Raw genomic sequence first — 72,089 nt, 5'->3', positions numbered from 1 at the left:
TGAATGTTCCTCGTTTTTTTGGTGTTTCAGGGCCATAAAATAGAAATTCAACTAGATTTTCGAATTTTCTTGCACTATATAGTTCACGCCATCTGCATGAATTGCGCGATCAGCTCTTAATCATTTAAAATTTTACTGGCCCATAAGAATTGGTCTAATGAACAATAATCATCACTTCGCTATGACCGATACTCGTTTCTTAGTATTTTAGGGCTATAAAATAGGAATTTAGAATGATTTCTAAATTTTCGAATGCAATTGTCCACACCATCTATATGAACTCGGCAACTGGCTCTGAATCACCTAAAATTTTGCAGACTCATCAGAAATCACCTAAAGAATAATACTTATCGCTATGCCATGACCGTTCCTTATTTGTTTTGATGTTTAGGGCCATAAAATGGGAGTTCAGCATGATTTTCAAATTTTCATGCGCTATAGTCCATACCATCTGCATGAATTCGGGCAAACGACACCGAATTGCCTAAAATTTTGTGGGCCCATCAGAAATGACCTAACGAACAATATTCATTACTTTGCTGTGATTGTTCCTCATTTTCTGATATTTTAGGATTATAAAACAGAAATTCACTATGATTTCTAATTTTTTGTGTGCTTTAGTCCACGCCATCTTCATGAATTCGAGAGACGGGTTCCGAATTGCCTTAAATTGTGGGCCCATCAAAAATGAACCAATAAACAGTAGTAATTGCTTCTCCATCAATGTTCCTCATTTTGTTGGTGCTTTAGGGCCATAAAACAAGAATTCTGTTATAAAATAATAAAAGAAGAAGAACAATATTGCAGAGAAAGAGAGAGTAATTCTTATTGAATTTTGGGATGATTTACAATGGGATAAGACCCCTCTATTTATAGAGGAAAAATGACTTAGCCACAAAGTAAAACTCTCTACAAGATAGACATTTACTCTAAATAGAATTCTATTCATAACACTCTCCCTTGAATGTCTACTCGATAAGTAATGTGCCTCATTAAAACCTTAACTAAAATAAAACCCAATGGGAAAAAATTCTAGAAAAGGAAAAAGAGTACACATGTTTAATAATACGCCTTTTAGTTGCCTCGTTAAAAACCTTGCAAGAAAAACTCAGTGGGACAAAACCTTGTAAGAAAAAAAGAGTGCAATGCGCATTAAACCCCCCCTGATGAGAGCATCATTTCACATCCTTGAGCCTTCGCATCCCAATCTTGTATATTAGCTTCTTGAAGGTTGACGTCGGTAGAGATTTTGGAACAAATCAGCCATATTATTACTTGAATGAATCTATTGCACATTTATATCACCATTCTTTTGAAGATCATGTGTGAAAAATAACTTTGGTGAAATGTGTTTTATTCTATCTCCTTTTATGAATCCTCCCTTCAATTGAGCTATGCATGCTGCATTATCTTCATACAAAATTGTGGGTAACTTGTCACATTTCAAACCACATTTGTCTCAAATAAGATGTATTATAGACCTCAACCACACACACTCTCGACTTGCTTCATAATAGCAATTATCTCGGCATGATTAGATGAATTAGCCACAATTGATTGCGTACTTGATCGCCAAGATATGGCAGTGCCTCCACAGGTAAATACATAACCTGTTTGAGACCGAGCCTTGTGTGGGTCAGATAAATACCCAGCATCAGCATAACCAATAAGATCGGGACTGCAATTGTTGCCATAAAATAAACCCATATCGGTAGTCCCTTTTACATACCGCAATATGTGTTTGATTCCATTCCAATGTCTCCTTGTAGGAGTAGAGCTATATCTTGCTAAGACATTAACTGAAAAAGTTATGTCAGGCCTTGTAGTATTAGCAAGATACATTAGTGCACCAATTGCACTAAGATATGGTACTTCAGGATAGTGTAGCTCTTCATTCTCTTCTTGAGGCCCGAATAGATCCTTATTCACATCAAGTGATCGAACAACCATCGAAGTACTTAATGGATGTGCTCCATCCATGTAAAACCGTTTCAATACCTTTTCTATGTAGGCAGATTGATGAATAAAAATTCCGTTTGCCAAATGTTCAATTTGCAAACCAAGACATAATTTTGTCTTTCCGAGATCTTTCATCTCGAATTCCTTCTTTAAATAATCAATTGCCTTTTGGAGTTCTATAGGAGTTCCAATAAGGTTTATGTCATCAACATATACGGCAAGTACAACAAATTCCGATGTTGTTTTCTTTATAAAAACACATGGGCAAATGGCATCATTTGTATAACCTTCCTTTAATAAATACTCACTAAGACGATTATACCACATTCGTCCTGATTGCTTTAGACCATACAAAGATCTTTGCAATTTGATTGAAAATATTTCCCGGGACTTTGAATTATGTGCGTTTGGCATTTTAAATCCATCAGGAATTTTCATGTATATCTCATTATCAAGTGAGCCATAAAGGTAGGCGGTAACCACATCCATTAAATGCATGTCAAGCTTTTCATGGACAACAAAACTAATGAGATAACAGAATGTTATACCTCGTTTTTCTCATTTCTCTTGCGTACAAAAATCCATTTATAGCCAACAGGCTTAACACCATTAGGTGTTTGGACTACATGCCCAAAAACTTCACGTTTTGCAAGTGAATTCAACTCTGATTGGATTGCTTCTTGCCATTTTGGCCAATCAAGTCTTTGTCGGCATTCTCCAACAGATTGAGGTTCAAGATCCTCACTTTCTTGCATAATGCTAGATGCAACATTATATGCAAAGACATAATCCACCGCTATATCCACTCGATTCAACTTTGTCTCAATATCGATTGGATTTATTGATAGTTCCTTATTTTCTTGAGCCTCTGGCTTAGTGGATTCCTCATGAATCTCAGAATTTATTAAATCGTGCATTTCTTCATGAGGTTATTTTGTGGTGTCATTTTGATAATTTGTTTTCCTTTTTCTAGGATTTCGATCTTTAGAACCTAATGGTCTGCCACGTTTTAGGCGTGCTTTTGACTCATTAGCTATGACACTAGAAGATTGTCCAATAGGGACATCAAATACGGATTGGAACATTCTCTGCAGGGATATGTGATTTTGTTATCCTTTTCAAATCCATAAATGCGTTTGGCATTTGATTTACGATTCTTTGCAAATGGATAATCTTTTGCACCTCTTTTTCACAAATAGAGGTACATGGATCAAGATGAGATAATGATGAATTTTTCCACAAAATTTCCCGTTTGGTTTCACCAACTTCTCCCCCTAATTTTGGGAAAAGTGTCTCATCGAATCGACAGTCTGCAAATCGTGTAGTAAACAAATCCCCCGTCAATGTTTCTAGGTAGCGGATGATGGAAGGCGATTCAAACCCAACATATATTCCTAACCTTCTTTGTGGACCCATTTTGGTGCGATATGGCGGTGCTACAGGCACATATACTGTGCATCCAAAAATTCTTAAATGGGATATATTAGGTTCATGACCCAAAACTAGTTCAACGAGGAATATTTATGATAATTTGTCGGTCTGAGACGAACTAGCATTGCTGCATGCAAAATGGCATGACCCCAAACAGAAGTGGGCAGCCTCATTTTCATGAGTAACGGTCTTGCTATCAATTGCAGACGTTTAATTAAAGACTCTGCAAGACCAGTTTGAGTGTGAACATGAGCTACAGGATGTTCCACTTTTATCCCAATTGATAAGAAATAATCATTAAATGCTTAGGATGAAAACTCAACAACATTATCAAGTCTAATAGACTTAATTGGATTATCGGGAAATTGTGCCCGTAATCGAATTATTTGTGCCATTAATTTTGCAAACACGAGGTTGCAAGATGACAATAGGCACACATGGGACCATCTAGAAGATGCGTCTATTAAGACCATAAAATATCTAAACGACCCACTAGGTGGGTGAATAGGTCCACAAATGTCCCCTTGTATACATTCCAAAAACGCAGAGGACTCAATTCCAACATTTGTTGGTGATGATCTAATAATTAACTTGCCTTGATAACAAGAAGTGCAAGAAAATTCATTATTTAAAAGAATCTTTAAATTCTTTAATGAATGCCCATTTGAGTTTTCTATAATTCGTCTCATCATAATTGATCCAGGGTGTCCCAATCGATCATGCCAAAGTAAAAGTATTGGAATCGGTAACCTTTTGGTTTACAATAGAATGTGCCTCAATTGCACTAATTCTTGTCCAATACAGGCCACAAGACAAAGATGGGAACTTCTCAATAGCCCTTTTCTGGCCAGAGACATTTTTGGTAATGATGAGATATTCAAGATGATTCTCATCTATTGTCTCAATATGATATCCATTTCGGTGGATATCTTTAAAACTCAACAAGTTCCTCTTGGACTTGGAGGAGAACATTGCATTCTCTATGATAAGTATTGTTCCCTTAGGCAGAGTTATAGTACCTCTTCCAGAGCCTTAAATTAATTTACTACTACGAGAAATTGTAGTAACATCTGCCTTACACATATTTTTGAGTGAGAGAAATATTTTTTCTCTTTGAATATTGTATGTGTCGTACATGAATCAACTAAACAAATATTTTTACAATTGAATTTGATTCAAGTTTGTTTTGAGAGATATCTATATTTGCTTCACATGGTTTCACATACAAAAGAAATATACAAATAAACATTAGTATTTTCAAAGAAAAGGAAAAGAAAACAAAGTTAAGTCAATGATTCAATAATGACTTTTAAAGTAATTTTAAGCAAATTTTGATTTTGATACAAACAATTACGTAGAAAAATAATGCAGTCATATACTACTAAAATCTTGTTAAGTAAAGCTTCATTCGATCTAGATGGCTCGTAAACAGTAATACATTTTAAAAAGGTCTAATTACTGAATGTGTTTTTGTATTATCCACAGTTTAATTTTCAAAGATCATGTTAATAGATAGTAACTAAAAATTACAAATTTAATGATTGTAAAAAAGAAATAAAAACGGGTACTTCCCTGGGTTATGTCACACTTCACTGCCACTCTTTCAAAAAAAATTCATTCAATTCCTTTCTAGTTACAATTCTCCCCCTATCCCAAAATTAGTAAAAGACAGTAAATGCTCGCCCTCTCAGAAACGGAATTTTATCGGAAGCAATTATTTATAAAATCGCATGAAATGTATGTGTATTTTTGCGGCGAGATTTATAAAATAAATAATATTGTTTTATACTAATGACTACTACTCATGTAAAGAATTGTAATTACATGATGTTTATTCACTAACTATTAAAAATAGGCAAACATAAAAGTTGAACTACTCAATCATCTTTAACCACGGATCCATCACCGATCAAGTGGTCTATTTTTCCATCAGGGTGCTCAAAGAAGTCTGCCATATCTAAGTGGGTGATGTCAAATTCATTGTCATAGACAAAGTTAGCTTTGGGGCCTTTGTTCTTTAGAGATGCTTGATAAAGCTCACCAAATGTCTTGGTACACGACAAATATTTATCCAATGGCATTTTCCACCGCAACGATAACATTCGGTTTCTGAACCATCTGCCTTTGGTTTCTCATCTTTCCCTTTCCACTTTTGGTGGTTATTTTTCTTTGGGAGGTGATTAACACCAAGAAAATTTCTTCCTTGTCCATGGCCACGGCCACGACCATGACCACGACCACGAATAGGGCCACGGCCTTGTCCACGCTTAGCATAATGGGAATACACCTCATCCACTTCAGGCAATGGTGTAGACCCAGTGGGTCGATTTTCGTGATTTCTCATGAGCAAATCATTGTTTCGCTCAGCCACAAGGAGAAGAGAAATCAACTCAGAGTACTTTTTGAAACCTTTCTCTCTATATTGCTGTTGCAAGACCATATTGGAGTCATGAAACGTTGTGAACGTTTTTTCAAGCATATCATAATCAGTGATAGTATCTCCACAGAGTTTCAATTTAGAAGTAATTCTGAACATTGCAGAATTATATTCAGAAACAGACTTAAAGTCTTGGAGCCTCATATGAGCCCAATCATATCGTGCTTGTGGAAGAGTGACCAACTTTAAGTTGTCATTTCTTTCCTTTAAGCCATTCCACAAAACAAGTGGATCTTTGACGGTAAGATATTCTATTTTCAACCCTTCATCAAGGTGATGGCGCAAGAAAATCAAGGCCTTAGCACAGTCTTGGGTGGATGCTTTAGTTTTGTCTTTAATAGCGTCTCCAAGACCCATTGCATCTAAATGGATTTTAGCATCCAACACCCATGTCATATAGTTCTTACCCGAAATTTCATGGGCAACGAACTTTCTTTTCATAATATCAGTCATAATTAAAAGAGGAGAATAGTTGTACCTTAATCTTCTTGAGACGGTAGAGTCTCATGCTAATAACGTATTATAAAACAATAAAAGAAGAACAATATTGCAGAGAAAGAGAGTAATTCTTATTGAATTTTGGGATGATTTACAATGGGGTAAGACCTCTCTATTTATAGAGAAAAAATGACTTAGACACAAAGTAAAACTCTCTACAAGATAGACATTCACTCTAAATAGAATTCTATTCATAACAAATTCAAGATTATTTTTAATTTTTGGTGTGCTATTGTCCACGCCTTCTTGAATTCGAGTGACAGGTTCCGAATCGCCTAAAATTTTGTGGGCCAGTCAAAAATAACCTAATGAACAATAGTAACTACTTCACCATGACCATTACTCATTTTTTAGCATTTAGGTCCATAAAATAGGAACTCATAATGATTTTTATTTTTTCGTATGATAATGTCCACGCCATCAATACGAATTTGGGCGACGGGCTCCGAATTGTCTAAAATTTTCTAGGCCCATAAAAATGACCTAATGAATAATGGTCATCACTTAGCCATGAGAGTTTCTTATTTTTTGGCATTTAATGCCATAAAGCAGGATTTCATGACGATTTTTAATTTTTCGTGTGCTAATGTCCATGCCATCTGCATGAATTCTGTCAAGGGCTCCAAATCGCCTAAAATTTTATGGGCCCATCATAAACGAGCCATTGAATAATATTTATTGCTTCGCCATGAATGTTCCTAGTTTTTTGGTATTTTACGGCCATAAAGCAGAATTCAGAATGATTTCTAATTTTCTATGTGCTAGTGTCCACGCCATCTTCATGAATTCGAGCGACGGGCTCCGAATCACCTAAAATTTTGTGGTCCCATCAGAAATGACCTAATGAACTATAGTCATTTCTTATCCATGACTGTTCCTTGTTTTCGGTATTTTAGGACCATAAAATAGTAATTAAGGACGATTTCCAATTTTCGTATGATAATGTCCCCCCCATCTTCATGAACTACGACGACGGGCTCCGAATCACCTAAACTTTTATAGACCGATCAGAAATGACATAATAAATAATAGTTATTGCTTTTCTATGATTGTTTCTCATTTTTTGGTGTTTTAGGGACATAAAAGAGGAATTTAGGATGAATTTTTAATTTTTCGTATGCTCATGTCCATGCCATCTTCGTGAATTCAGGGGACAATCTCTAAATCGCCTAATGTTTTCTGGATCCATCAGAAACTACATAATGAAAAATAGTCATTGCTTCTCATGAATGTTCCTCATTTTTTATGGGCATAAAATAAGAATTCATGACGATTTCTAATTTTTTTTGCTAATGTCCACAACTTCTTCATGAATGTGGGCGACGAGCTCAAAATCATCTCAAATTTTATGGGCCCATCATAAACGACCTAACGAACAGTATTAATTTCTTTGCTATGAGTCTACCTTATTTTTGGCATTTTATGGCTATAAAACAAGAATTCAGGACTATTTTCAATTTTTCGTATGCTAGTAGATGCCATCTTCATAAATTTGGGCAACGAGCTCCAAATCGCCTAAATTCTTTTGGGCCCATAAAAAATGAACGAACGAACAATAGTCGTCACTTCGCCATGATCGTTCCTCATTTTTGGCGTTTTAGGGCCATAAAACAAGAATTCACGATGATTTTCGATTATTCATGTGCTAATATCCACGCCATCTTCATGAATTTAGGTGACGGGCTCTGAATCACCTAAAATTTTCTAGGCTCATCAAACACGACCTAATGAACAATAGTCATAACTTCGCAATGACCATTATGTATTATTTGTCACTTTAGGGTCATAAAACAAGAATTCAAAATGATTTCCGATTTTTTGTGTGCTAATGTCCACGCCATCTTCATGAATTCGGCTGACGGGCTCCGAATCACCTAAAATTTCTAGGCTCATAAAAAATTGCCTAATGAACAATAGTCATATCTTCGCAATGACCCTTCCTCGTTATGTATCGTTTTGAGGCTATAAAACAGGACTTCAGAAGGATTTCCTATTTTTTGTGTGTTAGTGTCCACGCCATCTTCATAAATTCGGGCGACGGTCTTCAAATCACCTAAAATTTGGTGGACCCATCAAAAACGGCCTAGTAAACAGCAGTCATAACTTATCCATGGGTCTTCCTAATTTTTTGGTGTGGCAGGGCCATCAAACAGGAATACAAGATGATTTCTAATTTTTTATGTGCTAATGTCTATGCCATTTTTATGAATTTAGGCAATGGACTCTAGATCGGCAAAGATTTTGTGAGACATCAGAAACTACCAAATGAACAATATTAATTGCTTCTTCATGAATGTTTCTCATTTTTTATATTTTAGGGCCATAAAATAGGAATTCGGGATGATTTTTTATTTTTCATTTTTCATGTAATAATTTTTCAGGAATTTAGGATGTTCGTTCCTCATTTTTTAGCGTTTTAGGGCATTAAAACAAGAATTCAGAATGATTCTCAATTTTTTGTGTGCTAATGTCCATGCAATCTTTATGAATTTCGGCGACGGGCTTCGGATCTCCTAAATTTTATTGGCCCATTTGAAATGACATAATGAATAATGGTTATTGCTTCACCATAACCGCTCCTCATTTTTGGCATTTTAGGGCATTAAAATAGGAATGCAGGATGATTTCCAATTTTCGTCTGCTAATGTCCATGCCATCTTCATGAATTCGGGCGATGGTCTTCGAATTGCCTATAATTTTGCGGGCCCATTGAAAAAAGCCTAGTGAATAATAGTCATTGCTTCGGCATGACAGCTCCTCATTTTTTGGTATTTTACGGCCATTAAATGGGAATTTAGCACATTTTTAAATTTTTCGTATGCTAATATCCACGCCATTTTTATGAATTCGGGTGATGGCTCTGAAGAGCAAAAATTTTGTCAGCCCATCAGAAATAACCTAATAAACAATAGTCATTGATTTACCATGGTCGTTCCTCATTTTTCGGCATTTTAGGTATAAAATAAAAATTTAGGATGATTTTCGTGTTTTGGTATGATAATATCCACGCCATCTTAATGAATACGGGAGATGGGCTTTGAATCGCCTAAAGTTTTTAGGCCCATAAGAAACAACCTAATTAACAATAGTCATCGCTTCGCCATGATCGTTCCTCAATTTTTGGTAATTTAGGGCCATAAAATAGGAAATCAGAACGATTTTAAATTTTCCATGTGCTAATATCCACACTATCTTCATGAATTCTGGCGTTGGTCTCCGATTTGCCAAATTTTTGTTCATCGATCAGAAACGATCTAATAAAATATAGTCATCACTTTTCCATGATTGTTCCTCGTTTGTTGGCATTTTAGGACCATAAAACATGAATTTAGGAGGATTTCTTATTTTTCGTGTGCTAATGTCCATGTCATCTTATGAATTCGGGCAACGAGCTCCAAATCACATAAAAAAATTTGGACCCACTAGAAACGGCCTAATGAATAATGGTCATCACTTCACCATGCGTGTTTCTCATTTCTTGGCATTTTATGGCCAAAAACTAGGAATTCAAGATGATTTCTAATTTTTCATGTGCATCCTCATGAATTCGAAAAACGGATTGTGAATCGCCTAAAATTTTGTGGGCCCATCATAAATGGCCTAATGAACAATTTTCATTGCTTTGCCATGACTGTTCCTCGTTTGTTGGAATTTTAGGGATATAAAATTAGAATTCAGGATTATTTTCAACTTTTCGTGTGCTAATGTCCACGTCATCTTCAACCAGGCGATGGGATCCGAAATACCTAAAAGATTATGGGTCCATCAGAAATGACCCGATGAACAATAGTCATTGTTTCTAGATGAATGTTTCTTATTTTTTGTCGTTTTAGGGCCATAAAATAAGAATTCTTGATGATTTCTAATTTTCGTATGCTAATGTCCACACCATCTTCATGAATTCGGGCAGCAGACTGTGAATCGTCTAAAATTTTATGAGCCCATAAGAAACAACCTAATGAATAATAGCCACTGTTCGTCATGACCATTCCTTGTTTATTTGCATTTTAGAGCCATAAAATTGGAATTCATGATGATTTCCAACTTTTTATGTGCTTATGTTTATGTCATCTTTATGAATTCGGGTGAGGGGCTCAGAATTGCCTAAACTTTTGTGGGCCAATCAAAAACGATCTAATAAATAATAGTCATCGCTTGGCCATGTACTAATACACACGAAAAACGTAAATATAATCATAAATTTGTGTTGCATGACCCTAAAATACTAAAAAATGAACCCGAAAGTCGTGGAGAAATATTGGTCACTAGTTCTTTTCCTATTGACCTACGAAATTTCAGGCCAATTGGAGTTCGTTAAAAAATAATTACAGAATCATGCACTAATACACATGAAAAAATAGTTATAGTTTGTGTTGCACGAGCCTAAAATGCCATAAAATGAACCCGAAAGTCATGGTAAAGCAATCACTATTGCTCACTAGGTCATTTATTATGGACTTACAAAGTTCCAAGCTAACCGGAGTCCGTCAAAAATAATTTTACTAAATTATTACGTAATAATATACACGAAAAAGTGATTATAATCACATATTTGTGTTGCATGACCTTAAAACACCAATAAAATGAACCCAAAAGTCATGGATAAGCGATAAGTATTGGTCACTAGGCCATTTCTTATGGACCTACGGAATTTCAGGCTAATTAGAGTTTGTCAAAAAAATTCTACAGAATCAACATGTATTAAAATACATACAAAAAAGTTGATATAATCATAAATTTGTGTTGTAAGACCCTGAAACGCCATAAAATGAACCTGAAAGTCATTGCATAGCAATTAATATTGGTCACTAGGACGTTTCTTATAGACTTACGAAATATCAGGACAATCGGAGTCCGTCAAAACAATTCTGCAGAATTAACATCTATTGATAAACATGAAAAAAATCGATATAATAAATTTGTATTGCATGATCCTAAAACATCATAAAATAAACCTGAAAGTCATGGGAAACAATTAGTATCGGTCATGAAACCATTTCCTATGGACCTACAAAATTTCAAACCAATCGGAATCCGTTAAATATTTTATATAGAATCATCATGTATTAATATACATGAAAAAGTAGATATAATCATAAATATGTATTACATGACCCCAAAATACCAAAAACTAAACCGGAAAGTCATGGCGAAGTGATAGGTATTAGTCACTAGGACTTTTCATATGGACCTATGAAATTTTAGGCTAGTCGGATTGCGTCAATTTTTTTTTTACAAAATTAGCATTTACTAATACACACGAAATAGTGGTTTTAGTCACAAATTTGCCTGAAACGCCATAAAATAAATCTGAAAGTTATAGCGAAACAATATTGGTCACTAGATTGTTCCACATGGACCTACAAAATTTTAAGCTAATCGAAATTCGTAAAAAAATCGACAGAATCAGCATGTACTATAATATATATATATATATATTTAAAATCAAAAATTTGTGTTGCATAACTCTAAAATTTCAAAAAAAAATAAACCCAAAAGTCATGGTGAGGCGATAATTATTGTTCACTAGGGTGTTTCCTATGGACCTATAAAATTTAAGACCAATTAGAGTTCGCCAAAAAAAATCTACAGAATCAGCATGTATTAATACATAAAAAAAGTGGTTATAATCACAAACTTATGTTGCATGACCCTAAAACGCCAAAAAATAAACCCGAAAGTTATGGTGAAGCAATTGCTATTAGTCACTAGCTCATTTTCTATGAACATACAAAATTCAGGCCAATCAGATTTCGTCAATTTTTTTTACAAAATCAGCATGTCCTATTATACATGAAAAAGTGATTATAATCACAAATTTGTGTGCATGACCTTGAAACACCACAAAGTAAACCCGAAAATTATGGGGAAGCAATTAGTATTGGTCACTAGGCCATTTTTTATGGACCTACAAAATTTTAGGCTAATTGGAGTCTGTTAATAAGTTTTACACAATCGGCATGTACTAATACACAAGAAAAAATGAATTAATCACAAATTTATGTTACAAGACCTTGAAACGCCATAAAATGAATCCAAAAGTCAAGGTGTAGCAATTAATATTGATCACTAGGTCATTTTCTATGGACATACGAAATTTCAGGTCAATCGGAGTCCGTCAAAAAAAAATTCGTAATATACTAATATACACGAAAATAAATAGTCACAAATTTATATTGTATGACCCTGAAATACCATAAAATGAACCCGAAAGCCATGAAGAAGCGATAAGTATTGGTCACTATGCCGTTTCTTATGGACCTACAAAATTTCAGGCTAATCGGAGCCCGTCAAAAGAATTCTACAGAATCAGCATATACTAATACACACCAAAAGGTGAATATAATCACAAATTTGTGTTGCATGATCCTGAAACACCATAAAATGAACCTTAAAGTCATGAAGAATCAATTTGTATTGGTTACTAGGTCGTTTCCTTTGGACCTACAAAATTTCAGACTAATCGGAGTCCATCAATTTTTTTTTTATAGAATCAACACATACTAATATATAGAAAAAAGTGGATATAGTCATAGATTTGTGTTTCATGACCCTGAAACATCATAAAATGAACCCAAAATTCATGGCGAAACAATTATTATTATTCACTAGGCCTTTTCCTATGATCCTATAAAATTTCAGGCTAATTCAGAATCCGTTAAAATATTCTACAGAATCAGAATATACTAATACACATGAAAAGTGGATATCACAAATTTATATTGCATAATCCCGAGGCAACATAAAATGAATCTGGAAGTCATGGAAAAGCAATTAGTATTGGACACTATGTCGTTTCCTATGGACCTATAGAATTTCAAGCCAATCGAAGTTCATTAAATTTTTTTAGAAAGTGAGCATGTGCTAATATACACGTAAAAGTAAATATAATAAAAAATATGTGTTGTATGACCTTGAAACACCATAAAATAAAACCGAAAGTCATGGCGAAGCAATTAGTACTGATCATTAGGTCGTTTACTATAGACCTACGAATTTCAAGTAAATCAGAGTCTGTCAAAAAATATTCTACAAAATCAACATGTAGTATACATATACAAAAATTTGGATATAATCATAAATTTGTATTTCTTGATCGTGAAACACCATAAAATGAACCCGAAATTCATGGAGAATTAATTCGTATTGGTCATTACGCCATTTCCTATGGACCTATGAAATTTCAAGACAATCGGAATGCGTCAATTTTTTTTTTTTTTTTACAAAATCTGCATGTACTGTGACAAACAAAAAAATGGACATAATCACAAATTTGTGTTGCATGACGCTGTAATATCATAAAATGAACCTGAAAGTCATGGCTTAGAAATTAGTATTGGTCTAGGCCATTTCCTATGAACGTACAAAATTTCAGGCCAATTGGAATCCGTCAAAAAATTCTATAGAATCAACATATATTAATACACATTAAAAATAGATATAATCATAAATTTGTGTTGTATGACCTCAAAACACAAAAAAATAAATTTAAAAGTCATTGTGAAGCAATAAATATCGGTCACTAGCCTATTTTCTATGTACCTACGAAATTTCAGGCCAATCAGAGTCCGTGAAAAATTTCTAAAATCAGCATGTACTAATATATACGAAAAAAGCGAATATAACCATAAATTCGTATTGCATGACTCCAAAACGCCATAAAATGAACCCGAAAGTCATGGTGAAGTATTGAGTATTGGTCACTAAGTTGTTTTCTATGGACCTACTAAAGATCAGGCCAATTCGTCAAAAAACTTCTACTAAATTAGCATGTACTAATACACACTAAAAATTGGATATAATCATAAATTCGTATTGCACGATCCCAAATTATCATTAAATGAACCCAAAACGCCAAAAATCGATATTAGTTATGGCGAAGCGATAAGTATTTGTCACTAGGCCGATTTCTATTAACCTACAAAATTTCAGGCTAATCGAAGTCCGTCAAAAAGAATTCTACAAAATCAGCATATACTAATATACATAAAAAAGTGGATAATTATAAATTTGTATTGCATGACCCCAAAAATCATGAGAAAGCAAGGAGTATTGCTCACTAGGTCATTTCCTATGGATGTACAAAAATTCAAGCCAATTGCTGTCCAACAAAAAGTTTCTACAAAATCAACATGTTACTCATACATATAAAAAAGTGGATATAATTAAAAATTCATGTTTCATGACCCCAAAGCGTCATTAAATGAACCCGAAGCGCTAAAAAAATGATGTTAGTCGTGGCGAAGCGATGATTATTGTTCATTAGGCCGTTTTCTATGGACCTACAAAATTTCAGGTCAATCGGAGTCCGTCAAAAATTCTACAGAATCATCATCTACTAATACACACAAAAAAGTGGTATAATAATCAATTTCTTTAGCTAGAATCCAAAATACCAAAAAAATAAATCTGAATATTATGGCGAACCGATAAGTATTAGTCACTAGGCCATTTCCTATGGACCTACGAAGTTTCAGGCCAATCGTCCATGAAAACAATCATACAGAATTAGTATGTACTAATACACACGAAAAGTGGATATACTTATAATTTTTTACAGCAACTAAGAAGAAAAAGAAGAAAAAGCCTGAAATTGTCTGTACTAATTAAACATTTTTTAAAAAGTGGATACAAGTTATAGGTCCTAGAAACATCCTCTTTACCTTCTTTAAGTAGGGTTAAGGTCTCCATATATTTTACCTTCCCAAGACCTTATTACTGATATTGCACTTTATTGTTAGGTACAAATTAAATAGAGCGACCAAATAAGATATCCCGTCAAATTTTTACGGTACTTTTTATGACTAGTAACTCCGTCCTCGATGAGATTTGTGAATATTGTATGGACTAGATTGTTCGGTTCAATCAACAATGTGTCCAAAATTCCATGGTCCTACTTATCTCATTTTGACGATTTTTCTCTTGTTTGATATCTACATCTAAAGTTACAATCTTCAAATTTTACTGTCTACCTCCTAAATATCTTACTTGGGTTAATATACGATAGCATCTTTTGAGGCGGAACTAGACGATTACCTATGTGTTCGGTAAAATTTAATAACTTTAGTTTAAATTTAATATTTGTATTAAAAAGTTCTTTAAATATGTACAAAAATATTTCCATAAAGTTTCTCTTATAACACACACAAACAAACGATTTCAATAAAGTAAATTAGACAAGATTAATAAAGATTGAAAAATAAGTCCACTTAAAGATAAAAATTTACTTGGTTCTTCACTTCTTTGCAACAAATGACATTGATACAATAATACACTGAAATAATTTCATAAATAAATCGCTATTCAAAAATAGCACAATCCACAAAGATACAATTTTGAGGGAAGGGGAAGAGAAAATAAATCAAGAAGCTCGACATCCTCTCATGTCGATCCATGCAATTACTCCTTCAAATCTTAGCTTGAAACCTGTAATTTAGACATAATTTATGATTAATGAGTTTAAGTTCCTTATCTAAAAATTTTATTTAAAAAAAAACAACAAAAAAAGAATATTGCCGACAATTACTTCACAAAAAATCTTAAAATTATAAGGTTACTACTACTCAGACCTCTACATTATTAATGGGAAAATGATACTGTATAGCCACTCTCAAAATAATAGCCAAACAAATGTATAGTTTTTGTATATATATATATATATATACATTCTATATGTTATATACAAAAATTATACAAATTTTATACACTTTATCAGCTACTGAATATAAATAATTTTTGGCACGGATTAAAGTGATAATACCCCTACGTTAATTCACCCTAATATTAAGATCCACTTGACCGAAAAATCTAGCTTCTAATCTAGTTATAAATGAAGAAAATAATAACTATCCTAGTCCCAATGGTCTTGGTTTTGTAAATTGACCTACAATACAATAATAGGTAATAACTATTATATAAACTATAATGTCAGAGTAAAAATCTACTACTCCCTCCGTTCACTTTTATTTGGCATGTATACTAAAAATAAATTTTCATTTTTACTTGTCACCTTTACGCATATCAAGAGAAGACAAATTTTTTTCTTGTTATACCTACAGTATTTATTACTCATTTCAAATTATTTTCTCAAATCCAATAAAATATGCATCAATTAATATGGGTATCATAGTAAATTATGCATTTCATTTATTATTTCTTAAGGGGCGTGAAAAATCAAAATATGCCAAGTAAAAGTGAACGTAATAAGTACTAATCAATCAATTTGCATTAATAGTGTAATTCTTTTACACTGTCAAGGCATAAATAAGTTAAAACCTTGTACTATATCGAATAGTACTAACGTACAACAATCATTCTACATGATTTTCTTTTTTCTTTTTTTTTTTGGCCAAAATGTTTTTCCACTGGCATTACCAATTTTTTATTAAAAAGTCGAGTTATGCAATCAACTGTTTCCTCAAAATAGGAACAAAAGCAAACTAGCATACAATGCAGCCAGAAGTTTTTAAGGTGAGGTTATGGGAAAATTAAAGGATTTCACTTACGAGTTTAACTTATATACTAATAATGTAATCATGATTTTCTATACTATTAATGTATTTTAACTTGTCATAATAGGTCATTACTTTGTTATATAGATAATTTTAACCCAATAATGTTAAAACATTATATACTGTCAATGCAGATAAGTTAAGCTTTATGAAAAAAGGTATATATACTTAACTTAAATCTAGAGAGAGCAAGTGTATCCAGGTGGTGGAGTCTTTCCACAGGTAACAAGGAGCTGAAGAGCAAGAGGGACAAAGATTTTTAGGTTAAGAAGCTTGACTTTAAGTGTTGTACAAAGGCAAGCAGCAGCTTCAAGTTCAACAAGTCCATGTAGAATTGGACAACATTCATTGACAGCAGGGTCACCAATTCCAATATGAACTAGACCACCAAGAAGATCTACACAAGCTCCAAGTTTTAGTGTGTCAATTGGGCATGTTGCCTTTGTTGTTGGTGGTGGAGGGCATGGTTTTCCTTTAGGGGATGGTGTAATAACTGGTGGAACTGTCACGGGTGGAATTCCGATAGGTGGCAAGTTAATAGGAGGTTTTACAATAGGTGGTAAACCAATTGGTGGCTTCAGAACTGGTGGAACTGTCACTGGTGGAATTCCGATAGGTGGCTTAATAACGGGTGGAACGACGGGCGGCAAGTTGATGGGAGGTTTTACAACTGGTGGAACTGTAACTGGTGGAATTCCGATAGGTGGCTTAATAACTGGTGGAACAACTGGTGGCAAGTTGATGGGAGGTTTTACAACTGGTGGAACTGTCACTGGTGGAATTCCGATAGGTGGCTTAATAACTGGTGGAACAACTGGTGGCAAGTTGATGGGAGGTTTTACAACTGGTGGAACTGTCACTGGTGGAATTCCGATGGGCGGCTTAATAACTGGTGGAACAACAGGTGGCAAGTTGATAGGTGGTTTTACAATCGGTGGAATTCCAATGGGTGGCAAGTTGATAGGGGGTTTAATACTTGGAGAGGGAGTTTTGGGTTTTTTGGGTTTGTGAGAGGGTTTTCCACAATATCCACAACCAAGAATGGGAGTGAATGAAGAAAGGAAAAGCATGGAAATGAAAAGAAGACATGTTATTTTAGATGACTCCATTTTCCTATGAGGAAAGAGGGAATAGGTTGAGATTTTGGTACAAAGAGTATGGTGTTATATAGATATGAAAGTGAATTGATGATTGGTGAATGCAAACAAAATAAACCCTAAAACCAATGCACGTGAACAAGGGGTCTATATGGCCAATTTTTGCTAGTTGGCAACTCAATTGTCTTGCATGTGCATGAATCTGTATTAGTACTTTTACTTAATCTTGATTATTATGTCTAATCATGATTACTCATGTCAACTTAACAAGGAAGCTCAATAGCTTCACTTGCCATCTATGGGAGGCTCGCTCTGGGAAAGTTCGAATCATTTAGAGCAGGGGCGGAAGCACGTATAACGAAGCAGTCTCACGTGATATCGTTTCGTCGGAAAATTTTACTAAATATATGTATTAATATAGTGAGGAAATGACTAAGTAGGATAAAATGACACTCTTGATATAAATTATCTCTTTGTGTGTTGGTTATGTGTTTGATTTTGTTTTAAGAGGGTCAAAGGTTCGAACCTCAACAAGTATATATTTTTTTTGTTATAAATATTTGAGATAGCCTCTAGTTAAAAGTTATGATAATGAAGTAGAATTGAACTCGGGACCTTTTCTAACTTAAGACTCAAGAAAACAAATAGATTAAGGCTATTTCTTGTTTAGAAATATGATAATACAAGTTATTATTCCCGTTCTTCTATAAATTGTCAACCGCTTATAAAATTTTCTACGTACGCCCCTGATTTAGAGTACATGCAAAGAGAGATTCTGAATTTAAAGTTTATCAGTTTTTTTAGCGATTTCAAGTTTATATTATAATAAAATATGATTACACAGTCAAATATTTATAGGTACTTAGTGAACTTATGTATACAATTTAAGCAAAAATTATCGAGTTCACGTGAATCCATAACTTGCACATTGAATCTGCCCCTGAATACATGGGCAACTCCATGAAGGAAGGAATTGAGTTATGAACGTTTTCATATGAGTCTTTTAATTTCCTGTATTTATTCGATAAAAAATGCAGCCAATGAATGTTAATCTTTGATCTAAGTCAATTTTAATACAATATCTCTGTGGACAATATTAAGTATATAAATTATGTAAAAATTGGAGCGTTATACATATAGTTGATACAAAAACCAGACAAATGAACTTCCTGGCTAGAGCTATCCCATAACTTATGCTTCAAAAAAATTTATTGACAGGAAATCCATGTTACAAGTTGCAGGATAGAACAAATCTTCCATTTGCACACAACAAAAGAAGGTATTTTTAATAAAATAGTACTCCTAGACCCTAGTAAGAATTATGGAAAAGTGACAAAATCCAATTAATACTAGCCAATTTACAAGTGAGAACTATGGCGTTGCATGCAGAGGCGAAGCCATAATTTGAACCTTATGGGTTTGGGATTATAATCCTTTTTAAGTTATTGGGTTCTAAATTAATAATGTATATATATTCAATTAATTTCTTAAGATAAATACATGGTTTGAATAAAAGTTATTGGGTTCGATTGAACCCGCATCCCACGCTCTGGCTCCATTGCTGCTTGCATGAAAATGAAAAACTTTTATTTTCCTTGTATATATTTAAGTTTTGACGGATAAAGTTACTATCAGTATTTATGCTGATAGGAAATCATCATAGGCGGATTCAATATTTAAACTTGATGGTTACTGCCCGCAAAATTTCACCTTTGGCCTATTGCAATTTTGAAATTATGTATTCAAATTTTAATATTTTTTGAAATATTAGTAATTCTGAATAATATATTTACTCAATGTCGAAAATGTTAGTTTTGGATTCGCCTCTAGAGAGGTAGCTGGATTATATTCGATAAATCAATCAAGATACACGCAAGCGAATCTGGACACCACTATTATCTTATTTATAAATAAGTATTTATCCCTTGTGATCTTTTTACTTGACTCCCCCAATATCCCCACTTAGCTCCATGGGTATAGCTAGGGATATTGGTATAGTATGGGAATTCATTTGTAGTAAAATTATTGAGTCTGACGTACGTGCATAGGTTGATATGTCTGTCAATTTCTCTGTGTAATCCTATACCTAGGCTGATCAGAAATTCCCACAATCATTTTCACCTTTGGTCAAAAGTTATAATTGTCACCTTTGACAGAAGCCTATTGATATGAAATATCAAGCCTACATAAATTACCCTTGACCAAGGTTTTCGGGTTCGAATTTTGGATATAAATTCACCTCTGTTTAGAGAGCTTTACCCTTTAATATAGGACTTTCTGATACGAATCCTGTTGCGGAAGATCAAGGGCTAACTAGCACACAATCACACACAAAGCAAATAGAGAATAAAAAGCAACACAAGGATTTAACGATGTTTGGCTAAGCCTAATCCTCGGGGCAGAAGCAGAGAGAGTTTTTCATTATGAATGAGAAGAAAAGAACAATACAATCTATAGAATCCCCAACTACAACCCCTATAGATAGATCCCAAATAGTCTCAAACCTATAAGAGAAAGATTTCCCAATTTAATAAGAACAATAGCTTTTCTTTCCCAAATCTATTAGGACAATGGGTTTTCTTAAACCTATAGGGATTATGAGTTTCCTAAAAATATAAGAAAATAATTCAATCCACAAATAACAAATCTTCTCCTTGGCTTGAATTCTCTTCATCAATAGGAACAATGTCTCTCTACCTTGCCTTCATCCCTTACAAGGGCTCTACTCATTGCCGCACACATCAACCAAGTCTAGGCAACGCCTAAACTTATTAAGAGACTCAATCTCTTTAGCCATAGCACTAATCCGTCTATTTGGTTCTGTATTCTGAATAGTTTCTGGGTAATTATAACACTCAAACGCATCAACGGCCTCTACAACTGCCATAGCAAATCCCACAAGATTTGTATATTCAAGAAGATTTCTATCAACTACGTTTGCAAATATTTGCTATCAGTCGATCACTCTCTTCTCTCTACCTGTTGCAATGTTATATGGTTGTTGTTGTGCAGGTGCATCAACATTATCATCTTGATCAATATTTTGCACATTCTCCACTTCCTATACTTTAGAACTACTAGGATGAGCTAGTGAAGATTCAATTTCTAGCTCTATGCGGTTACTGACACCATGATCTGTTTCTGCTATTACCTTCTCCCTCGGACTATCTAGTGAGGCAAATTCATTAAATGTTACATCCCTACTAATAATTAGCCCTGGAGTCTTTTGATTTGTGCACCACAATCTATAACCTTTCACTCCAGTTGCATACCCTAGAAATATGTACTTTTTTGCCCTCGGCTCAAGTTTTTCATCCCTCACATGAGCATAAGCAGAACAACTAAATATCCTTAAATTTGAATAATTAGCAGGCAAACCGGATCATACCTCAAAAGGAGTTTTGACATCAATTACTGTGGATGGAGAGCTGTTGACCAAATAACAAGTTGTATTGATTTCTTCAGCACAAAAATCCTTGCTAACGTATGAGTGTGAATACATGCTTCGCGCCCTATCACAAAGAGTTATGTTCATATTTTTTGCAATACCATTTTGTGGTGGTGTTCCGACACAAGTGCGGTGTCTCACTATGCCCTCCGTGCTACAAAAATTATCGAACTCAGAATTGCAAAACTCTATCCCATTGTCAGTTCGAAGACGTTTAACTTTTCTTTCTGTCTGCCTCTTAACCATTGTCTTCTATTTAACAAATGTTGGAAATGTCTCTGTGACGACCCGGCCAGTCGTCTCATGAGTTACCGCTCTGTTTCCCCTATTTCTGCTTCTTATTGCTTTGTTTATCAGTTCTATATGTGATCAGGTTGGTTGACTCGGGTTCGAAAAGGGTTTGAGAAGATTTGAGGCACTTAGTCTCTTTTGAGGAAGTTTAAGTTGGAAAAGTCAAACGGATATTGACTTATGTGTTAGAGGGCTCGGATGTGAGTTCCAATGGTTCGAATAGCTTCGGGAGGTGATTAGGGACTTAGGAACGTGATCGGAATGTGTTTTGGAGGTCCGGAGTAGATTTAGGTTTGAATTGGCGATATTGAATTTTTGGCATTTCTGGTTGGTAGGTGAGATTTTGATATAGGGGTCGGAATGGAATTCCGAGAGTTGCAGTAGTTTTGTTGGGTCATTTGGGATGTGTTTGCAAAATTTCGGGTCATTCGGACGTGGTTTGGTTGTTTTTTTTATCAAAAACGTAATTTAGAAGATTTTGGAATTCTTAGGCTTGAATCTGATACAAATTTGGTGTTTTTATGTTGATTTGAGCGTTTCGAAGGTTAGGACGAGTTTGAATAAGGTTATAGAATAGGTTTGTGTTTTTGGTTGAGGTCCCGGGGGCCTCGAGGTGATTTCGGATGATTGACGGAGAGATTGGGAGTTTGATGAAGCTACAGATTTTGCTTTTCTGTTGTTTCTGCACCTGCGGATTGGAGACCACTTCTCCGCCTCTCACCCTCGTTCTCTCCATCCCCGTCGTTTCTCTCACTCTTTTCTCAGTCACTGTCGTGCGCCATACCCACCTCAAGAACACCACCACCAACCTCCCTTCACCCTCGTTCTCTTCAGAATATTATTGTTTCGGAACTTTGCTTTTGTTTTACATATTTCAAGGTCCGTTTCTGCTTCGCTTACTTCTCCAATCCGCAATTTAATTAGTTCATGTGAATGTTGCATTGGTTGATTTGTTTGTCTAATTTTAATGAATATGCATATATCCTATTGAAGTATTCTCTTTGTTCGATCTCAAAATTGAAGTTGCTGGCTTGGAGTTTGATTGTAAATCAAAGAACCATTGAATTAGGCATCTAGAACGGTGCTATTTAATAGGTCGCGGGATTGATCTCTAAAAAGAGAACAAGCATGGGTTTGGGGTAGAACGTTGAACTGTTAGGTTATAGATAATTTTCTAACTTTAATTTCTATTTATCTATTTGGGGTCGCTAGTAACATGCTTAGGCCGTCATCATTTGGGTAGGCAAACTTTTAGGATGTTCGTGTTTTAATTTCTTTTGAGGCGAAAGGTCGCACCCTTTAGTTAAATTTATCCGGGGAATGCTCCGAAGTATTTATACATATTTTATTCCGGGGAATGCCCCGTAGTATTCTGTAATTGGGGAGGCCGTGGGAATATCGTAGCAGAAATAGCGTAGGATAATTCGAAACTTTAATTTTCCTTTTAATTTTCTTTCATTTAGGTGGGGACGACCTCGAGCCTCTTTTGTATTTATTTTTCTTTTCTGTGATTTTACCTCAATTTGAATATTTTAAAAGACGACTAGGTTAAGTACGCAACCGTACTAGTTACGGAACTCGAGGAATGTCTAACACCTTCTCCCCGAGTCAAATTAATCCCCTTATCCGAATCTCTGGTGCAGACTTAGTTTTGGAGTCTCAAGTGTTTTCAAAGGAAAAATTATTTTTATAAAAAACGGTAACTTCGCACACCGAAACCAATGCTAGGTGGCGACTCTGAGTTATTTCCTTTTGAATACAATTTTATCACTTTTTCATTAAAAACCCTTTTGAGCTTTACAAATCCTTTTTATTATTTAAAGAGGGTTTAGTGAAGTTTGTAAAAAAATGGGTGTGACAGCTCTGGCGACTCTGCTGGGGAGTTGCAGGTTCGAGTTGGTACTTGATCTTGTTGGCTTTTAGGATTTTCGGTTGAGGTGTTTGTTTTCTTTATTTGCTTTGTTTGTCTTATTTCCTTGTTTTGTTGGTTATTTGTTTATCGCTTTTCTTAAGGTGTTACTGCTTTATAAACTGTCTTCATTTGCATAACCATGGGTATTCTTTGTGCAACAAGCCTCGGAGTACGCGTCACGTGCACAAACTCTTTGTTGAGTCAACGTTAGTTTAGGAGGGGGGTCGTCGGACGTATGGACTGGGTGGAAAGATTGAGCAGCCACCATCGACCATACGCTCCCCCGAATTGCCTTGTTAGTGAACCCCAAACTTAGATCAGCCTTTTGGTCATTTTTATTTGCATCATGTTATTTAGATCTAGCAGGGCTCGGTCCCAGGTACCATGCCCTTTGTAGGAGGCCTATCCAAATTTTGTCAAAATGGGCTTGTGGCCCAAAAAGACATTCAATCATCCCTATGTGATACATGTTGCATCTTTGAGGGTAAGAAGGTCATTTGGCGGACCGATGTTTGGGAAAGAAGGGTGAAAAATGAAGCAAGTAGGGCCTAGTTATATTTTTCTTTCACAACTTTTTCAAAAAAAGGACCAAAACAATTGATGAAAATGAAAAAAAATCCAAAAAAAAAGATTTTACACTTTCCCATCATTTTCCAAAAAAATTCAAAAAAAAAAAAGAAAAAGAAAATCCAAAAAGATTTTACATTTTCCATCATTTTTCAAAAAGACAAAAAAAAATATTTTTTCCAAAGTGTCATTTTTTAAGTTTTCTCCCATATCCAATCTTCTCGAACTACGTATACCTTATTCTCGTCTTTCGGTGTAGGTTAGGCATCGTAGATGCGGAGTCTGAGTGGCTTAAGTGAAAATCGTAGAAGCAGTTCAAGGACCGCAAAAACGGTACCGCAAAAGCGGTAGAAAGGGCCGCAGATGCGAAATGCCTGGGCCAGAAGGTATAACTTATTTCCTTCGTGATTTTTTAGTTATTCCACCTTTCTAAGTCAGCTTTTGCAGCTTTTTGGGCGATTTGAAGAAGGAGTTCAAGGAGATTTCATTGAGGTAAGGATTTTGGACCTAAAACTCATTCCTACGGTATCATTTCACGGATTACAGCCGTAATCATGAAAATTAAGGGTTAAAATTTGGAAAACTAGGCTTGGTATTAGAGACCTAGACTTGAGGATTTGAGGGGTCATTTGTGGTCGGATTATGGGACTTTTTATATGTATGAACTCGTGGGGAGATAAGGAATCTATTGATGTAAATTTTATCGAATTTCGAGACGTGAGCCCGGGGTTGGGTTTTGGTTAATTTCGAGATTTATGTTGTAAATTGATTATTTTCGATGGGCTTCGTTCCCTTAGCATATTTTGACGTCGTGATTTTGATTTTGGATAGATTCGATGCGAGTGGAGGCCGATTCGAGGAGCAAAGGCATTGCGTGTTAGATTTGGGCCGGATTGAGGTGAGTAATGATTGTAAATGTTGTCCTGAGGGTATGAAACCCCGGATTGTACATCGTTATGCTATATTGAGGTGGTGCACATGCTAGATGACGAGCGTGGGATCGTGCACTGTTGGGGATTGTGACTTAGTCCGTCCCGAATGACTATTTTACCGCGTATTTGATTGAGAAACGATTTGCTATCATCATGTTTCGGGCTGAATGCCATAGTTGGGCCTCGTGCCAACTATTTGAACCCTTAAGGGATTTTTACTGATATTTCCTCATTATTTTGACTTTATACTTGTACTCAATCATGTTATATTCTACTATTTTCATAACTCGGTCATGTCTACTCTGCTTTAACACTTAAAATGATATTTTGGGCTGAGCATCATGTTTTACTATTGCCCGAGTGGCTTGTGAGAATTTTGACTGAGTAAGGCCGAGGGCATATGTTGTGAAGAAACACTTGATTATGATTATGATTACGAGGCCGAGGGCCTGAGATTTGTACGCCACGAGGTGGCTTGTTGATATGAGGCCAAGAGCCTATGTGATTATGCCACGAGATGGCTTTATATTGCGCTTGGGCCATAAGGGGCCTCTCCAGGAGTCTGCACACCCCCAGTAAGCGCGGGTACCCATTGTGATTTGAGATATAGCCCGAGGGGCTGATGTTGTTCCATGTGTTGCCCGAGGGGCTGATTTTATTGGTATTGTGCCCGAGGGGCGGTTCTTTATATGTTTATCTTTCCTAATTGATCGTCATTTACTTGTTTAACTATTAAAAAGGCATTCCAAAGAAGTTTTAACTGAACTAAAGTGATTTTTTCTATTTTTCACTATTTCATTGTTTTTTATTGGTTTTTACTGCTTCTTTATAGTCTGTTGATGTGTCTTTACGTGGTTTCTTACTACTCAGTCTGCATTTATTATTATTACTCACTGAGTTGGAGTACTCACTTTACTCCCTGCACCCCGTGTGCAGATTCAGGTGCATCAGGTCCTGCTGGCGAGGGTTGAGAGCTTCCAGCAGAATCCGGAGTTCACGAGGTAGTTGCTCAACGTTCGCAGCCCCGTGTCTCTCCCCCTTTCTCATTTCTTTTCTCTTATTAGTATTCTGTAATAATTTGAGTAGAACCTTTCAGACTTATAGTATTATTATAGATGCTTATGACTGGTGACACCCCGATGTTAGGCTGTGTTGGTTTTAATTCCGCAAATTGTACTGTTCACTACTTATTTGGGGATTTTATCATGTTTAAAGACTTAATACTTATTACTTTAATTGCTTAAAATGAAGTGGGAATGTGTCGGTAGGCCTTGTCTTCACGAGAGGCGTCATCACGACTTGGTCCGAGTTTAGGGTCGTGATAGTCTCATCTTTTTTTTTTAGAAAATACACTCATATCATCCTTGAGTAATCATCAATCAAAGTCATAAAATATCTGGCACCACTCTGGGAGGGAACTTTGTTTGGACCCCACAAGTATGAATATATATAATCTAACTTCTCTCTGGTCTTATGCCACTACTAGAAATTTAGCAAAAACCGACCAAGAAAAATCGACCAACTTTGGTCGGTCAAAAAACCGGCCAAACCAAAAACCGACCAAAGTTAGTCAGTTTTTTAAAATATTTTAATTTTTAATTTTTTTTGTATGAAACCGACCAACTTTGGTCGTTTTTTTTTTGGCCCAAAAATGCGAGAAACTATTTTTGAGTCCCGCACAATTTATTTTTTAAGAAACTGACCAACTTTGATTGGTTTTTTCAATTAAAATAAATAAAAATAAATATTAAAAACCCGACCAAATTTGATCGTTTATTTTCGTGCGAAAATACAATTAAAGAGTATAAATAAAAAATAAGACAATATTAAAATAAAATGCACCAATGGTCTAGTGGTAGAATAGTATTTTGTCACAGTATACACCCCGGTTCGATTCCTAGATGGTGAAACTTTTGATTACATAATTAAAATACCGATCAACTTTGGTCGGTTTTTTTTTGCAATATTATTTTTCTAAATTTAATTGACCGACCAACGTTGGTCGGTATATTAAAACGACCATCAAAATACCGTCCAAGCGCATTTGATCGCGTTTTGGTCGGTAATTGGCCATAACCGACCAAAGTTGGTCGGTTTTTTTGGTCGGTATTTACTGAATTTCTAGTAGTGCTCGGTCTTCTTGTTGAATTTTACTCTTGTATGTTTACCAAACACACAATGCTCACAAAAACTTAAAACTTAATTTTTGTACCCATTTAGCAAATTCTACTTACTCAACAAAGACAATCCTTTATCACACATATGACCAAGTCACAAGTGCTACAATTGAGACTAATTCAGATCACTTTTCCCAAAAGGTACAGTAGCTTCCCCTTCAACTACACTGGTCTGAAGATGATACAATTTATAACATAGTTTACCCTTCATGAATACCATGGAGCTCTTTACACACTTTAAGTATTCCATTCTCAGAGTAAAACTTATACCCTTGATAATCAAATGTCGAAAGAGAGATCAAATTTCTCTTTATCTGAGGAACATGCCAACACTCAATCTTTCTGATAATTCCATCAAACATTCTCAATTTGATGTTACCAATACCCTGTACTGGTAATGGATTATCATCTCCCATGTAGACAGTTCCACTCATTTGCTTGTAAGTTGCAAGTCAATTCTTGTGTGGACACATGTAAAAAGTAGCACCAGAATCAAGAACCCAAAAATTCTACCTATGTCTAGAACTCACAGTACAGACTTCCCCTACATAGTCACTATCATCAGAATTATTTCCAGTGTCAATAATATTTGCCAAATTATCTATTTTCTGCTTCTCTCTTTTCTCCTTCAGCTTAGGACAATGTCTCTTGTAGTGACCTTGCTCTCTGCACTCATAACAGTTCTGCTTCCTTGTCCTAGACTTCGATATGGCGGTTGACGTTTTCCTGTTAAAGTCATTTTGTTGTTTTCTTCCTCTACTCATAAGACTTTCACCCTTAATTCTGCTGTCTAGAAAGCTCTTTTTCAACTCTTTAGATTTTAATGCATTACTAACATCTTTCAGTGAAATACTGTCTTTCCCATATAGCAGCTTATCAGCAAAAGTATCATAAAATGGTGGTAAAGAACATAAGACTATCAATGTCTGATCCTCACTCTCAATTTTGATATCCACGTTCTTCAGGTCCATTATAATTGAATTAAACTCATCAATGTGAGTTTTAACAGGTGTGCCTTCATTCATACGAAGATTGTATAACCGCTTTTTAGGTAGAAGCAATTTGTCAACGATTTCTTAAAATACAGATCTTCCAGCTTCTTCCATGCCATTGCTGCAGAAGTTTCTTCAGCAATTTCCCGAGGAACGCTATCTGTAACGCTCATGAAGATCGCACTCAAAGCCCTCTCCTTCAGGTCTGCCTTCTCTGTCTCTTTCATCTCTTCAGAAAAATCTTCATCAATTGCCTAATTGCCTTCAATAACCCTTGTAATACCAGGGACGATTTCATCCTAATCTTCCATAGACTGAAACTAGAACCCCGGTCAAATTTCTCTCTTCGTACTTTTTTAAAGATAATGAAGACATATTAACTCTAGATTATATGTAGAAACCCAAACCTTGCTCTGATACTAATTGTTGCAGAAGATCGTGGGTTAACTAGCATACATGACACACAAAGCAAATAGAGAAGAAAAATCAACACAATTGATTTAACGAGGTTCGGCTAAGCCTAATCCTCAGGGCAGAAGCAGAGAGAGTTTTCCACTATGAATGAGAAGAAAAAAATATAATCTACAGAATCCCCAACTACAATAGTCTCAAACCTATAAGAGAAAGGTATTCCAATTTGACGAAGACAATAGCTTTTCCTTTTCCAAATCTATTAGGACAATGGGTTTTCCTGAACCTATGAAGATTATGGATTTTCTAAAAATACAAGAAAATAATTCAAGTCACAAATAACAATCTGAATTTAGTCGAACCCCAATATGATTCTGAACACTAAAACCAAACAAAAAGAGCCTACACAAGCTTTTACAGGGTTAGCTGTTAAATAGAAAGTGGTATGTAAGCTTGAGGCTCTATTAACCACCAAAAAAAAAGAATAATTAATTTATTAATGGATATTCCTAAATTAACAACTTAATTAATGATTAACTACACAAAAACTATGCAATCATCACGTTTGAAGTTATTTAGGGGAGATCGATTTTATGACGCATTACAGATGTTATTCAATTTTACTTTTATAGCCATTTTATAGGAGATCAATAAAATAAAATATTATATGAGATCAATAAATGAAGCACATAAGATTTTTGTACGATCATTTTATTATATTCAAATTATAACCGGTCATGGGAGATAATGAGTCACAAGAAAGTTAAACAACTAAAAGTGGAACACAAGAAAGATAAGAAAGAAGGAAGATCAGCTTTATTATGGATTTTTATGTTTCTTTTTGTCACTTTTTTGGTTAAATACTTTTGGTACCACCACTACGTTGGAATTCATGCAAATCCATGCAATATTATTAAGTTATAATATCCTGCAAATTGCCTGTAAATTTCTCCATATCATAAATTATATTTTTATTCTTGCTTCTTCTATGTGAAGTATTTCTACTAATTACTTAATTCAAACAATGACCATAAAATGAATTTATTCTCCAAATAATTATCATTTAATGACATTAATCTCACAATGTACATTCAAATCCTATTATGAGGTACATAATACAAACAAATTATTATTACATTTCAAATTAGACTCCAATGACATTTTGTTTATATTTCCATCCAATCCAAAAGGTAGTAGTTATAGCAATCATACAATGAAAATATAGGTGAATTCAAGATTTACGTTATGTTTGGATCATTGTTATCTATCATTTTATAATATATTATATTGTACTGTATTGTATTGTATTGTATCGTTTTATGGATATAATGTTTAAATAGATTGTATCGTTTGTTGTTGTTAAATAATGTTTTTGTTGTTTAATTTGATTGTATCGTACTGTACTATAACTGATAAGTTCACTAAAATACCCCCAATTATTTTAAAATAAAATCTATCAAGAACTACACATAAAAATAATTTAATAAAATATCTTTCTACTAATTTATCATTAATTACGTATATTGGAAACAAGAGAAAAAATCTGAAAAAAGGTTAACTAATATTAGCAGCAACAAGAAAAAAAAATTAAAATGATGGAAAGAGACGAAGAATCGAATGAAGACTTGGATAAAAAGAACGGGGCAAACCAGCTCTAGAAAAGATGGAAGAAGACAAAGTAGATCAATAGGTTGGAGATTTGGAGTTAAAAAAAAAAAAAGTTAAATGATAAACTAGAATTATGGAGTAATAAGTAAGGACGTAATTGGAAAAGAAAATAAGAAACTATTCCACCACACCAAATTGGTTGTTTCATAAAATGGGGGTTTTAATTGTTCCGAAACAATGCATTTAACAATACGATACAATCAATTTTAAATAAACAATCAAAACAAACATTGTTTTGGAATAACAATACAATACGATACAATGGGTAACAACCATCCGTACAAGCTGTTAAAGTCACTGACTTTACAATGAATGTGATAATACTATTATTATTATAAGTATTAAATTGTATATATGTATGCATAATTCGAGTCAAAAATAAGTTGAATTAAACTCACAAAACCTGCCTTAAATCTATCTTTCATTGAAAAGGATTTGTACCAAAAAAGGGCAAAAATTGGATGGGAAAAGGAAGGGAGTGGGACACTACTGTAGTAAGCCAAAAAAATACAGCAAAGAGTAACATGGTGAGAAGTTGGATCAAAAGAGAGAGTACTTAAGCTCAAAGGGCCACTAAAATATCCAAATACATATAGAATTAGTAACGTTAGAGATTCAGAATTTAAACTTTATGAGCTCTAAATTCAAGAACAACAAATACATATAGAATTATTAGCGTTAGAGATTCAGAATTTAAACTTTATGAGCTCTAAATTCAAGGACAACGATATTTAATGTCAGTAATTAGATTCTGAATTTGAATTTTTTTTATATATTAAATGGATTTCTTAGTACAAATATATTGTTTAAGTAAAAATTACTGAATTCGATCGAACGAGCTGAACCAAAAAGTGTGATAGGGAAATCCATTAACTCAACATATGAGGTTTTTGTTTCAATGTTGGGAGATATTTGTGTCAACCCGTGATGGGAGTGATAGTGCATGTTATCTTTGAGGCTGGATTATTTTGTTACCTTCTGCATCTGCTTTCCTCATCTTGATGTGATTGGTCGGCTACCCCCCCCCCCTCACCCACCCCTACAAAAAAAAAATTAAAATAAAGGGCAAAAGAAAAAAAATATTTTTTGTCACATTAAAGTGCAAGTAATTGAATATTACTCACTACTATAATAAAGTCATAAATATTAACAGCTTCGTTTGGATGATTGTTATGTATCGTTTCGTAATATATCATACCGTATTGTATTGTACTGTATCGTTTTGATATCTATAATATTTGGATAAATTGTATTGTTTTTCGTCGTTTCGTGATATCATGTACCATAATATGAAGAATAAACTTTCATTATTACAAAAAAAAAAAGTAAGGTACGAAATAGAATTATTACTCTATCCGTACACTTTTACTTGTACACTATTATTATTAATGTATTTTTGTCACATTAAAGTACAAGTAACTGAATATTACTCACGACCGATAATAAAGTCACAAATTTTAAAATAACTAAACTATACATGTGTAAATTGCTCAGTAAATATTAATGACCGGAAAGTCAAATTTATTGCATCTAGTAGTTATTTTTTCTCCCTTAATTTTTTTTTTTTTTTTTGGTTTCATTTAGATGCCTTTTAACTGTCTTTTGTTTTATGAAATACAGGTAGTCAAAATTCTACATAATAATTTTCTCTCCTTTGTATTTTCTGAGCAAACGCACATAATTTAGTTACTTTACTGTTAACGAGTAAAGTTCATTTATATCAATGAGATAAAAAAATATAGTTTTATAATTTTATTATAATAGTGAGTAAAAGTTCATTTATTTTAATAAACTATTTGTCTGTTTACTTCTTTATATTTTGAATCACCTTAATAAAATTTCTAGCTCCGCCACTTTTTGGGTGCACGCAATATGCAGGTGCAATTTCATCGATCTACTAGTTAACTTGACTAAAATATGAACCTTGAATATAAAGTCACACTATTGTTTTACTACAATTTGAGAATGTTATCATAGGCTATTAGTTGAGAAGATTTCTTCCTACTTCTTAAAGGGCATTTGAGAATGTGAGGATACTTATAATGGGCGGGGCATCCCGGTGCACGAAGCATCTCGTATTCATGCAAGGATCGGAAAACGGCCGCACGGCCAAGGAGTGTGATGTAGGCAGCCTACCCTGATGTAAGCATCAGCGGTTGATTCTACAGCTCGAACCCGTGACCTATAGGTCACACAAAGATAACTTTACTGTAATTCTAAGGATAGTCATAATAGATGAAATATGAACCATTCAATATTCAATAGATAGTAAACCATAGGGTTCTCATTTGGACCACCAAAAATTTTCTTGAGCATATGACAATAAGCACATTAAATAGATTTTGTCTTGTATTATGTCCCCATATGGTAAGAGTTTGTGGAGGTTTTTGTAACTGCAGTAAAATACAGTGGCTTAGATTTCCTCTTTGTAAATGCTTGGCTCAAATTGTCTTCCTTTTTAACAATGGTCCATATGGTAAAATCAAGAGGCTGTGATTCCTCTAAATACTATAAAATGTCAGATCAAAGTACATCCACAGGATTTGGATTGACCTAAAGAATATAAGAATCTTTATCATAGTCCTTTAGGTACCTGCAATGTCACATGACTACACAATCATGGAGAAATAAAGTAAGAGATGTGGAAGGTAGACATTGTGGTTCCATAATTTACACCTCCTTGGAGTGCGGCCCTTTATCTGATCCTGCATGAACGCATAATACTTTATGCACCGGATTACCCTTTTCTTGGTTATGAATCGAGAAAGTGAGGTCTGAAATAGTGAAATATATATATCTTACTCTAACTTTATCTACCTTGTTACGTTTTTCACACTTAAATATACAACAACAACCCAGTATAATCCGACTAGTGGGGTTTGGGGAGGGTAGTGTGTATACAGATCTTACCCTTATCCTGGGGTAGAGAGGATGTTTCCGATAGATCCTCGGCATCCCCTGACTCGAACTCTCACAACCTCTTGGTTGGAAGTGGAGGGTGTTCACCACTAGAGCAACTTACTCTTGTCGTTTTTCACACTTATATATGAGGTTCAAAAAGTACTGGGTTCTGTCGAACTCCCAAACCCATGGTGAATAATGTAGTAGCAATATCTTTATACCCTAGGTTTGGTTTGTATCTCTTCCACTTAACCTGCAAAAGAGAGATGAGAAACTTAGCATGTTCCTTTTAGGGCTCCAGTAAACAGGTTATATGAACCTATCTTTTTGTAACTTAATCATAACTTAAATATTCTATTAACTACTTCTGATAAGCTATGAAATTACACTTTTCTTTTAAGCTATAAAACTTGTAATGTAGTAGCAACCAAATACATGATATGGACCAAAGTTACTGAGTTCTGTCGAACCTGTATCGTAAATGGTACATCCGCCTCTGGCTATAGTCACTTTCTTTAGCCGCTTTAAACCATCTCCTCTCAAATACTATCTAGTTTGAGACCTTTGACAAGATAAAAGGCCTTCGCCTTATTCAAACGTTATTTGCAGAATATCTTCAATCTAGTCATGTTTGAAGCAAGGAACCAAACGTCACGCTTAACTCAATATAGACGTAGTGTAAGAATTTATGCACTCCTCTCTTTAAGTAGAATCAGGATGGAACTTCCACAACCAAACGGTAGTTTGAAGGTTTGAATCATGTGAAGAATATGCAGGAACATGTGGAATGCAGGGTGAAGAACAGAAAAGCCCAATTCTCTCATTGTAAAGCCTCGTATGCTGTGTTTATGATACATTATTGCGCTCTAAAAATGATAAATTATACGTCGAGGATAGATTATTTGCTCCTAGCTAGGTACATACTGCACTGTTGGATTTGACAAAAAAAAAGATAAATATAAAGAACCAGAAATGGAAAACAACGCAAAAAAATGGCAGAGTAGAAACATCTCATGGCAGTGGCAAAGAAAGATTTGTGATTGAATTCAAATTGAACCTTGGTCATTAGAGATTTTCTGCTCCTTAGCTCCTTTGCAATTCTCTTGAGAATCCTTGAAGTAGTTGTATGTATAGCTACAATCTGCACAATAAAAGCTGGTTACAAGATTCATAAAACTCAAAATAGAAACTAGAAATGCAAATAGTGGCGGGGGCAGGATCTCCACGAAGAGGGTTCAAATTTTTTTTTTTGTAGCTAGTGGAATTGAACTCATGACCTTATGTAGATTTTGAACCCCCTTGACCACTAAACTACACTTTTGGATTGTATTAAGGGTGTTCAAAACTTAATATATAGAGATAAAAAATAGATTTTGCCTTATATATACAATGTAATTTTTCGGCGAAGGGTGTTTGGATGAACACCCTTGCGCCCCCCTAAATCCGCCCCTGAATGCAATTTGCCAACTCCAACAAAGACTCACAGATAAGCGAGCACGAGTTGTTATCTCCTTGTATGAACAGTACGGGACATGATGGGGCGGGCAAGCTTTTGAAAGCAACAAAAATACTGGAAAAACCTCTGGTAAAAAATTATAACATTAGTGAAAAATTAATATACATATATGCTTTAACTCCTTAAAATAGCAACAACAACAACAACAAAGTAAAATCTCACGAGTGGGGTATGGGGAGAGTAGTGTATATGCAGACCTTACCCCTACCCCGAAGGAGTAGAGAGGCTGTTTCCGAAAGACCTTCGGCTCAAGTAAACAAAAAGACAAAAGCATGTAAATCAAATCAGTGTCAAGCGCCAATATGAGAACCAATCTTTCTTAGAAGTCACAGATCAACCTGGTAAATACAACAACAAACAACGCTTCAGTCTCAAACAATACTGGTAAATGTAACCAAAAAAATCTGCTTTATGCAATGTTAAGAAGACACTAAAACCACACAAGAGGACAATTTCTGCAGGCTGTCGATGAGATAAAAGCAATATGAACAAAAGCTACGTACCATTGTAACATCTTCAACTGGATATATATTGCGCTGGAGAAACAAGACAGCAGGTTGAGTGAAACTTGATAATCCTTTGCTGTCTCATACAAAATCTCTTTTCTTCTTTCCTTTTCTTTTACCTGATACAAATGAAATGCTGTTACAATTTAACTCTTGGATGGTTAAAAGGAGGAGAAAACAAATCTATTTGTATTATTTTTCACAAGTCACAAGGCTATTAAACGAGTGGCGAAGGGATTCCAATAGTAAAAAGTTCTCAACATCTAGAATTTAATCAGCTGTCAAGAAGCAAGATGAAGATTATATCCCCTTAAAAAATCTAAGAAAGCCAATTACATGTCAATCTTTTTCTCCATTAAAAATGCCTTCAGCACCTGTTCTATAATTCCAGCTTAACAATTGAACACCTCAAATCTCTTGTCAGCTTTACCTGAGGATGTCACCTGTCATCTGAGTAAAAAGTATTGCTTCTTTGACAGTAGTTGATTTGATTGGCAACAAACATAAGGTCACTGGTTATTTGTTCTTCTAAGTCTGTTCTTCCCAGTGTTATCAAAGGCTAAAAGGGCAAAAAAGCTCTAAGGTTTTGTTGGGGCTTTAAGCGCAAAGCGCAAATAAAGCGTGGGCTTTAATGAAAAAAGGTGCGAAAGTAAAAATGTGCATGTAGTCCAAGACTAATCATTATAAGCATGAATAACAAATATATGAACAAAGAAATTGAAAAAGAAATTCACGATAAGGTGAAATATCAATTGTTTAAGGTCGTCTTTTCAAGATTACACTCATTGGCAAGGAAAAGTATGCCTTAGAGCTTTGATGCAACACTAAAGCGCCCACAAAGCAAGGCGAAGCGCTCAACGATTGAGCTTCGCTTCAGGGCTTAAGCACGCTTTAAGCGCGCCCTTGACAACACTGGTTCTTCCAAAACAAAAACAAAAACTACAAGAGATAATTTTGGTTAGATTCTTGTAAACAATAAAAGCAGGATAAAAAAAGCTCACCTTTAAATTATCAGTATAATGAAGATTGAAATATAACTTTTTCACACATGCATGGGTAGAAATAAACACAGATCTCCTAGAAGATACTGTTAAATTGCCAAATATGTCATAAAAAGTAGTATGCTTTAATTTTCTTTCTATAATCTTGCACACACTCAGTTACTTTTTTCATCAAGTACAGTAAATAACTAGGCAAATCTATCTGGAAGATAAGAGTTTTGCTTCAACAAGCTGAAAAAACATTCTGCAACTGGGGTTGAAGTAAATAAAAGTAACAACTCCTAGGAATGCCACAATGCATGATGGAACAAAAGTTGCCAAAAATGAATCTTTGAACAGATCATTTTCTCCTGGATTTGGATCTGATACTGCAGTGCTCCTTCTGCAGTTTTCCTCGACAGGTAATCCACAAAGGAAAGGATTGCCTTCGTAGCTGCTCGCTTCAAAGGTAGCAAACTGAGCCTTCCTATCCGGGGTACGTCCTGATAAATTGTTGTTTGCCACTGAGAAGACTGATAGAAAGTTTAACTGAACCAAATCCGAAGGAATTTCACCACTCAGCTTATTGTCGGATAAGTCCAAGCTTTGTATTTGCTTCAAGTTGGAAAACGTCCTTGGAATGGATGCATTCATTTGATTATGTGATAAATTTAGAGTATGAATATCACTTAGGAATCCAAGTTCTGGAGGAATTGGACCTGCCAACTTATTCATAGAAAGATCGATCCCAGACATGAAATACAACATGTTTCCTGTGTATGATTCAGACCTACTCTTTGACATAAATTCTATTTCTACTGCCACATCTGATGAGTAAAATCCAGCTTCAACATATTGGTTTACACCAAGTATGCTTTGATATTCGTACGACCTGAAGGGTCGATAAGCTTTCCACCCATATTCATCAGTCTCAAAGGTTTGATCATTTGTTTTCTTCTGACCAAAAGGTATATCTTTCAAACATGAAGGTAGCCGACCAGAAAGTCTATTGGAAGAGAGATCTAGTATGCTGATGTTTTTAAGCTGACACAGCTGAAAAGGAATGGAACCTACAAAGCCGTTTCCCTTCAATAAAAGATTCCTCAAATTTGATAGTACACTGATCCACTTTGGAATTTCCCCTGATAGTTCATTATCCCTCATATCCAGTGTCACAAGGGAAGATGCTCTATAGAGAGATCTCGGCAAAGATCCTGAGAGTTTATTTCCTTGAAGGTGTAAATATCTTAGTGATGACAGATTCAAACAAGGAGGTACGTTACCAGAAAGACTATTCCATGCAAGGTCTAAATTAATCAGTTGTACTACTCTGCAAAAGCCTGTAGGTATATGACCTTTGAACGAGTTTCTGGATACAACAAGGGATCCAAGGAAAGAAAATTCCCCTATCCAATCAGGTAGTTTTCCCGAGATCAAGTTATTGCTTAGATCCAACAGGCTCAATGAGGAGCTTGTAAGAAGTCCAGGTAACAACTGTCCTGAAAAGTGATTATTATCCAAATACAATAACCGGACTGATGTAAGGTTCCATTTTCTGGGAAATAATTGGCCCTGCAGATTATTATGTGAAAGCTTCAGAGCAGTCAACTCCTTGCAGCCCATAAAAAAATGTTCAGGTAATTCCCCAGTGAAATTGTTGCTCGACAGATCCAATGAATACAACTTACTCATGTTGCCGATTGAAGGAGGAATACTACCATGAAATGAGTTTCTAGACATGTTCAAATACTCCAAATTTGGGAGAATATGGCCAATAGATGCTGGAAGCAGGCCTTGAATATCATTCTTCCACATATCAAGCCAAAACAAATCAAGATTTTTAAAATCAGCAGGTAACACAAATTGACCCGTGAATGAGTTTTCTGCAAGACTAAGGAACTCCAATCTTGTGTTGTTATTCAGTAACCAAGTGGGAACCTCTCCAACCATAGCATTGTAACTGAGGTTAACAACTCTTAATTCATGCTGGGTCAAAAGAAAGCTCGGAATAGATCTAGTCGGCTCATTGATTTTGCAGTTCGATAATCTTAGGACTTTTAGCTGAAATAGAGGTTTCCAGGGTGTATTTTCTGTGTCTACATGTAACTCATTGTTAAGGCTATCAAGTTCGAGAACCTCAAGATTGGAGTTGTTAGCAAATGAGCTCAAGGAGATGGACCCTTCAAAATGGTTCAAAGAAAGAGAAAGGTATTCGAGGGACTTGAGCCTAAGGAGATCAGAAGGAATGGTTCCCCCAAGGTTATTTTCAGAAAGTTCGAGGAGACGGAGGGATGTTAAATTGCTGATACATGGAGGAATAGATCCTTTGAGGCTGTTTCGGCTAATATCCAACTCTTGAAGGCTTCGCAATTTACATAAACCTGAAAGGTGAAAAATTGCATGGTCATTGACCACAAAGATGAGAGCAAAGAAATCTTTCTTCATAAAAATAAACACAGGTAGGGGGGCATGACAAGTGATAGCTTCACCTCTATATTATTGGGAAAACTTTAACATGAAGAACAAAGATAACTCCTATAGTTTACCAATCTCACCCAATTTAAGATTCAAACAAATAATTTTTTGAAGTCCTAACTGCATGACTATTCGCCAATATCTCCTGCAAATCCACTTTAATACGCCCAGCCCCGGGAGAAAATTAACAAAAAAAGTCGCCTCTAACCGCACACTGTTAGAGCACTGATACAAAAAAAAATTAAGAAAAAACATATGAATAACTAATGCAACTTATGATGCATGTTCATTGGATAAAGATCCGGCCATTGTAAATAATCTTCAGAGCTCATATATTGGAATAACAATGTAAACTAAATTGAGTATCTAGAGCAAAGAGAGCACACCTTCCTCTGGAAAAGAGCCATTTACTTCATTGTTTCTTAACGATAAGCTCTTTAAAGATGTCAAGGCCCCAATAGATAGAGGTATCTCACCAGAAATATCATTATAACCCAAGTCAAGCATCTCCAGACCCCTCAATGTCGTCAACTCTGTGAACAAACAAGTCAATTAGGGAACTAATAGTACAACTGCACAAGGGAGAAGGGTACAAGGTACTGCTTCATTACCTTGTAATGTTGACAAATTTTTCAAATAATTGGACGTAAAGCTCAAAAACTTTAAAGATTCTAGGCCACTGAGGGATGGAATTTCTGTAAGCTGGTTATAACTCAGATCCAACATCTTTAATTTGTTTAACTTCTGCACTCCATTAAAGCCTGCAAAAATCAATCAAGAAACTTGCATACTCATCTGTAAAAATCTGAGTCTTTTCAAGCTAAAACACAAGGAAAAGATAACAAAGCATCAAGACGCTAGAACAGTTGTCAAGGATGCTCTTTCACGGATGCAGATATATTACGTCCTTGGAAGTTAGCGTCAATTCTCAACTTTCAGCTGTGCTATACGTATCCGAATCAACGGTCGAACTGTTATAACATAGGAACTAAAATAAATTGAGTTGTTTCCAGATTGTAGACTCTAGACATTTACAACTATTCCAAATTCAAGTTGTCTCTTATACCCCTCTAAGTTTTATCCTTAAACCTCAAAATTAGCTTTGCTTCCTTTTTTGTTTGAAATCCCAAAAACAGCCTCTTAAAATGTGAAAAAAGAGAGAAAAATACGCTTATTTATCATCAACTTGTTAATCACTCAATGTCCTACAAGAATTCTTGTGGGAAAGTAAGCCTGCATTTTCCATTGGTAGTTTATCTTAGACTTAAGAGTTCCAGTTGTTGTTAATACTTAGCATATCCAAAGAAAAAATGCTAGTTACTGTTAGAAATAAAAAAAAAAAAAAAAGAATTTCCCTTGTTCCAAGTTGAATATCATATCTACCGTTTAAGGAAATATCATATTCTTTTTCGTTCAGTGTCTTTCTGCATTATATTGCTAGTACCATCACTATGTAGTAGGAGGCAAGTTATAGTGATATTCACATATGCATTTCCAGCAAACATTTTAAGACCTACGCCAAATGAATAACATTCGGTAACAAAAGTACAGAACAAATATCCTGCAAACCAGCATCAGAAAACCAATCCAGCATGATACCAGAAAATTTTTCGGTTTCGTTATTCAAAGATGATATGTAACAAAAGCATGGACATTTTTAACTATCTCGCAATCACACCAGATAGGGTAGGCATCATATTATACTTCCTCTTTTCATTTTATGTGACAATATTACTATTTGGGAAGTAAAAGAGGTTCCTTTTATTTTTTTTAGTGACGATGGTGTCCAAGCTAACTTATGCGCTCCTCAACTATTCCACCGGATACTTGCTACGTCCCACCAGCACACCTCAGGTAAAGAGATTTTTTTATCACAATTTTTTTTTAAATTCTTTTATTTTCCTTTAAGGGACATCTGGTTAACTCATCCTAAAAGTAAACACAAAATTTCAAGTATTTTAAATTATTAAATATTGTAAAACTTATAGTAGTATTACAAGATTTTCACTATTTGGGGATTGTTATGAAACCTTTTTCTTTGAATTACGTGCCATAGAGTCGATTACCAAAAACTTATAACATTTATGTGGTATCATAGACCTTCAAAAAGCAAAGGTAAAACTTATTTGTGTTGGGTGTTTATACAAAACCATACTATTCATTAGGGGTGGCAAATGGGCGGATTGGGTTAGGTCAATAAATGGGTCATTGTCCAACCCAGCCCAAAGTGTATTTGGGCTAAGATGGGCTGGGTCAAGATGGGTCAAAATGGAAAAGCATATTAGTTGCTCTATATGAACGTAACACAAACAAGTAGCTACCTCGGGAGGATAGTCTTTTTCCAATAGGCTAGTTGTCCTCGAGTCCCCACGTCCGTTTTTCTCTACCCGCAACCCAATAAGCTGGCAAAGCCAACGCAAGGTTAGGGTCGTCCCCTTTATTCTATACTGACCCCGATCTAGGGGCTAACTTTTTGGGAAGCCCGTTCCCACCACGCTCACGGCCAGCTGACCTTCTAGCGGTAGTGAGAATTCTCTTGTTCCATGGTCAAAGACTTGGTTGGATGCAGATAGACCTTGAGCCTAACTCAACCCCAACAGATGTGGGATCTAACACATTGTTAAGAAAATGCTCATCAGGTAACCATACAAGTACACCTAATTTTATATCACCCGAACCCAGAGGCAGATCTAGAATTTGAAGGTGGCGGGTTCCATAATTCCTTTAATGTTTACCTTGTAATGACTAACACGAAATTTGTAAGGAACGTTTATTCGATTTTTTTTTGAGTTTATTCGGGTCAACCTAGTAGGTGTCTTTTATTTGAATATATAAAAATTACATCTAAAATATCAAAAAATAAACATAATTAGCATTTTAAATAAGGAATAACACCTATATTATAACAACACAAATAAAATTAACATTTTCACTAGGAAATTACATCTTTTTCTACATATTAAAAATAAATTTACACAAGTAAGATAACATCTGCAATAAGGGAATTACATCAATCAAAATAAGATTTTTTTTTAAAATGTCTTCAGTAGATAAATTATACCCACAAGTAAAATGTATAATTAAATAAACTACAAGTAATAAATCTCATTTTTAAGCAATGCTTACAAAATTTTCATCATAATTTAATACTAAAGAGATTTAAATTATATTTAATAATTATAAAATAACAAAAAAAATTGTGATATACTAAAAAGACAATTTTTTTATCTTAATCCAAAATTCCCATAAGACACAAGTTTTTCGGATTTGAAAGAAAAAAACTCATAGATTTAAGATAAAGAGGAATACTTATTGTATATAATTTTAAAGTTTTGAGTCTCTTTTTCGAGTGTTCTTACTAGAAACCATATATAAAATAATAGAATAGAGAAAAGAAAAATATAAAAAATAATAAAACGGTAAATAGAAAATTGTGTGGCATCCGAAAAGGGAAAGTGACTGGGCTAAAAGGAAATAAAAAGCACAAAGAAAAAGGGGAAGTCACACAAGGTTCAAGATAAATTCCAACTTGAATTTTACATACGAGAAAAGCTTTCAAAAAGGTCTACAAGCCATGGCACCATTGTCTAGTTTATAACTGCGGGTGGTAGGATGAGATATTTAACCTAATTTAAGAAAATTTCAACATATGTATATAAAAAAATTATCCTATTAGCGGGTGTCATGCCACCCCTTTCTAAAGGGTTATATTCGCCTTTGCCCGAACCCCTTCGCCGAAAAATTACACTATACATATAAGGTAAAATCCTTCGGAAACAGCATCTCTACCTTCATTAGGTAGGGCTAAGGTCTCATACACTTCACCTTCCTCAGACCCTACTTGTGGGATTTCACTGGATTTTTTGTTGTTGAAATCCGTTTCGTGTCTCTATATTATAATTTGAATCCCCTTGACATAGTCCAAAAGTATAGCTCAATCATGAAGGTTGAAAACCTTTGTGAGGTTGCTGCTTCAATTCCGACCGGTCACAATCTCTTTTAATTTTTTAACTTTTTTCCCTTTTTAAACCTCTTAGCACGAAATCCTGCATCCGCCGCCGTTTAACTCCCCAACCAATATGGGATCTAACACACACACACAAAAAAAGGGAGAGAGAGAAGAAGGAAGAAAGAATTGACCTGTAATTCCATTAGAATCCAATCTTAACTCCTGCAGCTCCTCAAAGGGAAGAAATAAAGAGGTTTCCAATGAGAAATCAACAATTTTCCGCAGCTCTAACGGTCTTGTGCGATTAAGAAAAAGTTTGGTCACCCTCTTTGTGGATTCACTGCATGAAACTCTTTCCCATTTACAACAATCTTTTTCTTCTTTATCACCCCAAGAAGAAAGAGCTGTCCCATTTGGATAGTTGAATGAATCTTTCAGTTTTAATAGAGCAATTCTTTCACCCTCCCAGCAACCTAAGCTTCCATTAGCCAAATGGAGCAGAACCCACAACCTTAAAATCCCAAAAAACATACCTAATGATTAATTCTAACTGTTTAACGAGTTTTTTATATTTTCTTTTAGACCCCATTATCATAATATATAGTGTAGAAGTTAAAGATAATGGCTTTGGGATTTGAGGTGAACTGAGAATAGATGAACTTTCTTCGAATTTCTGGTCATGCGAATTGGAAAATTTTGGTTTGAACTGTTTACTTTTACTTTTCAAAACAACAAGTCCTTTTGAGCCCCTCTCTTTTTTTTTTTTTTTTTCCCAAAAGTACTTTTGGCTTGATTTGAGGTGTTTGGCCAAATTTCTGGAAGTAAAAAAAGTGTTTTTGAAGAGAAGTAGAAGCAGTTTTGAAGAAGCAGAAAAAAGTAGCTTCTTTCCAAAAGTACTTTTTTGAGAAGCACTTTTGAGAAAAATACACTTAGAAACAGTTTTTTAAAGCTTGGCCAAACACTAATTGCTGCTTAGAAGTGCTTTTCAAACTAATTAGCCAAACACAAACTGCTTCTCACCAAAAGTACTTTTAAAAAAAAAATCACTTCTCAAAATAAGCTGATTTTTGCAGTTTGGCCAAACGGGCTATTAGCAAGAAGTGAAAGAAAACGAGGCGTACCAAGTGAAAGGGCTTTTTAAGTTTTATATGGTGAAATGTTTGGGCCGAATTTAGAATGTTTAGTAAGTTAGTGGGCATTTTTAGTAAGTAATTTTTTTAGAATAGTTGCTCGCGTATAGAAAGCGCGACCTGCTTGTTTTTGGGAAAACATTTGAATAGTTTAATAAATTGGAATTCTTGAAGTAGTATGAAATTATTAAATATTATTTTCAGTGAAATAATATCAAAATTCCCAAAAGATTCCAAATAGAAAAAGTTTATATGAATTGAGATGTAGAAGGTTGCAAAAAAATAATGACTAAATGCATATTACTGGATAAATTACGCTCATCTCGACTATTTTATGGAGGTTTAAGCAAAATGGAGGGAAAAATCACATATATTTTTTTTGGTAAAATGGAAAAGAGGGGTAACAACATAAATTTATATCTATATTTATATTATATTAAAAGCATAAAGTCCATGTCAAAATGTCATTCGCTTTTTTTACCTTTGTAAGTATATTCTACGCTGGACATAATTGTAATTATAATCAATTATAATTTTCTTAGGCAAAAAAAAAAATTCCATTTATTTCCATTTTTGTTGGCTACAGATTTTCTTTTGTTTAGGTTTAGGCTTCTTTAGATTTTTCTTTGTTTCTTCATTCTTTCCTAGTAATTAGGATTCTTTAATTGCCCATACTGCCGCATATTAAATTAATGCTGCAAATTGTAACTAGGTTCGTATATTGTTGATATATAATTACAAATTGAAAGGTACGTTACAATGTCTTATATACGATTAAGTTCAAAACTTGACTTAGAGCCCGTTTGGCTTAGCTGATTTAAGTAGCTGATAAGCATTATGTGCTGAAAAGCACTTTTAAGTGTTGAAGCTGATTTAAAAAATAAGCAGTTATGTGTTTGAATAAAAGTGCTGAAATTAATAATAAGCAGCTGAAGAATTGGGTATACGAAGAATTTTGTTTAAAAAAAATTATTTTAGGGATAAAATAGTAAATATTTTGGTCAAACCTAAAGTGCTTATAAACTTAAATTTGATAAGTTGGGGGAGATCAACTTATGATTTTTTTGGCTTATAAGCACTTTTAATTTTACCAAACGCGTAGATAAGCCAAAAAGTGTTTATAAACCAGTTTGACCAGCTTATAAGCTTAGCCAAACACCCTATTATTTATAAATTTTCCATAGGTTTTTTGGGTCATTGCATTCGTAACTTAAATTTGCTTTCCAAATTTTATTTTATTTTGGTATTTAGATTTAGATTCTCATAGTAGGTTTACCCTTTTCTTCTATAATATCGTATCCAAGTATCAAAAACAAGGATTCATCATTAGTTTTCAATGTTAAATAGTTTCATAAAATAGGTACTATAAAAAAAAATAACGAAGTATACTCTTAGTTAAGATACCTAATAAATGAGATTTTTCATGTCGTTATTGTGAGCACGTGATTTTTTGCTTCACGAAAACTACTCTAAAAGAAATTAAAAATAAAACAAATTTCATCTGTGTACAATTTTGAGAACTTGCGTGACATTTTGGTAATTATTTTGTCCGTAAATGTTTACCCTTGTTATAGTTAATTGAAAAAATACAAAAATAATACATGTTGCATGCATATTTAGGATTTAATTATGCATTTAGAAATTATTTAAACCATCATTTGGCTCTAAAAGAAAAATCACAAAAAAATATACTTTTTATTTTATTCGTTGTCATCGTGTGATTTTATTTTAAGGTTTTAATTTGTGTGTTAATTGTTGTAAATGTTAATTAATATTTGTGTAGTTTTATTTTTGATTTTACAATTTAATTAGGAATTGTGTTTAAATGAGAAAATTAAAAGAAGAAAAAGAGAAGTAGAAAAAATGAAAACTCGGATTGGGCCAAAAATTCAAATAGAAATCAGGCCCAAATCGATACATAGACCCAGTCCAAACGCCCTTGTGCCCGGTCCATTCCCACGGTCACTGAAACGACGTCGTTTCAACGGCAATCAATCACAGCCATTGACCCTACGTGATCCAACGGCTCAAAATCCGTCTCCCTTACCCATTCCCTGGCCCGACCCGTTACCCGGTTCGAACCAACCCCCAACTAAAACCAAACGACACAGTTCCCCTTAAGTGTATTGATCCGGGCTATTGATCTCATCAGATCGAACGGCCCAGGATCAATTCCATCCCCCATATAAAACCTCAACCTCTCACCCCACGCCCCCCCAAACCAAACCCCCCCTCTCTCACTCCTTCGTCTCTCTCAAACTCAGACACCGGTTCCCATGAAAAAACCTAGCCGCCACCCCACCCTTTAGCCTGAAAGCCGGCGGCAACGACGCCGTTGGCCATGAAACTAACACCCCTGAACCACCATGACCCCCTCTCTCCAAATCCACACTCAGCTTACCTCAAATCTTCCCCGAACGTCTCGAATCTTCATTTGAAGGTTCGAGCAAAAACCTGATCTACACCAACCGACCCCAAATTCACACCAGTCACTCCTCTGGCCTCACTCGTAACCAAACCGAGCTTGGTTTGGTTCGAATCTAGGTAGAGACCTTCGAGCCCCAAATCGGACCGTGTGAACCCTAGAACTCCAAACCATGGGGGTCTGTCCAGTTTAAGAGGAAGAATTGGGGTCTAATAGACCTTAATTGAGGTGTTCTCAGTTGAGGACACTTCAATTAAAGTTTGTTCGACCTCAAAGAGGTCGAGTCCAGTTTGAGCATGGGTCATTTTGTTCTTAAGCTTCTGAGGTAATTTTTCCTTTCCTATTTGTTCCGTTAGTATTTGTTTATATCTGTTTTTTTTTGTTTATTTAAGGTGGTGTTATTAATTTTTCAATTTTGTCAATTGATCCCTGTGTCTATCAATATGAAATCACCTCTGTACTTGTTCGAGTTTAATTATTTGTTATCGATTGTATGTGTTGTAATTCGCGTAGTCGATTCGATATATATCGTCGATTAGTTTTACAGTCTTGAATGATAATAATTTGATCCATCCTGTTTAATTCTGATTAAGCCATTTGTCTGAATTCAGTTGTGAACTGGTTATAGGATGTAGTTTGTTTGATAGTTAGGGTCTAATTGTTAGTTAGCTAAGTTTAAATTGGTTATAGCTGAAGGGATTAATACAGATTGAAATAGAGGGGGTAAGGCAGCAATTTCAAGGACTTTTAAGAGGGTATTTTTGGATTTAAAAGAGTCTGAAAATGGCTTAATCTGAATGGCTGTCAATAGGGTATTAAAATACCATTAAACTGATACATTGTTTAAGAATAGTGGGGAACAAGATTTAATGGCATGGGGAGTTTGATTAAAATAAGTTAAAATACCCATAACTTTGATTAAAAAAGGAGAAAAGCATGCGGTATGGGGGCTGTCAGGAATATCATGGGCATTTTCTGATTAGTTTTAGCATGTTTAAGGGGTATGGGCAGAGTTAAGGTATCAAGGCAGCCTGGTGCTTGCCTACTTTGCCTATAAATAGGCTCATTTAGAACAAAAATAGAGGCTGGTTTTTCTGATCCTGAGAAGCCAGAGAAAAACAAGAGTGTCGAAGCTGGAAATTTAACCTAAAACTCTAGAGAAATAGAGGGCATATAGGCTCAGCTTTACATCAAAGAGCTTCAGCTTGTCTTTTCCTTTGAGTGTTTAACAAATCAGAAACTACTGTTTCTTGCATCTGTTTGTGTTCTTTTGGTACTGCTGGATTTCAGCTTGGTATTTCCTAGTTTTCTATTGGTTGGGCACTGTTCCATTGGGTTACTGCTTGGTTTGCTACTTGGTTTTCCTTAAATCTGCCACGGGGTGTCTATTACTGGTTATTATTGGCTTCACTGGTTGCTGTTGTGTTGCTGAATCTGCTGTTGTGCTGCTGCTACTACTGCTGATTTCTTTTCTACTCTGTTTTTGTTCCTCTACCAGGTACACGACTTTAACATGGCTGTTGTAAGCTGAAAATGTGAAGCATGAATTCATGTGAAAAGTTGAAGTTGAAATGAAAACCAGAAAAGCAATCTGTTTGTTTGAAACTTGTTGTTACTGTTTTATTAAGATCCTTAAAGCATTATTGATTCTGTTATTTGTAAAAAATAGTCCCGTCATTTTAGTTGTTTGTAATGGGCTGCAGAAAACTGCTATGCGTTAGATCATGTTATTGGAATAATGTAGTTTAGCTCGTATTCAATCAGAACTTGACCATGTAATGGATGTTGGATATAACTTCCGATAATTTGTAAAGTAGCACTTGTGGTTTGATCCCTGAAATATCTAGTAGGTTGTTAACTAATCTTGGATTATAGCATGATTGTTTGAGTTCTTGGTCAACTAGATCTTAGCGTTAATCTTACCATCAATTGTTACTTAAAAAAAAGGGTACTGCAACATTTTAAGGAAAAAGAAGCATAGTTGTAAGTCTAAAGTTGTTAGTTAAAGTAACAAGTAAGGATAGGCAGGCGTGATTTGGTGAGTTAGCGATTTCTTGTGGCTCGAATCATGCCAGGATTCCTGTATGTTTTTACTTTGTGACAACATTTCGGAACTAATCAAATATGCAAAAAATTATTAAAAGGCCCGGACTTTTCAAGCATGTAAACTAATTAGGACTTTGTCTTCTTTCATGTTTAGAGACAAATTTAATAGAAAACCATAGTCACTTTTAGGATTGCCCTTTTAATAATAAGAACGAGATGAGCCTCGCCGAGTAAAACGCAAAGATTACAGGGCCCTCACAAATGTATATATATTAATTACTTAGATTCCAGGACGGGCCGTTTAGCAAATTTCACGGCCCTACCCAAAAAAATAATGATACGTTAGTCGCTTTAGGCGCATATTTAATAATGTTATCTTCTTAAACTCGGCTGCACATTTATGTGACCCAAATCCAAATCTCAACGGAGTCGAAATGTGTCGCTAATTACGGGTGCATTGATTGTGACGTGGTTCGAGATGCATGTCCATGACGTTGCAAATTCCTTTAAAAAATAATGAATGAGACAAGCCTCGACAAACAAGAATATACAAATTGTGGGGCCCTCAACGGATAATTATTTCGAATGCTTAGATTTCGAGACAGGCCGCATGACGAACTTTACGGTTTTTTTTCTCAAAATAACAACGCGTTAGTCTTTAGGCGCGTATTTAATAATGTTATTCTCCTAAACTCGGGTGCACATTTATGTGACCCAAATCCAAATCTTAACGAAGTTGGAACGTATCAAAAATTGTGGGTACATTTATGTGGCGCAATTCGAGATACATTCTCACGACGTTGAAATTCTTTGAATAAATAATAACAAAGCGATAAACAGTTAAAATTGGCACGTAGGTTCATAATTGTATAAAATCAGATAATCAAGTCGAATATGACAGTTGAGCGACCGTGCTAGAACTACGGAACTCGGGAATGCCTAACACCTTCTCCCGGGTTAACAGAATTCCTTATCCGGGTTTCTGGTGCGCGGACTGTTAAACAAAGTCATTCTTTTCCTCGATTCGGGATTCAACCGGTGACTTGGGACACCATAAATCTCCCAAGTGGCGACTCTGAAACAAATAAATAAATCCCGTTTCGATTGTCCTTTAATTGGAAAAACTCCCTTCTACGCCCCTTTGAGGGGTGTAGGTGAAAGAGGAGGTGTGACAGTTATTATTATACAAAACTTGTGGCACTTGATATCTATACACTAGGCATATAATACATGTATGAGCGTGTGCATGGATAGAGAAAGAAAGCTCTTCAAGACGAAAATAAGAGTAGAAACAATTCATATAATGCTAAGTATTGATTAGAGAAATAGAACAATATTGTATTTTGCTCATAGGAAATAACTAAATTTAAGTTGAATATATTTGAAAGATGATTGAGGACTTTTATGTGACAAAGTTTATTGTTTTATTGAGTTAGCTATATATAGAATCAATATTAATAAATATGGTAAGCTTAAAATTTTACTCTATAACTCAAATACAAACATGTTTTTAACATATATAATATTATGTGATTTTATTTTTACAAAATTACTCATCGAGATGGGGTAAAAAACACGAAGGCCCTTAGCGAAATATCGTTCGCCTTTTTTACCCTTTAAAAATAGAGTTCACACTAGATAAAATAGTCATTTAGTTATTTTCTTAATATTTATGACCTAAAATTTTGTTGAAATTTGAGTATTAAATCTTTCCTTATTTAAGATAGATATCTAAATTATAAGACTTTAAATTCAATAAGATTTTGTACCTTACATAAATATTTTGTAGACGTTCTTTTAACTATTTGATGATATTTCAGTAGAACAATATTAGTTGTTTCTTTATGGAAAGTGACATAACAATGGTACTCCGGTTTTATTCATGATGAATAAAATAATTATTTAACATCAATGGATAATAATTATTATTTTTTTGAAAAACAATTTTTACTTCACTTAAATTTTTAACAAATTATATTAACTTATTCTTATTATATGGTAAATAATGTGAAACTAAAATTAAAAACTACTAAATATATAGAAAAATAATGTTTTACTTTTCTATTAATTTTGTCCTCTTCAGTCAATCTATCTAGACTATTATAAAAGCAGGAAACTTCAACGCAAAATTGATTGATATTCTTATCATTTAAAATAAATTCATATTGGATCAAATTATCGTTTACTTAGTATTTTTATTATTACTTAAGACGTCAAAATTAATTAAAATTTTGACTATTAAATCTTTTCTTATTTGAACTAAATAAAAACTGCTAATATTTAGGAATATAACCCAATAAAATTATAAGTCGAGTAAGTTAATTTCACAAGAATTTATAATTTTAGGAATTGTTATTTCACATGGAACAACAATAATCCAGGTAACATTAGAAGTCTTCCGCTTCAAGATACCGAGAAAAGAAAAGTTAAAGCAAATTATACAAAAATTGTACTCAGGAGCTTATAATTATTTTCAGATCATCCAAAACATTAAAGATTTAAGTTGTAATGTTAGCTATTTTTTCTCCTAGATTTGGTCTGGCAATTGTGTGATGGATACATGTCCATATACCAGAATTGTACAAGAGACTATGCCCAATGGCTATTTCAAGCTATTCTTATTTAGGACAATGTCAAAAACACATTCCAAAATTGTTGCCATAGTGTTTTATAGTTTCTTATAGTGTTGATAAATTTGTTAGGGATATGAGAAGCAGTGGTTCGAATCCACATCGTAAGACCAGGACAGTGTGGAGAAGCATCGATAAATGCTATTAACATTGATGATACGGCTTAGAGGAATTCCGATATTACTCATCATTATTGAGCTAAAGAAAGTAATAACATTTTTAGCATATATAATCTCTTTCATAATAATAAAGTATTTGTAGAGCAGAGACCTTCTTTTATTGAGGTAGGTAAATGTGATTATATTCATCATTTTTTTCAGGGTTTTTTTTTAGTTTTTATTTAATAAGTTAGACAATTTTGTGAATAACCTCTATGTAATTTTACTAAATTTATATTCGGTGATATCAAATACATGCGCAACGCGGTACTCTAAGACTAGTTTCACTAAAACGTCGCACAGTTTACTTTGAATTCATATTATATGTTTTTTTTTGTCTTTTTCATAATTTTTAAAAGAAAAATCACAATGATTAATCCAAAAAATTTAAATCATTGCCGTAATTATTTTTCTATCTTGTAACCTTTTAATTAATTACGAAAAATAAATGAAAAATTCTTGAGCATAGGGCCAAACCAACCATAAGCCAACTTAGAGATACTTTCTCGATCAAGTAACTCTATAGTTTAGCTAATTGGAAAAGTAGAAAGCATCTTCATTGAACTAGAGAAATATTACATAGCTCAAAATGGTATCAAAGATCAACAAATCATACAATTGTTTTTATCTTGGAATAATTGAGATTGATCAATAAATAGATATTTAAGTTTTATATATACTGAAAAGTACTATTAATCTTTTATCTCAAACTAATCGAGATTAATCATATAGGCAACCTCTTCACAAATTTAAGTTTCACTCAATCCTTGTTTGTAAATGTATACCACTATACATTTAGGTGAATCCCCAACTAAAAGTTAATAGGTTCGGAATGAGTATAATCTTATTATATGTACATAGTTCGAACCGAAAACAATGCAGTTCAGTTGAATACCATAGTACTCGTCCTAAATCCGCCTCTGGCTATACATAATTCTTCGTACATACCAAAATATTGGTCCAATATGTATCATACATAACACATTGTAATCAAAATGCATCATTTCCCAGCAACACATCATACAATGGTTTTTATCTCTGAATTAATTGATCTTAATATATGTATATATTTTTTATTTCTTTTCTGCATATGTATACATAGTTTTAGCCAAAAACAAATGTAGTTCAGTTGAATACCATAGTACTCGCCCTATATCCACCTCTAACTATACATAGTTTTCTTACACACCGAATATTTGTCCAATATGTATCAGACATAACACATTGTATTCTAAATGCATTATTTCCGACCAGCACATCATACAATCGTCTTTATCTGAATAAATTGATCTTATTATATGCAGAGGTGGACCTATGTTGTGAAGAGAGGGGTCACGGGTACCGAAAAAGTTCGGCAAAAATTCTATGTGTACACAGTATATGTCTTTTAAAAATAGTGATATAATAGTAATGACACCCTATATGCAAATGAGATTTTGGTTGAACGCAAAAGTGCACCCGCGACCTTCAAATCATGGATCCACCTCTGATTATATTGTATATATTACGATTTTTTTCTGCATATGTATATATAGTTTGAGTAAAAAACAAGGCAGTTCAGTGAATACCATAATACTCGCTCTATATCCGCCTCCGACTATACATAGTTCTTCGTACATACCAAAATATTGGTCCAATTATGTCTCAGACATAACACATTGTATTCAAAATAAATCATTTCTCTATCTTTTGTCACATCCCAGTCGAGTCCTGTAGTCCAAGAAAATCCTCGCAGCCCCATAGTGAGCCAATGCACCAAAAATAACAAATGTATGAAATATTTGATGACTATGACCAATTATATCAAATAATCCTGGCTTCCATTTCTCCGGTATTCGGCTAACATAAAATATAGCCCCTATTATATAACACAATGCCATTGCAGATTCATATGCAAGTGTGACATTCCTCATAGGATCAGTCCAATTCAGCACAAGTGCATGAACTGCAGGTACCAGACCAAAACAACCCATAGACATGAAAAGCCCGGCCCGAAACGACCGATATTTTCCGGTCGAAAACACGGGGAAGAGCAAGGTTATGATAGTGCAAATTCCCAAGATTGTGATTCCAATGAGGTAAACAATTTGCCAATGTGGTGAACATTGAAAGATGTAATACATTGGTGGAAAGAAGGAAGTGATGATCATTACTGCTATTCCAACATAGTCCATTTGGACTAAGAAAAGGTTAAGTTTTTGTGAGTGACATGAGAAAAGATGACAAATGCTGCTTGATAGAAGACAGAACATTGCACCAGCTAAGAACACATAGAATGGCCAAGTTGCTTCATTTGTTACCCTATTTGATAATGTGATGTCCATTTGTATGTGTCGGTCCTGCGCGTCAGTGTAAAGAATTTTTACGCTATCAGTTCAATAACATGCATAGTTATTAGAAGGGTTTAAGTTGTATATATTGTAGCCCACATTGTAAAGATGTTTTACGTATGCTACCAATGCAATTTATTCTGGTTATAGCATGTCCAGTGGCGGATCTACATTGTCAATTGTGGGTGCTCAAGCATCCATTATCTTTGACCAGATTTAGTAAATTTGCATAGACAATTGTAAAAATATTTAGACAAATATTGAGTGAGCACCCACAACTTAACTCCTTTTTTCTCTTCTTTCAGAATTTTATTAGCGAGCACCTATGACAGAGCACGTCATTACTCTATTTTCCATAGTATCATATCCAACTTAATTCGAAGAGTTACCTAATATTGTGGTAAATTTAGTCTGAAAGTATAATTAAAAACTATACATTAGCATTTCACAGAACGTAAATCCTTTCTAAAGATGAATTTAACTTATATATACTGGCGGTGAAAAGAATTTTTATACATTAGTGTAATTTAACTTATTATAGCAGGTTGTCAATTTTATTTTTCAAGTAACTAGTTCCACTAGTTATGAAAGTTATCTATAGTTATCATTTATGTGATCTGATAGTGTAAAGTTGTCAGTTTATAAAAAATTAAAGGAAAAATGACACTGGATTATATATATATATAGTTATCATTTATATGATCTGATAGTGTAAAATTGTCAGTTTATAAAAGATTAAAGGAAAAATGACACTGGATTATATATATATATACACACACATTTCTGTGTGTTATATACAAAAAATATATAAGTTTTATATCCTTTTGCGACTATCGGATGTAAATAGTTTCGGCCGCGAGATAAAAGTGATCTATGCCCAAGATTAAACTTTTAAAAGTTCATGAAATGTATTACTAACAATATTTAAAGAACCAGCATGTAACTCACCTGGGAAAAAGCCTTTGAACTGTGAGAGATGTTTGCATTTCCACTCGTCGGAAAATTTCTGCAAGATTGAAGCAAAACTCAATGTTTTCATCTTAAAATATGATAATTACTAATATTCAGAATTAACTCAAGTGTTTTTAATGGATTATATTAATTAAAAGTAACATTTAAAGTTTAGTTTTATGTGTAGAAATGGATTAATTGATTAACATTAGTCCCAGTAAAAAAATGTTGGAGATTGCCAATTGAAAATAACAGACAAGAATTAATTTTAGTATCACTTTCCGTCCAAAGTATTAATCATTTTCCAAAATATTTGACTTTTAGAAAAACAAGATGTTATTTTATTACTTTTTTCTGAATTTACCTTCACAGTTTCAACTAGTGAAATATTAAACTAAATGAGAAGATTTAGATGGTTGTTACATATCGTTTCATTATGTATCGTATTGTATTTATGTAGTGTACTTGTCACTTGGTGAATACAATGTTTGTATGGATTGTGTCATTTTACCGTCGTTTCATGATATCACGCACATGATGAATAAACTTACAATATTATAAAGAAAAATTATGATACGGTATATAAAAAGGTAGGATAAATGATAAAATAAAATTATTTAATAATAATAAAGGGTAAGATTAAGAGAAAAAGACAAGGTAACGATACGACCACACCAAATCGGCCGTTACATAAAGTGACACATTTCATCGTTATGTAACGACGGATTTAACGATACGATACAATAAAATTTAAGTAACAATCAAAACAAACATTGTATTTAAAGTAACAATACGATAAAATACAATAAGTAACAATCATCCAAACAAGCTGTTAAACAAATACTTATGCTATTAAGCATATTAAAGATCTTTCTTAAAATTTATATATATAAATTTTAAAAAACAAATAATAAGAACCGAGAGACGTATCATCTCAAAATGTGATCAAGAAAATATCAGATGAAATAAATGTGCAGACATTTAAAGAAAGTGGTTGGGAGTTTGATGGCCAGAAATATCGTACAAGCATATTGAAAAGTGTCTTTTTAACCTAAATTTCACCTATCAAAATAATTGGACCACCTATGGATATTTTAGGCCTTGGTTTCATAAAAAGTTTCGGTTGTTTCGTTCGCTTCGATTATCTTGTTATTTTACTGATATTACTGCCTGTCGCTATTGATTTTTCTTTTTCACTTTTTCTTAAGTTGATGGACTATCGAAAATAGCTTCTCGACCAGCTCAAAGTAGAAATAAAGTTTGCGTACATATTACCCTCCATAGACTCCACTTGTGAGATTACACTGAGTTTATTGTTGTTATTGGTTTCATAAAAAAAATAATTTGGTTTCTCACCCGGTGTCCAGTACCCGTATTGGAGCCCGACTATATCCGGATTCGCACCGTATAGGGCCACATTCGAGAGGAAGCGCTCCCTACCAAGGATTTTTCTATACCCAGGACTCGAACCCGAGACCTCTGGTTAAGGGAAGAGCAATCTCATCCACAGCACCACATCCTTTGGTGGTTCATAAAAAGTTGTTTACGTACTAAAGTTTGCCATATCAAAAGGATATAATATTAGCCTATTAGGTGACTCTGTCTTTTTTAGTTTCTCATCCAGTGTTTGATATTCTATTGAGTTCTCGACTGATACGAATTTGTATTGGTAAGATATATTGAAGAAAAAAATGTTTCATATTCCGATTTTTTTTATTCCCAAACTCAAACCAAAAACATTTATTTAAGGGTGGAAGCATCATATCCATCTAACTTGTCACAAGCTTAACTCCAGTAAGCTACGTGCGGACAACTAGACAGCTGTTATCGGCTTCTAGTTTCAGTCCTAACCCAAATCAAGCACAAAATCGTGCTTAAGGAATGGCGAACGTGCAATACACAAGGCTGGAAAGATAATGAAACGAAAAAGCACACAAAGAATGGGAGGCCAAGACCAATTTTCTGGTTTAATTGATATACAAATATTTATGGTAGGTGGCTCTATCATTCCAAACTCACTAATATCTTGTTATCATTTTAATATTATCTTTTAGGTGACACTTTTATCATATCATAATCCTACCTTATTAATCTCTCTTTTTTAATATTATCTTATTATTTTTCTAGTGCTGCATTTGTTGTTACATGAGAATAGTCAAACCTATAATCTTTGTTGTTGAAGTTAAACGCTATCTAATTACTTGAGACAATGAGGAAAGGGATATATAGACAATTAATTAAAGAAAAGAAAAAATATGGAAAATAGTGGGGAAAAAACAAATTAGTCTTAGAGCACGTTTGGCCATAAAAGAAATTTCACTTTCTAAAAAAAAAAAAAAAATCGAAATCGGTGTTTGGCCATAAGTTTCCAATTTTCGAAGATGAATTTCAGAATTTTTCGAAAATTTGAAAAACTCCAAAAAACTATTTTTCAAAATTTTCACTCAGATCATTCACCAAAATTCAAAACAACCCAAAATTATATTCACGTCGAAACACAAGACTAATTTTCAAATACTATTCTTACTTGAAAAAAAAATCACTTTTTTTTTTAAAAATTTTACCATTCTTATGTCCAAACGCCCACTTAAAATATGCAGTTTGATGAGTGAGGTTTGGTGGTCAATGCATGAAAAAAAATGTATTTTCAATAAAATAAAATAAAATGTTGTTTTCTTTCACCGTCAACAATTTGATGTGAATTAAGGAACTAAAATTTGGAGAAAAAAAATATAGAAGGGTAAAATTAAAATTAAAAAAAAAGAAGGAATTAGACACATACCGAATAAACATAGTCATAAAATCAGCAAGTTGAGATACATGCTCTGCATTAGCAATGGTTAATACCATAAACAGAATAAATCCAATCAAATGCCTGTAAAAAAAAACATATTCAAAACTCCAGATAAATAGATTGCAATTTAAGCTATTTAAAAATGTAAAATTAAGAAAAAAAACATGAAATTAGATATACTTACGTCCAGACATTAAGAGTTTCATTATGCCAACGAAAAATACTGAAAAAAGCTTCTTTGAGAGGCCAATTAGCTCTGTAATAATTCAATATATACTCATTATCCTTCATATATTCTGGTAATTCATCATAAGAAATTAAAGGGTATTTTTCCTTTTTTCTTATTCCATTTTTCTCCATCTTTTTGCTGTAGCAGTTTCTGTTTGAATCAAGATTCTGATCTTTTTCTTGATTCGTCATCTTTAAATTAATATGATATTAATCATAGAGAGAAAAGAAAGAAGAAGAGAAGAAAGTTTCTATTTTTTTCAAAAGAGTTTGTGCTATAATTTTTTTCTTGGATTTTGACGAGTGTGTGTGTGTTTTGTCCGAGTATTAAGTGGGGTTTTATTTTAGGGTAAGTTGGGAAGAAAAGACTTTCTTACAGTTATAGCCAATACAGCTTGTAGGTAGGTCATCAATAACTTCTGTTCTCGTGATGCCTTAGCTTAGATGACCCCTTTTAATTTAATTAACCCAAATAGCTGCCAATTTGATCTCTTAAACTAATAATAACCGACTAGTATATAATATATGTATAACTGTTAAATCTATGTATATTCTATGTATATCGGCTTGAAAAAATAAACATGAAATCTGATCGGCTATTGTCGTAACAATCCCTTTTGATTTATTTTTCATGATTCAATCATCATTTTGTAATTTTATTTTATTTTATTTTGTTTTGTTTTGTTTTATTTTTTGAGTAGCCGCATTCTAGGGTAAAGGAAAGGATAATGACTACTAAAGAATGTGATGAACTGAATGAGATCCTGTAACTCTTAATTAGAATTTAGATGTCTCGAGTTTGAGACCTGAGCATAAAAAATTCTCTTAGGGAGCATTTTCTGGGAGGGGTCAAACGGCACTTCTGGGAGGGATTGGATGAGATTGTGCACCAGGTTCCGCCTACTGAGAAGCTATTCATGGGAGGGGATTTCAATGGTCATATTGGGTCGACCGCAGGTGGTTATGGCGAGGTGCATGGAGGCTTCGATTTTGGGGAGAGGAACGGAGGAGGTACTTCGTTGTTGGACTTCGCTAAGGCTTTTGGGTTGGTGATTGCGAACGCTAGCTTTCCGAAGAGGGAAAAGCATTTGGTTACTTTTCAAAATGTGGTAGCGAAGACTCAGATTGACTATCTCCTCCTCATGAGGTGTGACAGAGGGTTGTGCAAGGATTACAAGGTGATTCCGGATGAGATACTTGCGACGCAGTATAGGCTTTTAGTGATGGACGTTGGTATTATGTTAAAGAGGAGGAATAGGTCCGCTCGAGGAAGACCGAGAATTAGGTGGGGAGCCTTAACTAAGGACAAAGCTAAAGAGGTGGAAGGGTGGTTGTCGGCTATGAGAGCTTGGAGGAGTAATGGTGATGCGAGCACTATGTGGTTAGCGACAGCAGACTGTATAAGAGAGGCTGCGAGAGTGGTGTTAGGGGTCTCGGCGGGCGTCCCTAGTGGGCACAAAGGAGACTAGTGGTGGAATAAAGTGGTCCAAGGTAAAGTGGAAGCGAAGAAGGTGACTACCTGAAGTTAGTGTGGAGCATAAGTGAGGAAGAGAGACGAGTGTGTATGGAGAGGTATAAGGTAGCTAGGAAGGAGCTAAGCTGGCGGTCACGGAGGCTAAGATTGCGGCCTATTGTCCTATGTACGAGGAACTGGGAGGAAAAGGCGGGGAAAATAAGTTATTTCGGCTGGCCAAGTTGAGAGAGAGGAAGGCTCGGGATTTGGACCAAGTGAGATGCTAGGATGAATATGGTAGAGTATTGATGGAAGATGCACAAATTAAGAGGAGATCATAGATTTACTTTCATAAACTTCTGAATGAAGAAGAGGATCGGGATATTGTGCTAGGCGAATTGGAGAAGTTCGAAAGCCACCGTGACTTTGGGTACTGCAGGCGTATCAAGGTTGAGGAGGTCCTGGGAGCTATGCGTAAGATGAGTAGGGGCAGAGCAATCGGGTCAAACGAGATTCCGGTAGAATTTTGGATGTGTATGGGGAGAGTAGGTTTGGAGTGGTTGACTGGGTTATTTAATGTTATTTTTAAGGCGAAGAGGATGCCGGATGAGTGGGGGTGGAGTATAGTGGTTCTATTGTATAAGAACAAAGGTGACATCCAGAGTTGTAACAATTGTAGGGGTATCAAATTATTGAGTCATACCATGAAAGTGTGTGTGTGGGGGGGGGGTGGTTAAAGCGAGGGTGAGGATGACAGTGTCTGTATCCGACAACTAGTTCGGGTTCATGCCGAGTCGTTCTACTATCGAAGCTATACACCTTGTTAGGAGGTTGGTGGAACTGTACAGAGAGAGGAAGAAGGATGTGCACATGATGTTTATTGACCTAGAGAAAGCGTTTGACAAGTGTCGCGCCCATTTTTTCTCGCGAAATCAGGTTTATGACATTTGGGAAGACAACTCATTCCCTTTGGGAATTGGGTTTTGAATTGAAGAGTCACTACCTAATGATTGAAGTGCATTAAGACACTAAGAAGGATTTGATTTAGAAAAACAGAGTTTGGGTAAGGGCTAGAAATTATCCCGAGGGGAAGGTGTTAGGAACCCTTCAGGATCCACTAGTGTGGTTTCCGGCCATGCTACAATTGTGACTTTAAGTAACAAGTAAGCAAATAAAGATTTCAAATATGAGGGATCGTCGCATTATAGCTGCAAATAAATTAAAGTTTGAAGAAACAAAGAAGGCTGAAATTGAAGAAATAGTTTTGAAATTTTGAAAGTGATGAAATAAACAAGTAAAGGAAAGGGGGTCCTAGGTTTATAAATAATATGGATCACATCAATGCAATACCCAATAATCACTCCTCAGAAGAGGGGTTACACATGGTATTAGCGCACCGGTCATCATATCCATATCTACCCTTTCCCACACCGTTTAGGTATTAAAACGCGGAATAGTTTCGTTACTTATTGCATGCTCTTACCCGTCCCAATCCTATCAGTCCCGGGGGTATTTGGGACTACTAGTCTTATAGGGAAGAGAGACTGAGCTTTTATGGTTTAAAGGACAAAATCTAGGGCGACAAACAAAACACATAAAGCAGATATGGGAAAACACATAACAGTTAAAGGCTCAAACATGCCTCCTCAACTTAAAGACAGATTGTTTAGCATGTCTTGCATGTACTGGTTATGGTCTGAATTAAACTTAAAAAATATTAAAGCAGGCTGATTTATCACATATTTTTAGATAAGAAGTCCGAATTAGGCATGCTCGCTGGTTGTAATTATCAAAGACTGGTACAGTTAGCTAATTTACCTTATAGCTTGCCTAGGTGAAACCTATAGGCATGACATCTATGCATAAAAGAAATATACTAATTTTAAAGAAAATGACTTATTAATTGCAGCAACATAAGTTCTGCAAATATTAAGCAACATTAATACTGATTTGTAGATTTATAAGCGAGACAGAAGATTCAGATTCGATTAATTACTCCTATAGGCATGCTTTCTAAGCATTATTGATTAAAAAAACGTGTACAATCAAAATAAAAATGCAGGAGTCCTCTAGGCATGGTATCTAAAATGCTGATTTTATTATTTAAACCTATGTATCGTTTGCCTAGTGATGGATACGTATGCAGGATTCAGGGAGACCTATAGACATGCTCTCTATATAATAGGCAAAAAATGCAGAATCCTATAGACATGTTCTCTATTATGAGATGCAGAAATGCAGAAGTCATTGATATGATATCTAAGAGAGAGTGCAAGTGCATAGAGGGGATTTTAGGGAAAAGCCAAGACAGGTTGGTGGTCATGCCCAGCAATTAGAAGTGCTGGCATACCCCTAACTAGCCTGTTAGCCACATTGTTTGGGAGTTGGGATCCATTAAAGGATCAAGTCCATACATGAGCAACAATTTGGATGTTGCCATGCTTTGAACTTTAACTCAAACACATAGAAGGGAATAAGGGTATGAGAATTCACAACAGCAACAGATGCACAAAGAATAGCATTACTGAACATAGACAGCAAAGTAGACAAAATTGCAGAAGCTATAAAGCAAACACATAGGGATGAGGCATAAAGTTAAATTGGAACATACCAATTTCAGGGAAATAAGAAAAGAAGAGCAGTAGTAAAGCCAAATTGCAAACACACAGCTAGAAGATTTCAAAAGAGAGAAGAGTGTTGAATTGAGAATGTGGGAGTATTGAAATTGAAAGTGTTCAATCCGTGTTGTCTCTCTGTTGAAAGTGCAGAAGGGTTGTGCTTTTTATAGTGAAGAAAGAAAGTAGAAATAGGTAAGAGAATAATTCAGAAATCAATTACACAAGTTCCCCTTCAATTAAGGGATTTTGATTTTAAATGGGTAAAGGATAATTAAGGAAAGAGTTTGATCAAGATCTTTTTCAAAGTAGCACAAGAAGGGTAAATACACAGAGACTTATTTAAGGAAAAAGTGTGATAGCATACGGTTTGTGCAAATAAGGAAAGGCAATCACTCAACAGCCAGTAAAATCAAAATTACAGGCTTTGTTCGAATGAACCAAGTCAGGAAAAGTGAGGAAAGGGTTTTACTTAAGGAAAATCAGTAACAATCAATCAAACCTAAAAAGATTTTGAATCCAATCATAAGTTGGAAAGCCTTTTGAAGAAAGGTTCAACATACATATAAAAGCATATAGACATGCTTAAACAAGAAAGGACTGTCATGCTAATAAGAATAGTCTAGTATAGAAGAGTCCAAAGTCATAACAAAGAGGCTCAAATCCAGTACATAGACTCAGAATTAGTTTTGAGAGAATCCAGGGTTCCAAAATAGAACCCTAGTCCAAACACAAGATCAAACTCGCCAAAACCCCCAAAATCCTAGGGTTTTCAACTCGAGTCAGATACAGAGAAGAGAAGACAAATAACTGAAACAGGCTCAGAGGTCTCTTTCAGAGACTTATGAGAAAACAAACAATAGCAAGTTCGAAGCAACAGAGTGAAGAAATTGATTCGAAAAATAGTGAGAGTGGCAGGACATGTTTTAAGAAAACTTGGAACTTAAACAAGTTCAGAAGAGCAAAAGAGGTAATCTAACACTTAAGAAAACAGTAGAAGAACATGTTTAAAGAGAACTCAAACAAGGTCCAGAAGAAGCAAACAAAGAACTTAAGAACTCGTTAGAAAATACATATAGTAAAAGAGCTCAACAAGACATATAGAAAACACAACAGGATGATCATGTGAGCATGATGTAAAAGCACAGTAGAACACAAAGCACAGACGAATCATGTATAGTAGAAAGAAAGCAGAAGAAAATACATGCGTCGTAGAAAAGAAAACATACAAACATAGTACACACAAATACATACAAAGAAAAGAAAAGGAAGAGTCAGAAAAATATTTTAGGCTTTTTTCAGAAACCCTGAATCGAAGAGAAGTAATTTTTGAAAGAAAAATTAGGGAAAATGTTTTAAAACTCCAGTAGAACACAGATATAGAACAAATTTAAGGAAACAACCAGAGAAAAACCTCGAATAGCTAGGGTTTCAGAGAACCCTAGAACGAGAAAGGCTTGGAAAATGTCCGATCTTGAGTCGGATGAGTTAGAACCAGGATCGAAATGCGTTGGATGTACCGGAGCAAGGTAGGAGAGGCCCCAAAACCATGGATCTGAGGAGATATGAAAGGACACCATCGAGGTCAAACCTCGAAACTTCGAACCCCAAACGTTTAAGAGTGGAGGGAGGTGAGTACAGGCCATCCATGGCCTGATAAGCCATGGATTCTGGTGAGATAGCGGTTGAAAATGGTAGAAGAGAACTAGGGTTTCAGGAACCTTCGAGAGAGTTTTGAGAGAGAGGAGTGTTTGCAAGTGGCTGAGAGAAGAGAATGAGGTGGGGTTAGGGGTATGGGCGGATTAAAAAAGGAAAGGGGAAATCGTGGTCGTTGATCAAATGATCAACGACCTGGATTAAAAGGGAGTCGGGCGGGTTGGATAAATGGGTTAAGGGTTGGGTTAAATGGGACTGGGCTAGTCCGATTTTTTGAGTTTGAAATTGGGTCAATTTTAGTCTAAAATTGAAATGTGAAAGTGGCTACAACTGAAACAAAATGAGACCAAAATTTAAATGGCCAGTTTTCCCTTTTTATTTTATAAAATAAAAAATGATTTTGAAAGCAAATTAAAGGTACTGGATCAGTTAATAACATATAAATATTAATTAAAAAATATTGGAACCAATTGTATAATTATGAAATGCTATTAAATCTTAAAGTAGGCTAAAATTGCAATTACATGTAATTTAGCCTTTTAAATACCAAATAAATTTGTAAACAATATATAAAAATTACATTAGCTACATTTTCGTATAAATATGGGAATAAAATAAATTATTCACCAAAATAGATGATTTTGGGAATAATTATTGATTTTGTATTGTTAAAATGGACAATAAATTGATTTAAAAATTGAGAAAAATACTAAAACCTTGTGCATGCTTATATATATATATATATATATATATATATATATATATATATATATATATGTTATTTCGAAAGTATCTGCATGTAAAAATACATAGGAAAAAATTGGGTATTAACAGCAAGGTTCTTTGAGAAATTCTCTAGAGATGCTTCCCTATATTATGGCGATTAATGACATGTATGATGGGGCTAAGACTCGGGTTAGGACAACAAGAGGCAACTCTGAGCATTTTCCGATTGTAATGGGATTATATCAAGGGTCTGCGCTCAGTCCGTTCTTATTCGCCCTGGTGATGGACGCGTTAACACACCATATTCAAGGGGAGGTGTCATGGTGCATGTTATTCGCTAATGACATAGTGCTGATTGATGAGTCGCGAGCCAGTATTAACGAGAGGCTGGAGGATTGGAGACATGCTCTTGAGTCTATGGGTTTTAAACTGAGCAGGACGAAGACGAAATACCTGGAGTGTAAGTTTAGCGCTGAGTTGGGGGAAGTAGGCGTGGATGTAAGACTTGAATCACAGGTCATCCCAAGTAGAGGCAGTTTCAAGTACCTTGGATCGGTTATCCAGGGGGGAGGGAAGATCGACGAGGATGTCACACACCGTATTGGGGTAGGATGGATGAAGTGGAGCTTATCATCTGAAGACCTATGTGACAAAAGAGTGCCACCGATACTCAAAGGTAAGTTCTATAAAACGGTGGTTAGACCGGCCATGATGTATGTGACTGAGTATTGGCCTGTTAAGAACTCACATATCCAGAAGATGAAAGTAGCAGAAATGAGGATGTTAAGGTGGATGTGCGAGCACAATAGGATTGATAAGATTAGGAATGTCGATATTCGGGAGAAGGTGTATGTGGCCCCCATTGATGACAAGATGCAGGAAGTGAGGCTTAGATGGTTCGAGCATGTTCAGCGGAGAAGCTCAGATGCTCCGGTAAGGAGGTGTGAGCGGCTGGTTGTGGAGGGCATGCAAAGAGGTAGAGGGCGACCTAAGAAATATTGGGGAGAAGTGATAAGGCAGGATATGGGGAGACTTCACATTTCCGAGGACATGACACTTGATAGGAAGATGTGGAGGTCGAGTATTAGGGTTGTAGGTTAGGAGATAATCGAGTCTTGCTTTACTTCGTACCTTTGTGAGACTAGTCTGGTAGAGTTTTTGTGTAAGATAGCTAGTGACAATGTTGTGTCTTACTATTTCACTTTTCAATGCAGGACATATTTACTAGCTAACGCTTTTGCTTTGCATCTTTCTTCTGGATTTCATGTTGTTCCTGTTCTTCCTATGATTTCTGTGGTGATACTAATATTGTCTCCTTTTGTTTTTTTGTTTTCTTGAGCCGGGGGTTTTTCGGAAACAGCTTCTACTCCTTTGGGGTAGGGGTAAAGTCTGCGTACACACTATCCTCCCAGACAGGGTCTTTCGGAAACAGCTTCTACTCCTTCGGGGTAGGGGTAAGGTCTGCGTACACACTATCCTCCCTAGACCCTACTAGTGGGATTTTACTGGGTTGTTGTTGTTGTTATTATTGTTGTTGTTGTTGTTGTTAGGGAGCATTTTCTTCTTGGTTGTGAATATCTGAAATGATTGTTTGTTGTTCAAAAATTCTTGTTTAGGCAATTCATATCATTCATACATGGTGTTTTGATCGAAGATTTCAACTCTTCTGTGTTTCGGCAGTAACATATACCTCCATGGAGTTAAAGTCCAAAATATGGAACAAACAAGTATTTTCACGACTTTACCACTCAATCAATTTTGCTCCACTTAATCCCTCTTTCATGCCATATATCTTTCCGTCTAAGGAATGAAAAATCTTTCTCTTGTTACGTGAATCCAATTTCTATTTCAGGGGGAAAAGTCATCTTTAACTCAACAATATCTAGATTAGTATGAATTTTAAAATACCAAATAGTTAAACAAAAAGATCTTGTAACCAGAATTTAAAGTTTGAAACTAGTAATATTTTTGGAACGTAAGCTCCTATCATTAAGTTACGACTCAATTATGAAAAGGGAAAAGAAAGATATGAGAATCAACTCTTCCAATTTTTAACACTTGGACTGGTGGGTCTCACTTTCAAATTTTTGCAGATCTCTTTTCCTTTCATTTTATTTGTTTCTTCTTCACGTCACGTCTTTCTAAAACTTGTCTTATCCTATGCAAATTACATTACTTATTATTATTATAAAAAAAATTAGCTAGTTTTTTTAGGGTAAGGGAGGAAACTCGCAGCCGTTACAATTTCTACCACAGTTCTTGCACTTCGGGTGAGCACTCTATAGTGAGCATTTTGTGCGCACTAGGTAAACTTTTCCTTTGTAATAACCTGCAAATCACACAGAGGATATAAATCGTACTAGGTAAGCCCTGTGCGCAGACTCAACCCAGAAGACATTGAGGGAGGAATCGATCCCAGTTCATCCGTGTTTGTCTTAAGCTAATTAGTTCAACTTTAATCGGCTTCCATAATATTTTATAAACACATTTTCTACAAAACGTTCAACAATCATCATAAATAAAATACCTAAAAGTATCGTTCACATTTTAGTGTCTGACAATTTCTGTTGGGAACAATAAGCTAATTTTGCTTATAATCACGTGAATATGCTTCATTAAGGACAAAACATTAATGAGCAGTAAAGTACCTTATTTTTATATTTTTAGAGTTTAAATTTTATGTTGACAATATAAAAATTATTTATTTTATTAGGTCAGTTATTAGATAATACAAATCCCTTAATAATCATTAATTTGTAGTCTGACAAAGATGATAACTAACTTGTTATTATAATTAAAGTTCACTAATAATGTAGAAAATCTTTATGTAAATGTAATAACTTAAATCCATATTATTAACAGAGGCGGACACAGAATTTTTACGCCATGGGGCACATTATTCTGCTCAATCAGTGCCCCCTAAAGGCTTCTAGTATTCAGAGTGTCAACTGCTTTAAATTAACCATTTTCAAGGTATATATGTGTATATATACAGGATTTCATCCGAAGTTTACCGGGTCCGATGACCCCTGACCCATACACATGGGTCCGCCTCTGATTATTAAGAAGAAGAATTAACCTAAATAGCCACCTACCTAACTGCTTAAGCTAAAATAATCAACGAATATATAATTGTATATAATTAATATATAACTTATGTGTATCGGCTAAAAAAAAGTAAATAGTAATCAATTAAGCAACAATTTCCAAATTCCAGCTTGGTGGGTACATCTGCCAACAACTAGACACTTTTTCTTAAATTCAGGTTGCCCATAAGAAACTTCAAATCCAACCATATACAATTGTTTTCTTGAACATGCAATAACTTGTAAATTTAAGTTTAAAACGAGGTAAAAATTAAAATTAAAATCTCTCCCAAGTCCCATTCATATGAATCTTGAGTATGGTATAGTTGATTATTGAATTATTTCATGTGCTCTACCTGCAAAACCCATATGGATGCAAATGCTGTGGCAGAAAGTCCACGTAGTTATCTTTTAGGGAAAATTACGTGACACATTAAATATTTATATTGTATTTATTATTTGTAATTACACTTTTAACAAATTTATCATTCATAATTATATTTGAATCTTATAGCAAATCAATGAAATAAGAGATTAATTATTTTGAACTGAAATAAGAAAGCAACAAGCTTGTGTAGCTTAATTGGTTAGAGTGCTTGTTTAGTTAGGGAAGTTTTTGGGTTCAACTCTTAACGAGAACAATTTTTTTTTTGTATTTCGTCTTATATTCGTTGCGTGAACAAATATAGTCAATATAAGTTGTATCCATTGTATATACACTTGTATTTCGCATTGGTTGCAGTTGATATATATTGTATTCGTTGCGCGAATGAATACAGTTGATACACGTTATATTCGTTGCGCGAACGAGTACAGTTGACACAAGCTGTATTCGTTGCAAGTTTGAATACAAGTGATACACCTTAGTAACAATTGAATAGTAGCTATTAATGGTAATTAGGTAAATTATAGTTACTAGGCTCTAAATTATAGTGGTTTATGAAAATTCCTCTATCTTTTATCAGTACAGATGGAAAGGAATCACATACTCCTTCCGTTGCAATTAGGCACAGGTTTTAAGAAAGAAATGAAGATTTTTAAAACTTGTGTCCTAAACAAGCCATAACATTTGTGTGGCTATATTTTTTTTGAAACTTGTGATCTTAAACATGTCATATTATTTGTGTGGATATAAAATCTTACCATTAAGAGTAAAGTTATAACTTTAAGTTAAATTATTTCTAAATTTAAAAAATAGTCATTTTATTTAGAATAGACTAATAAAGAAAATAAGTTCATATAAATTGAAACAGAGGAAAGTAATATTTTTGTCTCTGTTAGAACTTGAACTGTAAGATAGTTTGTTATTCCAGTTGGGAAGTGGGTTGATGCCACATCGGAAGAGAGAAGGCAATTTTGAAGCCTTTTAAGCACTTGTCCCTTTTATATCTTTGATTTAAGACACATACTTTTAAGTGTGTGCAATTAAGTACACTATATATTTATATATTATAATCAAAGACTTGGACTTAGGCGCGGGCCGAGTCAGATCCTAAAATTAATTATTTTATTTTGTGACAGAAAAATTAAATTATTTGAATTTTAAATTCAAAATTCGAATAAATAGTTATGTCTGTTATGAAAGGGTCCAACCGAATATGCCTGTTTGTGAAACAAGACATCTTTTCTGAAAGGGTCTGTTGGTTGCCTATAAATACACAAGAATTTCCAACGAAGTAGAATAGAAAAATCACAAGTATTATTTTAGGATTTGTTGTATCCTGAAGAGAACCGTTTTGTATTTCCCTAAATTAGTATACAGGCGATAACTCTTTAAGGACAGTCGATTTTCATGCCTCAATACTATTTTTTTATTTTCTAACAAAACTAGAGGAGATCATGAAGGGTGTTTTACTACAATTTGAGTTGGCCATTTTGAAATTGGGGCTCATGCACGGGTACTGTAAAGCCATTATGCACGTTAGTGCATAGAAGTTAAACTCTATTCACGATGAGTTGCATCAGCTATAAATTGGATATAAGAAAAACCAGCATTATGAGAGGTCAGAGGCGGATTCAGAATTTAAACTTTATGGGTTCAGATTCGCAATTCTACCACATCTCATCTAATTTAATGGGTTCAAAATTTATTATTTGTACATATTTAATAATTTTTTTGGACAAAAATATAGGATATGAACAAAAGCTATGGATTCAATTGAAGTCATAACTTCTACTCTAGATACGCCTCTGTGAGAGGTAGCAACAATAGTTTAGTAGTCAATCCCAGAATAATTATATACAAGGGAACTGTCATTTTTGTCAGAGGTGGATCCATATATGAATTCAACTTTTAAATTTTTTAAGATTGACCTAATTATAGCTTTAAAATTACAGGTTCGTGTCTGTTATTTGCAAGGAAAAGAATGAAGTGAAGGATAAACGTCTATATTTGTTATTGCCGTCATTACTGCTCCTCCGCGTCGAAAGTTATGGGTCCAATTGAAATCAGTTTTTACATAAGATCTTGTATGGAGATACTCAGCTCCGCACAACATATCGATTAGTACATTTTCAGGAAGAACAGAGAATAGTAGAAGATCAAGCATGCAAAAGACGACGATCATTATAAATTCACGAATTAGAAATGTAGTAATATACTCTTTCCAATAACTTCTCTTACTAGACCAACCCACTAAAACGCAATAGAGATCAGAAATATGGTTAATATCACGAAGAATAAAGAGATACCGTCAAGTTTCACTCAATTCAAAAAATTTACTTTAAAAAATGGGATATCTCTTGATCTTTTATTCACTTTTCTGTTTTGTGTTGCTAAATCAGAGCTTTTCTTCATCCATTGTGCATCATCTTTGCTCTCCTAATGAAGCTTCTGCTTTAATTCCTTGAATCATTTAGCACCTCCGAGGAAGTGATTTCTCTGGTTCCATTCCTGATTCCATTGGTAACCTTACATAGCTGAGGTAGTTGGATTTTGGTGACAATTATTTTACCGGCCATATTCCTTCAACAATCTTTAAATTGAAGGGGAGCCTTGGTATAACCGGTAAAGTTGTTGTCAAGTCGCCAGGAGGTCTCGGATTCGAATCGTGAAAATAACTTCTTACAAAAATACAAGGTAAGATTGCGTACAATGGACTGGCTGATGCGTACAATAGCTTGGCTTGAATTTTTGGATTTATCCCACAACAACTTCAACGCCTCGATTTCACATTGTTTGTTGTCTAAGTGAACTTTTTCGGTTTCTGGTTTTGATTTTGTAATATTCTGTTTGTTGTTTGTATATGTTTGCTAGTGTTATGACCGAAAAAAGTAAGATGTCATGCGGAAGCTAGTAACGCAAACCTCGAACGACGATAAATCAGAGAACAAAGAGAAATATACCAAAAGAGACATAAATATATAACGTGGTCCGGTCAACTGACATGCGTCCATGGCAGAGATGAGCAATTCACTATATAAAAAGAGAGTACAAAGATATCGAGAGAACAATCTCACGAAGAGGCAAACACAAGTGAACATACTGACTCTCAACCTAAACACGACTCTCAACCCCATATATGGCTACATCGTGGATGCTACTGAATGAGAAGGACGTATCTTCAATTTATAGAACTCCAAACTTTTTCCTACAAGAAAAGAAACTAGCCAAATATGAAAGAATTATATTTTTTTTTTAGGAAAATAAAAACCCAATTATGGTAAATATGTTGTCATTTCCTTCATGAGATAGGAAAACCAATTGTGGTAAGAAAATCTGGACAAACACCTAACAGCTAGCAACTTATAATTCTATGTGCTATTTTGGAGTGGGCACCGAGTTTAAGCATAAATAAAATTTTTTGAAATTTATGGTCCTAACAAGTTAAAAAATGAGTTCAAAGTATTTGTGTGGTTTAAAAAAATTTCATTAAGGATAGAATTCAAAGTTTAAACTAAATTGTTTCCAAACTTAGAAAGAGATCATTCTTTTTTAAACGGACCAAAAAAGAATTAAGTTCACATAGCCTGGAACAGAGGAAGTACTGATGTTCTCAAAAGCTACCTTCACTTTCTTGCTCTAACAGTAAAAGGAAAAAGGTTCCTAGTATATGTTACTAGCTAGTTCCTCTATTTCAATTTAAATAACACACTTTTCTTATTAGTTTATTTAAAAAAAAATGATATATTTCTATATTTGGAAATAATTTAACTTAAAAAATTTTATTTTACACATTTTATCCTTAGTGCGAAGCTTTTATAGTCACACTAATGTCATGACCCTACAAAGTTTTTGCCCCTTAAACTTTTTAGATTCATATATTTTAAATTTTGTTTTTCTTAAACTTTGTATCAAGTCGAACTATATTATCCTAATTGAGAAGAATGGAATATATATTTTGCATAATCTTGATTCTCGACTAAAAGGGCTGCATAGATACATGTATAATTGCAGTAACACAAAAGGACACAACTTAAACAGTTGATTGTGCTGGGTTTTCAAGTAAACATAAAGAAACTGGAATTCTCAGAAGTTGTGAACTAGGCTAACGCAGTAAGGATTTATGGGCCAAATTTGTTGAACAAGATTGATCCATTTAGGATTATTGGGCCAGGGCCTAATTTAAGAGAAAGTCCAAGGATTAAACACCCGAATAGATTCGAGGAATTGACACCATATAACAATGCTTAACTATAATTGATATTTTATTGGCCATAAATTTAGGTTGGCACTAGTAGCCCAAAAAAAATTGGGGTAAAATAGCCAAATCCCAAAAGACACGTTTATATAACCCCTCAAAAAATAGGAGGGATTTTAAGATTCTGTCCCCCCATTCACGCTTCCATGATGTATCCCTTCAGAAGCGTAACTACCCAGTTGACCAAAATAAAACCAAATGCAGAAACTATATTTCCTTCAAAAATCAAGAAGGGTGCGAAGTTTTTTCAGCCATCACGCCAATTGAATATCAAATTTCTGTATTCTGATGCAATAATTAGTGCTTTCTTTGACAAAAAAAATCTTTATTTTTGAAGTTCTAAGAAATCGGCTGAAGAAAGGTTTCAATCTCTGTATATAGAATACAGATTCAATGGCTACTTTGCCGATTTTGATACAGTACGGGGACACTGGAATAGTAACAATCGATTTGTGGATTACTGAGTTGAAGGCGTGATGATTAGTACATAAACTAAATTTAGTGATTTTGTTTCTACAATTTCAAAACAATTGATGGTTGACACCACAATTAATTTGCTTGAA

At 34.5% G+C, this 72,089-nt stretch overlaps 5 protein-coding genes and 1 long non-coding RNA gene across 18 annotated transcripts; 2 read left to right on the top strand and 4 right to left on the bottom strand.

The window, feature by feature from the left end:
• Window positions 1-5,407: 5,407 nt before the first annotated feature.
• LOC138870129 (uncharacterized) lies at window positions 5,408-5,926 on the bottom strand. Its single transcript, XM_070147792.1, has one exon. The coding sequence runs from the start codon at window positions 5,924-5,926 to the stop codon at window positions 5,408-5,410; it is 519 nt and encodes a 172-aa protein (XP_070003893.1).
• A 9,608-nt stretch (window positions 5,927-15,534) lies between these two features.
• LOC104240277 (repetitive proline-rich cell wall protein 1) lies at window positions 15,535-17,981 on the bottom strand. The gene is made up of 2 exons (XM_070147507.1): window positions 17,010-17,981; window positions 15,535-15,751 (listed from the first exon to the last, which is right to left on the bottom strand). Exon 1 carries the CDS (start codon window positions 17,943-17,945, stop codon window positions 17,016-17,018), a length of 930 nt encoding a protein of 309 aa, XP_070003608.1. The 5' UTR covers window positions 17,946-17,981; the 3' UTR covers window positions 15,535-15,751; window positions 17,010-17,015.
• Window positions 17,982-32,657: 14,676 nt separating this feature from the next.
• Window positions 32,658-43,360, bottom strand: LOC104240278 (receptor-like protein 15). 13 transcript variants are annotated; one of them, XM_070147942.1, is made up of 8 exons: window positions 42,850-43,360; window positions 39,321-39,470; window positions 39,096-39,242; window positions 35,685-38,615; window positions 35,252-35,373; window positions 34,290-34,373; window positions 33,242-33,485; window positions 32,658-33,036 (listed from the first exon to the last, which is right to left on the bottom strand). In XM_070147942.1, the coding sequence occupies exons 1-4, from the start codon at window positions 43,187-43,189 to the stop codon at window positions 36,454-36,456; spliced, it is 2,799 nt and encodes a 932-aa protein (XP_070004043.1). In that variant the 5' UTR covers window positions 43,190-43,360; the 3' UTR covers window positions 32,658-33,036; window positions 33,242-33,485; window positions 34,290-34,373; window positions 35,252-35,373; window positions 35,685-36,453. The 13 variants fall into 13 exon arrangements, with proteins under 13 accessions (XP_070004043.1, XP_070004034.1, XP_070004039.1 ...); XM_070147933.1 differs by having other exon boundaries at window positions 33,703-35,086; window positions 35,252-38,615; XM_070147938.1 differs by adding an exon at window positions 33,703-34,160 and having other exon boundaries at window positions 32,658-33,485; window positions 34,290-35,086; window positions 35,252-38,615.
• On the top strand, window positions 40,494-47,818 carry LOC138870169 (uncharacterized). The gene is made up of 2 exons (XR_011400407.1): window positions 40,494-40,563; window positions 47,712-47,818. It is a non-coding gene; the product is annotated as an uncharacterized lncRNA (long non-coding RNA).
• Window positions 47,819-52,603: 4,785 nt separating this feature from the next.
• Window positions 52,604-57,734, bottom strand: LOC104230857 (heptahelical transmembrane protein 1-like). The gene is made up of 4 exons (XM_009783752.2): window positions 57,307-57,734; window positions 57,111-57,203; window positions 54,326-54,383; window positions 52,604-53,386 (listed from the first exon to the last, which is right to left on the bottom strand). The coding sequence occupies exons 1-4, from the start codon at window positions 57,540-57,542 to the stop codon at window positions 52,730-52,732; spliced, it is 1,044 nt and encodes a 347-aa protein (XP_009782054.1). The 5' UTR covers window positions 57,543-57,734; the 3' UTR covers window positions 52,604-52,729.
• A 344-nt stretch (window positions 57,735-58,078) lies between these two features.
• Window positions 58,079-58,819, top strand: LOC138870128 (uncharacterized). Its single transcript, XM_070147791.1, has 2 exons — window positions 58,079-58,116; window positions 58,180-58,819. The coding sequence occupies exons 1-2, from the start codon at window positions 58,079-58,081 to the stop codon at window positions 58,817-58,819; spliced, it is 678 nt and encodes a 225-aa protein (XP_070003892.1).
• Window positions 58,820-72,089: the final 13,270 nt, after the last annotated feature.

The sequence above is a fragment of the Nicotiana sylvestris genome, chromosome 6, assembly GCF_000393655.2.
Source record: "Nicotiana sylvestris chromosome 6, ASM39365v2, whole genome shotgun sequence".
Classification (NCBI taxonomy): Eukaryota; Viridiplantae; Streptophyta; class Magnoliopsida; order Solanales; family Solanaceae; genus Nicotiana; species Nicotiana sylvestris.
This window is presented reverse-complemented; position numbering and strand designations above follow the sequence as displayed.

What these genes read in the sequence shown, in the direction of transcription:
- LOC104240277 (XM_070147507.1), bottom strand. Translation starts at nt 17,945, where the DNA reads ATGGAGTCATCTAAAATAACATGTCTTCTTTTCATTTCCATGCTTTTC.
- LOC138870128 (XM_070147791.1), top strand. Translation starts at nt 58,079, where the DNA reads ATGACTACTAAAGAATGTGATGAACTGAATGAGATCCT. An exon ending in GATGAACTGAATGAGATCCT is followed by an intron (nt 58,117 to 58,179) that starts GTAACTCTTAAT and finishes AAATTCTCTTAG; the next exon opens with GGAGCATTTTCTGGGAGGGG.
- LOC138870129 (XM_070147792.1), bottom strand. Translation starts at nt 5,926, where the DNA reads ATGTTCAGAATTACTTCTAAATTGAAACTCTGTGGAGATACTATCACT.
- LOC104230857 (XM_009783752.2), bottom strand. Translation starts at nt 57,542, where the DNA reads ATGACGAATCAAGAAAAAGATCAGAATCTTGATTCAAACAGAAACTGC. An exon ending in TTTATGACTATGTTTATTCG is followed by an intron (nt 54,384 to 57,110) that starts GTATGTGTCTAA and finishes TCAATCTTGCAG; the next exon opens with AAATTTTCCGACGAGTGGAA. An exon ending in GTTCAAAGGCTTTTTCCCAG is followed by an intron (nt 53,387 to 54,325) that starts GTGAGTTACATG and finishes ACTGACGCGCAG; the next exon opens with GACCGACACATACAAATGGA.
- LOC104240278 (XM_070147932.1), bottom strand. Translation starts at nt 43,189, where the DNA reads ATGTTTTTTGGGATTTTAAGGTTGTGGGTTCTGCTCCATTTGGCTAAT. An exon ending in AAATTTGTCAACATTACAAG is followed by an intron (nt 39,243 to 39,320) that starts GTAATGAAGCAG and finishes GTTTGTTCACAG; the next exon opens with AGTTGACGACATTGAGGGGT. An exon ending in TGGCTCTTTTCCAGAGGAAG is followed by an intron (nt 38,616 to 39,095) that starts GTGTGCTCTCTT and finishes TTCACCTTTCAG; the next exon opens with GTTTATGTAAATTGCGAAGC.